This window comes from Carassius auratus, unplaced genomic scaffold, assembly GCF_003368295.1.
Source record: "Carassius auratus strain Wakin unplaced genomic scaffold, ASM336829v1 scaf_tig00022920, whole genome shotgun sequence".
Classification (NCBI taxonomy): Eukaryota; Metazoa; Chordata; class Actinopteri; order Cypriniformes; family Cyprinidae; genus Carassius; species Carassius auratus.
Genome location: NW_020525226.1, coordinates 1 through 57,143, shown reverse-complemented (window position 1 = coordinate 57,143; position 57,143 = coordinate 1). Strand labels below are relative to the sequence as shown.

Genomic DNA, 57,143 nt, shown 5'->3' with positions numbered 1-57,143 from the left:
AAGGATAATCTGACACTGAAGTTGAAATTGGATTTACAAATATTATATATATAAATATATCTATTTACAATAATAATACAATATTTATGTTTTTACTGTATATTTGATCACATAAATGCACCTTAATGAGTGCAAGTCTTTCAAAAGCATTTAAAAATCTTACCTACCCCAAACTTTTGCCTCTTTAACAATAAGGACACTGTCTGTCTTACAAACTCTAATGCACAAAGAAAAAACTACCGCGAACTAAAAACACATATTGTCTAAAACCAGTGCAGATGGCGGGTTACTATGGAGATCCATAATGATGCGATAATATAAATACCGGTAAAAAATTGCAAAAATACTGTGTACTGTGCCTTTTTAAGAAAGCCATTCATTTGATTCCCCAGAAAAGTGTAAACACTGGGGTGCTATCCGAACATTACTTTGTTTGTTTAAGAATACCAATCATGATGACATAGCAACAGTGGCTATACCAATAATGTGCATTTGAGGGTTTGGCCATCTGGAAGCCTGGCCAATAGCAAGGATGGGCGGAGTCACCACGAAACCTGTTTGTAAACCATCAGAAAATCTCATCAATGAGCGTGCATCACTATTCAGCTGCTGTCAAGGCAGTGATACTTCATTCCCTTTATAAGAAGTGAAGTAAAGCGATAGCGGCACGGACCTACAAGGAGCTAAAGAGTGGTGGAGCCCTGAGGATGTGGTCAGGCTTCTGTTCAAAGGGGTTGCAGATGTCTAGCCAAGCGATGAGCTCATGAGTTTCTGCAGGGACCACAGTGCAGGGCTGGGGTGTATTTTCCATCCCTTCGCTCTTCCAAGCGCTCTCAGATTCTTGTCTCTGAGGTGGCTCATTACAGACCTTGTGTGAAGAACGGCGGTGGGTGTCAAAGCCGCTGAAGAGAAAACCTCCTAACTCCCTTCTGATTCATGTCAAGAGCTTTTGCTTTACTCATCAGCATCACAAGCCTGAGGTGAACTTTCATCCTTTTGTATTAAATAAAACAGACAAAACTTGTCTGTCTGATATATAATCAAACATGACAAGATGAATGAGGTACAGTAGATCTGTGAGATACCTTGATAAGATTACAGGTTCTGTGATGAATTTAACTGTAATTATCCAATTAAGAAATTATGTAGCTAAATGTACTGTAACAAATGTAAATCTTTAAGCATATATGGTTATTCCCCAGCAGTTAAGTATAAAATATTTAGTGTTGGAAAGTAAATCTTTGGTGACTTATATTACATTATATACATATATTGATATTGATATACTGATAGCCAAACTGAGGCCTATTTTAAGAAACAACACTTGTTTTGGACCCCATTGACTTTCATTGTGTGGCCAAAAATGCTCAAAAAATCTTTTCCCATTCCACAGAACTGTCCCAATGGTGTCTCATTTTGACAACAGAATATTGAGTTTGAATAAGAACTAAAGTCAAGTAATAAAAAAAATGTAATGTATAGTGGAAAATGGAAAAGCCCCATTAATTGGTTACCTACTCCCCCCCACCCCCCCAATTGCCAGCAGACGCAAGCTGCGGTTGATTGAGGCCCTTCTTTTAATCTGCAAGGTATTACCATACTTGCTGAACATGGGAAATAATAACAAATGGTGAGTCCCTCAAACAGAGACACGGGGTACAGTATGTGCTTTGCTTGGAACCTCGTCTCACCACACCACCGGCTCTCTGAGGTTTCCAACTCCTGGATTTTTCCGTAGGGCTCAGGGTTGTAATACAAAGCTATTGTTTATCTAGTATCAGTAATTGGAAGGGATGGAAAGAGAGAACCGAGAGTTGTCTTGAAGTTACCTAGCTTCCAAAATCAGCAAGCAAAAAAAAAAAAAAAAAAAACACACTTCATTTATAAAACACACATATGATCAGATTCAGTCATAAATTCCATGGATCTAATCTTATGTTTAAAAACAAGATGAAGAAATTATGGATAAAGGCAGACTGACATAGTATACTTATTAAAAAATGCATTAATATTAATAAAAAAAATTAGATAAATTAGATAAATTAGATAAAATCTAACAATTAATAAACAAGTGATTTCACTGTGTTTGTCTATTCAAACATTTTCCAAAAAGAGTCAGAACTTGTGATTAAGTATATGTGTTTAACGCTTGAAATTAAAAACACGCTGAAAAAACACAACTGCAAGAGTCCATTAGAAAGTAACTCTGACTCTTCAGTTAAAGAAAACAGGCAGCTAGAATATGTCAAGCACACATTTTTGGACTGAGAAAGAGGCAGAAATATTTACAACCCTTAAAAGAATTGAACATAAATCAAAGAGACATTCAACATCATGAATGGCAATAATATACATACATTCGTTTATTCAGATTACTATATTTTTTTTTTAAATTAAACTAAAAGAGAACCACAGTATGAAACCATATATAGTGAGTGTAAAATCTGAAAAAAAAAAAAAAAAAAACACTTTAAAGCTGTTAATCTTTCAAAGCTCTGATTCAGTGAGTTTTTATATGTTTATTCTGTCAAACAAATACATGGATTTTTGCACAGACCATTATTGGTTTAATAATTTATTACTAATAACAAAAATAAATAAAAAAATGACAATGTCACACAGCTCATACTCTGCCAGTGAGTGGAAATACCTCTGGAGTTCTCTCTTCAGTAAAAGAATTCCACATTTTTATCCCCCGATGGAAGAATTAATGACAAGAACTGATTCATAACTCTCATAAAACGTACAAGACTGGTGACAAAGGGAGCAGTTTACACCTAGAGAGACCACACTTTCAGAAAAATAAGGAACTTTTGGAAAGCCACCCAAAGGCATAAAACCCCAAAAGCTTAACATGGAAATAAAATGAAGAGTTAGAGGTCACAGGGTCACGAATCGCTTCCTTTTCCATTCGCCTCTGTGGTTGAAAACACCCTCTCTGGTTTTCTCATTCAGAACAGGAGCCCTTCACATTTGTCATTTTAAGTGCTGTTTTTGCAATGGATATCAAAATGATTAATATGCTTCACTGAAACTATTACAGAGAGGCGGAAACAGTAACTCTTAATAACAAAGATAACAAGTCTTAATAATATTCACAAATGTTTTAGAACTTTTACATTATTTCCCTGCAATTCACACAACACAAAGCGACTGTGTTTTGGCTATTCGTGCCTCTATAATGCTAGATCAGTGGAATTAATTTTCTCTAAGCTCATTTGGATCAAAATAAAAAGCCAAAACAAAGTAATTGAAAGAAACAAAGACTCCGCTCCAGGAGACTCAAGTAGCTGCTCTTGAAAATAAAGTACCCTCAAGGGTCTCATCTATTAATGCTCCAATTATCCCGCTCTGTATAAGGATGGGAATCATCTAAAAAGGGGGCGTAGAAACAGAAGAGAGATAGAGAGAACAGAAGGTGAATGGAGTATTTTGCCCCAAGGTTGAATCTTCAGCCAAGAGCCCTAAAGATAGAGAACAGTCCCTTTCTGTGTGTGCGAGGCTACACTGGTCCAAAACAAACAAGAGCTCTCTTTCAAGTGCAGTATTGGAATACTGAGCACCCTCGCTCCTATCACCTCACCCTGCTCTCATCAGCCCAAAGGTCTTGAGCAATGTCCCCCAAACACCAGTACAGAGGAGCTAATGGTGCGTATCTGAACACAGGCTATAGCTCAATAATAGTTGAGGCCCAAAGCCTCCTATAGGCAGAGGTCTTCAGTGCCCTTGATATAAAGAAAGAGTTCATAAACTACTTTCTTCTTGTTGAGTAAACACTGGTCATTCTACAAAGCATAAACCTTTTTTTTCCAGTTGATGAATTGTACTGTGTTGTCTTATGATGAATTTATTTTAATATATTAAGGAACATAATTATGGCTTTAGAAAAGGTAATAGAGGTTTACAGTTTAACATTACAAGATTGTACTATCAAAGGTTGAGGTCAGTAAGAATTAATTTTTGCTAATTTTTTTATTTTCTTTTAAATTTCCACAAACAAAAAGCAAAACTTTTCAGATGATAAGCAAAAATGTTTTCAACATTGAGAATAATAGATAATGTTTTCTGAGTAAGCAAATAGGCATATGAAATGGTTTCTGAAGGATCATGACTCTGAAGGCTGGAATAATGGCTTGTGAAAATTCAGTTTTGTCATCACAGGAATATATGAAATTTGAAAATCTATTAAAATGGAACATTTTTATTTTAAATTGTTACAATATTTTACAATTGAACCATTTCTACAGTTTTTTTTTATTATTATTTTGTAAAGACTGCCCTTGGTGAGCAGATTTATTTTAGAGAGAGAGAGAAAGAGAGAAAAAAAGAACTTATACAACCCCGTAGTGTAGTTGACTCTGAGAAATAAAAATTGTGAAATCATTTACTCGTCCTTTAAATAACAGCTCCAACAGAATCTATGAGGAAGCCAATTTACAATTACTGATTTTGTGGTTTTGTATGAGATGTGTTTTTTGGATTTGGATTTCTGTGTTTGTTCCAGAAGTTTGTGAATCTGTATCTCTTTCCCATGGACTTCTCCTGCAGACAGGAAATGATCTCACACAAATTTTTGGCCTGGCTTGAAATCAGAAAACAGGCAAAGCTTAAGCTGACATATTCAAGCTGCATCACCAAAGAACATAAAGACAACAGAGGACAATTGAGAAACCCCGTGTTGCACTGTACCATGCTTACAACTACTGAAAACTAAACATCTGATGCTTAAAACTAAACTAAAGATATGCCACCAAACTTCTGTAATCAATTTTTTTTAATTAAAATGTATTCCACAAAAATCATCTTTATGTTACTGTCGTGGTCCATAATCTGGTCTGTCTGTGATGGGACAAGACACTTGGACCCCTCTACTGTGATACTGGCTTGCTGTCATCAAATAGAGAATAAAAAAATCTAAAAAAGACTCACAGAAATAAGTCATCCACTCAGCAGGAAAATGACATGTACCATGCTGGTTCTCATTGCACGCATGTTGCTCATATTTCACAGGATCTTCTGTTCTGAGCGTGAGCATGACGGAAAGGAACTCTGTTTAACAGAAAAGTGATTCGCTTATGACTGGCACAGACCCGACTGACGTTATTTCTACTTTAGATGATCTAATCTGAACAAAGATGATGCTTAAAGACCTGATGAAATCAAAATGGCCTAACTAAACCTAGGAAACAAATATTGTGAAATATGCATGTTCTAAAACAATCACACTTTTCACTAAACTCCTCTAAATATCCAGAGGTGCTGATATTTGGCGTCCACACTCTAGCCTATAGAGGGTCACTGACTAAAAATCACCTCCCTCTTCAGTTAACAAGCAAAACAAGGCAATATCTTAAGCATGACGTTACGCATAATGTCACCTGCAGTGCTGCCACATCACTCTTGCTCCGTTCCCGGCAGCAGTGAGCATTAAAACTAGCAGGCCTGAACCCAAGCAGGCATTAACAGAGCACACCTTGTTCTCAGATGGGACTTAAGGAGAAAAGTGTCTGCAGTTAAAAACCAATGCAAGACATCAAGACCAGCCATGTCACTCACACATTTTATAGACACTTCAAATTTAAGGACCATGTAGCACAAATGTTCATATATTTTCCAAAATTGTATGAGCTTCTTTTTCATGTGGATTACAAAAGATTGCTTCTAATGTGAATGAAAGGCAATGGGATCCAATACCACACTTGCAGACATTTGTACAAATATAATTTGTGTGTGTGTGTGTGTTACACAGAACACATTTTTTGAAAAATGTCTCAACAGCTGATAAAAAAAAAAAACATCACAATAATCCACAAATAATCCATACAACTCCATTACAAAAATTAATCAATTGTGTGTATGTAGAAAACAATTCCATCATTAAGGCATTTTTCACCATGAAAAGTCCATAATTAATTTTTGTCCTCTCATACCAAAATCCACCAAATTATTCAACTGTTGGTCTGTATTCGCTTGTTAATTGTTTGAAGTTATATACATCTTAATTATGGGTACATTATTTTACAAAAGCACTGCTTTTTGTTTCACAATATGTTAAGTGATGGACTGGAGTTATAAGGATTATTTGTGGATTGCTGTGATGCTTTTATCAGCTGTTTGAATTCTCACCCTGACGGCACCCATTCACAACAGAGGATCCATTGGTAAACAAGTGATGTAATGCTACACTTCTTCAAAGCATTTTAAGCCAATTTTCATTTTTGGGTGAACTATTCCTTTAAGATTGCTACACTTCAAATCAGGCTTTTAATGCACTATTAAAATTAATATTCAGAAAATATCATAAATCTAAAGCAGGCAAAATCCAGAACCACTTAAGCAGTTCTCGATGTTTTGTTAATGGATCAAGCACATTCAAAGCGCGTGGTTTCAATTTCGAAATATTCCACAAAAGGTCAAAAGGAAACTATTCAGTCACAAAAAGGAAAATATCTTCAGATAAACTTTCATAGCTGATGCTTCAACTCCTCCTATAAAACAAATCTGATCTGGTTGTTATTGGCAGCTGAAAGTTATTTTTACAGAAAAGGGAAACCATCTAAAGTGCTCTGGCAGTGTATCAACGGCTTGAAATGAATGAGGTTTATCTTGCACGTTCGATCTTCCTCAACAGTGAAACGAAATGATTTTTAACCACAAACACAACGTTTATGTTGAGCGACAGCCCTGAGTGACAATTCCTAGAAGATGGAATTTTTTCCATATGTTCAGCTAGTTCATTGTAAAATGATGTCTTTGAGAGAATGCCTGAGGAAATATCCTTAGTTGGATAATTACTGGAAACATCTGCCTTCGCCTTTGAATCCCTCTGTGTTTATCCTGCGTTATCTCAGGAGTGGTTTTGCCCCTTATATTTGAGCTCACTGGGCTCAGCGTGTGTCACTGGGGACTTTAATGCAAGGCATCTGTTAAAAGCTTCACTATACTTTCCTTCCATAGATTCCTTCCTTGTGGTGTATAGAAGACTGTCTTGTAAAAAAAAAAAAATCCATATGGAAGCTGTAAGTCAAGATTTTTACATGAAGTACACATAAAAGACCATGAATGTTTAAGTTTTAAAGCTGATGTGACAAGAGCGTGCCATTTTAAGTATAAAACTGACAGCTGCGAAGTGAAGACGCATCTCTATACTCCACAAAACCAGCATGGAAGTGGAAAAAACTGCAAGGAAAATAGAGATAATCAGCATTTAATGCACATTCCAGCACAGGATCCTTTATGTAAATATAACTGATGGGCCCTCAAATGGACGTCAAATGTCGAAATATGGAAAGTTCAGATCTTTAGGGACTTTTTTGACTTCTGAATAAAATCAAGAGTCTGCTATTCCTCTCAAATGCAAATTTATGAGACTTAAGGAAGCCTGAGACGTGATGACAATTTCACAATAATGTTCACTTGGACAGCTTTCGGACTCCCCGAGGCAATCCCAAAGACATTATGAGGTAGACAATTTTTACGGCCGTACAGGACTTCCAAACTGTGGAAAGTGGATGTAAGATTCATATCACTCACGTTGTTTTTTTTCACCAATTTTTGTGGAGTGGAGTCCGTGGGGTAGCCTGCTAAAATAACTGTAAATCGCACCAGCCACATGTGGCTCGAGGAAAAAAAAACATGTTGGGCACAGCAGGAAAATAAAACTTAGGAAATAAGGAAAACGCCAGCATACTTTAGGAAGGAAATTACGATGGTGAAAGAGAGACTTTGTATGGGGAACTGGAACACATCAAACCATTTAAGCTTAACACTTCAGATGCATTTTTAGAGATTTTAGAAGAATTTAAGAGCAGCAATTTGTCTCTAATTACCACTGGAGAGTCAACACAAATGTATGACCTTATAGATAACCTAAAAAAAGAATGTGCCACTCAATGACTGCAGCTGTTTCCCTTACACAAACACACACCATTATCACCGCACACTATGAAACACACAAACCAGCCTGCTTTTCTATACACTCAATGTCAGACGGCCAGGTGGGGAATCAATAGCCTGATCTCAAGCAAAGCACATGTGCTCCGGCCCACTATGAGACTATGGAAAAAGACTTAGGGTAGGGCTACTGTTACATGCGTGAACGTGTCAGTGTCAAGGAAGGTCTGTGTTCAAATATTACTCACAGGTGAGGCAGACAGCTCTGAGTCAGCTCAGAATGAAGCCAGACTAATAAAGCAGCCATGGAGACATTTTGCTGCATCTACAGAAATACCAGTCAAAACTGATCCAAAATAAATAACATTTTCACTGCATGGCCGCTTACACGTAATTGGAAGCTTACGGTGAATGGGAGAATGAAGTATGCATTGAGTGGCGAATTTGTGCAATTTCCCTCCACTTATAATTAGGGCTGTCAATCACATCTCTCAATATTTAACTGTACATAATCTAAATTTTGTGTCATTAATGTATTCCTGTTTAAGAAAAGAAAACCAATTAACAGTAGTGCTTTGTGTAATTATTATCTTCAGCATTTTTACACACATTTCTGCAACAGCTCTGCTTGCTTGTCTCACTTGCAAAAAAACAACAACTGATTTTTTTGTTTTTTATGATACTTCCAAAAACCTTTGAAATGCAAGTGTTTTTTTGTTGTTGTTGCATAAATAATAATAATAATAATAATAATAATAATTAAACGCCATCATAAAAAAGTCTGAATTACTTGTTTGTTAGGGACTGAATTATAAATGAACTGATTTATAAACTAAAAAAAAAAATCCCGTATCACATGTTTTATTGTGCATGATACATAGCTTTAAGCTGTTTTTTGAAATCAGAAAGACCAAAATAAATTATATTATAAAATGGAATAATGTGTCAATGTGGGCAAAAAAATAAAAAAATATTAAATTACAAAAATAAAATAAAATAAAAACATTAGTGCTGGGCAAGTTAACGTGTTATTACTGCATTAATGCATTAATTAACACTGACAATTATTTTATCACGTATTAACACAATTATAATTAGTGCATACGTTTTTTTATTATTATGAAAGTTGCTCACTAGTTCTGAATACACATACAGACAAACTATGGGTCACAGGAGGGGTGGGGTGTTGATAAGTAATGGCTTGGGATGGGTGTCATCACGCATCTCAACCAATGAGAGCATTTTAGGGTGGGCCTAAGTCTGCAGCAGTGCTCACAAGAACGCTCCCGATTAAATAATTTTGACTAATCATCTACATTCACAAGCCACTGTTCACTCTTTTTCTTAACAGAAAAGAATGCAACGTGCTCGTAATCGCGACTTAAGTGGGAAACCTATATTATAATCTTTTTCACAATTTCATGAAAGGGTCAGTTTCATGGTCAATTTGCAGTTGCTGAAAACAACCCTTTTTCTCATGGTGGTGTTGTCAGTTATTTCAGAGTGAAAAGGATGAGTACTCTGAGGCCTTTGGGTGAAAGGGTCACCTGAGGTCAATGCAAGCACATCCATCATCAATGGTGACAGGAGAACACTTCAGCCTTGTTCTGACTAATGTTTACCCAGCAGAATCTGTGTGGTTCCGCACCTCTTTCATTTGTATAATGTGTGCAGAATGGCGCAAATGAAAAGTCAATGTTTTTATGGAAAAAGTTCACCCTGAACAAATGCAGTTCCTGTCAACCTCCGCTTGACAAGACTTCAATGGAATGAATGCACTTTTTACAGCCTAGATACATGAAAGTTACTCCTACATACACATCCCCATGATTCTGGATTCTTGCAGCTGCAATGATGTCACAGATCATTTTCTTGGTTTGGTCCACCTCCGCTATAATTAGACTTTCACCCTGCAAGCCCTTTCTATCTTCACAGGCACGAACAAACCAAGACAAGATCTGTGTCAAACAATGAATTAATTATTGCTGCCCTGAAATCATTTGCAACCACCCAAACAAACACAAAGCTTTTTTACAAAAACAAACTGTTGCTCGGAGGATCTGTCCATGACCTCAGATGCTCACTTTTTCCATGTCTGGAAAACTTGAGCACATTGGCCTTCATGCATGATCACAGCAGATCAAAGATCCTTTTCTAATCTGAGGTCAATTCAGGATTTTAAAGTTGTTGTATATTTCACATCTGAGTTGTTTTTCCATAAACTTTTGAACTCTTACTGACAACCTTTATCAGTCAATGTAATTAGATAATATGTTCTGCAGAATACATGTGAAGATATTGAGATGATACCATTCAAAAGTCAATATATATATATATATATATATATATATATATTATAGATTAAAAATTAATTCATTTCCAAGCATTTTGTTAGGTCACTGATCAATTGTTAACAAATCAGTGACCATGTGAACTTCTTAGATAAAAGGTCAGATTTCCTTACTTCCACTGAAGCACACAACATGCTCTTTAAAACACTCATATCGTGCTGGATAACACGGATCATCACACACAGGCTTTTGAAACCTGGCATTAGCAGATAGATGACATCACTCTCCTTGTGTTTGTGCCTGCTGAACAAGGTACACTGCATCAGGTATAACAAGAGGCCATATCAGCAACAAATCTTCAAGATAAACTACTATCATTCCTGTTTCCTTTGAACTGTGTTTCCACCCGCTGACTATCTTAAGCTAACACTCTCTGTGTTTCCCAGTCACAACAGAAAGAAGACAGATACCCCTAACTGCTCTCTTTGTGCTATTAAGTGGCTCAAAGCCCAGGCTTGTACAACAGTGCCTTGTTACTAAAAACATTTAATGGACTAAAGTGGACAAAACAAAAGACAGATGGAAAGTACAGGGATGAAAAGAAAGTGAAATGAAAGAAAGTCCTAGTTTTGATGGGGATGCAATGAACTAACCAATTTCAAATGCCAGACAGCTTGAAACCAATGTTTATTTGCATTTATGAGATGATTATGCTTGCAAACAGGGCAATAACTTTCATGCTGCACACTGATTTCAAACATTTTTGATTTATAGTGACAGTCACGGTCATCTCCACAGCGATGACTTCAGCACTGAGATATTTTGCTTTGTCTCTTTCTTTTCTCATCAGTTATTTTGTAGCTTTTTTGCTTTGGTCTAACTTGCAGTTAGAGCACCTCATCCACTTAAGTTATGTAAAAAGTTGAGCATATCTTGCAACTCAAGCTATTTTAATATATACCTCATCAACATTTTAGTTTATGCATTATTAATCTTTTTTAATCACAAGTTTGTAAGGAATAAGCCCATTTGCCAAACTTTTCTTAAGGGGGGGGGGGGGGTGGGTTGGGGGTGAAATGCTATTTAATTAACACTGAGTTTTTTACACTGTTAAATAGTTGGATTCCCATGCTAAACATGGACAAAGTTTCAAAAATTAAGTTGTACGTTTTCCAGTTTGTCACAAGTTTCGGAAAGTTATTTTCGAGTATGGGTCTGTGTGACGTTAATTGGAGCGGAATTTCCTTATATGGGTCCTAAGGGCACTTCTGCCGGAAGAGCGCGCTCCCGTATAGCAGAGCAGAGACGAGACATTCACTGACCAGAGCGAGAGCGAAATGTCACAAAAGAAGTGTGTTTTTGGTTGCGAGGGCAAGACAACCCTTCACAGATTACCAAAAAAAAAAAAAAACATCAAGGGACCAGTGGACGGAGTTTATTTTTAAAGAGCATCGAGGAACTTTTGCAAGTGTTTGTGTTTGTTCCCTGCATTTCGAAGATGCTTGTTTTACAAACAAGGCCCAGTTTGACACCGGAATTGCATATCGTTTATTTCTTAAGGATAATGCAGTCCCAACGAAAAAGGATCACGATCGTGTGTTGGAACCGCAGGCGGTGAGTAAACCTGCTTCAAATATCTCTGTGTTGTTAACTTAGCTATCGGCGCATAAGCACAACAAGTAAACCTTGTACACCTTTAAAGAAAAAAAGAAGACGACATAAAGTGGAACTTAGTCATTTTCCAAAACCGCTAAGTGTAACGGAGGCCAGCGAGTAGTGCTGTGCAGGTAAACCTACCCTTTCTCAAGAGACCCACTAGCAACAGACGCTAGTGGCTGTAGCCATTTAGCCTCCTTGTTAGAGGAGACCAGGGTTCGAGCCCCGCTCGGAGCGAGTGCGAGGAGCGTCGGAAAGGACCCGGGAGAGAGGGGTTACATAAGTAAATATATACAGTTTCAATACATACCACATAGAGACGCTGTTGTAGTCGTTGCTGCTGCTGGTCTCGTTCAGTTTCAGCCTCGGGATAAATAAATAAACGGCTGAATCTGACTGTTAGCCATGGTTTGTTTTGGATTATGTTTTTTTTGTTCCTCACGGTAATGTCACAACTTCCAAACGCTCTCAATCAACGCAAAACGCTGAATCTGACTGTTAGCCATGGTTTGTTTTGGATTATGTTTTTTTTGTTCCTCACGGTAATGTCACAACTTCCAAACGCTCTCAATCAACGCAAAAGCCTACTCGCGCTCGTGATTCTTTAGCTCCGCCCACACGTCACGCCTCCAGCGGCTCGTGTTTTTCCGAAAAAAATCGGCACAGACTATTTTTCTCTTATAATATATAAATATATATATAACAAAACTAAAGACTTTTTGGAGAGATGAAGGATGCAGTACTACTCTATATGTACTCAAGATTAACAGGAGATTGAGTGAAAATGAGCATTTCACCCCCCCTTTAACAAGCGACAAGCATGTTTTTTTATTCCAATCATATCCTGCTTTACGTCTCACAAAAAAATATTTTGCAAGACAACGATATAACGATTTACCAGTATTCTCCTCGATATTTAAGCATTTTATCATATTCGGCAACAACAACGGCATGCAGGTACTTGATTTTCTGTAGTTAGTAAACAGTAGTTAGTAAACAAAGTTAACATAACAGCCAGTTATGCACATATTAGATGCATTAGATCAACGGTTCTCAATTACAGTCCTCGGGCCCCCCTGCTCTGCACATTTTGTATGTTTTTCTCTTATCGCTTCAGACTTTTGTTATATTCGATTGTAAGTGCCCTGCGAAGTGGACATGACATGATATTCCGCCATGATTCCTAAGTGAACATATATGTTATATATATATATGTTATATACGTAAATTTTATTATTTAGAGAGGTATATGATGTCACACTTGTCCGTGTGTTTAGACGTTGCGCAGCGCAAATCCATGAATGAATGTTCGGAAGTGAGGTAAATGTCAAAAGATTTCCCCTGCTCAGGGAGTAGGGAGCATGTCAATGGGAACACAGTTCATGCACGGAGCTCACTTCTAATGAGCTGGCTATCTGAATCAGGTGTATTAACAAAAAGAGACATGCAAAACATGCATACAGCATTAATGAGCGCATGTTGGGAAAAAAGTGCTGAATTTAATTCTGTCTCTGTTGTAAAATTGCTCCATCATTAGTCTCGTGAAGCTGCTTTCATCTTGCTGTTCACTCAGTGGGTTGATGTGGTTGATGCTCAGGAAATGCTCCAGCAAGGCCACCGCATGTAACTTTTAACAAGATTCACTTGTTTAAAACACCCTAAATTGTATTACTATTTACTATATAATCATTATTTTGCTAATAAACATCTAAATAAATACAACTCTATGCAAATTATTTATTATTGCCGCGAACAATCACAGTTTTAGTATATAGTTCTGTGTAACTGCATAGATAAACGTGCTGTAGGCAGGCATTTCATAATCTAGAAGGACAAAACATTATTTATAATTTTGATATAACATTCCAGTTGAGAAATGCAATAAAATACAATGTTTTGTTTGTTATATTCCAGTATTCCAGAGAATATTATTCAGTGACTTGACATTATCAATTGACAAATTTTAAACTATATAGACATTAAGAACTAATAAAATATTCTTAGCAATTTATTTATGACCAAATTATCTGGTAAAAATATTTATTGAATTACAAAATGTATACCTAATGAAACATACTTGCAGCTTGAGCTAAGAGCGAGCAACAATTAACATGGAAGGCTATGAGCTAATGCTCAGAAATATCACATCTATGTATCAATTAAACACATCTGTTAGTAAAATGATGCCATTTACATCATGTGATGATTCACAGTGGGTGGACATCAATTTGAACCCAATAACAACTCCATATATTGCTTTCACCTGTCTTTCACATCATTATTTCTCAACTGGAACCACTGTGTTCAGCAACAGATGCTAGTCTGATGATTTCTTTCTGAAGTGAGATGTAGTCTGGGAGCTATTCATTTGAGATCACTTTGTCTTTTCCTTTCCTCACCTGAAGGGAAATCGCTAACAATCTAGTATCTTGCTAGGCAGGTGTTCTTCGACAGAAATCTAGTGAGAATATCTCACTTGATTTTCCTCTCAAATTTTGGCTTTGAAAAGCATTGATTAGTTACATAGAATGAATATTTTACTTTCATTGCTGTATGTGTTTTGGATTAGCAATGGAAAGAGAAGCAACCCACAGTTACATGCTGGTTTTGGGTGAATTCCAAGCACACGGTCCTCAGGAAAGAATTTGACACAGTTAACTGAGTCTATGACACAGATTAGAGAGCTCGATACAGACCAAAGTGCTGACTGGCATTGTGAATAAGACAAAACGAATGCAAAAACCCCAACACATGGTGGAGTTTTCCCCACCACTTGCATGTGGAAAACCGATGTTCACATCTAATAGCACTTTTGATCAAAGATCACTTTCAAGAGGTTACCTTATAAAGTCTTTTGGTCTTACACCACTCCATGTGTCTCTGATAGAAATAAATGCTGCCATAGTAACTCTGGATTTCTGAACACCTAACTAAAATATCTAGCAGCTGCTCATTACATTCATTTACTCAGATTTCACGTTTGGTGTACTAGGTGATAAAATGAAAGAACGAATGATAGAAAAATAGACAGACAGAGAGACAGAATGAATGAATTGATGAATGAATGAACAAACAATTGACAGATGAGCGAGCAAACGAGCAAAAGAGAGAAAGACAGATAAAATGAACAGATAAACAATAGATAAAGCGAATGATAAAATTATAGAACAATAGAAAGATATATTGATAGGTTGATAAATAAATAAAATATGCTTAGATACAATAATATAAAATATGGATAGAATGTTTCAATTCTCCCTTTTCAATCAAACCGTTACTGCTTCTTCATGGCAAACCACATCAGGATAAAGTTGTTTATTTCCAAGACTTTTGGGATATCAGGCATAAAGTTTGATTCTCTGAGCTGTGTTCCAGAGGAACGTTCTGCCAAGCAAAGCAAGACACTGTACCTAGCACCAACAAAACTGCTTCAGAGAGTACTGAAAAAATCTAAGGAAAGATTTATGGATGACTTTAACCTTTTGTCAGCATTTTCCAATGTCTTTCTTTTTCATATGCTCAAAATGAATTATTAACTGGTTTAAAATGCAGTTAAGCCACTGAAAATACATTATTTCCATATGTATTTCAATTAGTGGTGGGTATAAATTAATTGTTTTAATCTAGATTAATCTCACTGTGATCTTGAAATTAATCTGGATCTAATCTATGTATTTGTCTAGAATCTAGATTAAAATGGCTCATTCGAATTCTGCCAAAGGCATTCAGAATATGTGTGTTACCCAAATAAAATTGACAGACAGTAAGTCTTTGAGAAGGGGTTTATTAAACTAGGGTGTGCATTAGAAAAGGGGCTAATTTCCTGTTTCCAATATGAATCACAATGTGCTTGAAAAAGCTGTAAACTAATTTCACATTGCACAAGGTGCAAACAACCTTACGCCTGTTTCACACATACTCCGTCTGCAGTGTGTATGCATATTCTTTTACGCGCCCATGGTAACGGATTCCAGTTGTGTTCCAGGAGCGTTGCGTCTGCAGCAGTGCAGTGATCGTTTACGTACCGAGTAGCAGACTGCAAATGCATCCTGTGTGAAAGCACATCGAGTCTGTGCTGCACCACATACAGTACATAACGCACAAGGACTGCATACGCACTGCAGACGGAGTATGTGTGAAACAGGCGTGAGCAGGGCCGTAGCTGGGGTCAGCGGGGCCCCGGTGAAGGTTGTACCAGTTGGCCCAGTTTGAAAATGCTTAATTTGTATGTTCGTTTATTTTTATTTATTTGTGCTATTTACAAAATTTGTAAGTTTTTTTTTCAAGTTTGTAGGTGTCAAGGTACAGAAATCAAATAATTAAATGTAAAATAGCACTGGATAGTCTTCAATGTAAAAATGAAATATACAATCAAACCTACATTTATTCAGACACCTTCAACATTTCTCACATTATTACAGTTTTTCTATATATATCAAAAAATTATATCTGGTGTCTTATAAAATTTTGGTTTGACTGTTAAAACTACAAAGTAATTCAGTCAAGAGCAGTGAGTGATTTTCATTTTCATTTTCTTGGATTAACATTACAGCAGCCAGTCGCTAAATTAGGCGCGGTCACTTTAAGAGACGATGAACGCATCCGATATAATACGCATCCCATTTTTTTCCTCAACTGTTTACTTTCACTTAAGAAATAACTGACAGTTTTTTCAAGCATAATTTCCAAGGTGGATTTTTTGACATATTTTGTATGTATTTGTCGGCACAAGAGCAAAAATAAGCAAATTCGATGTTCAAGCTTGAGACGCCTTTCTCTACGTGAGCCCTGAACACCAGAACACCGCAAGTGCTGAATTGGGCTCTTTCACATCTTTTTGTTTGTTCAAACTGTGATTTGTATTTGTTCGTTCAGGTGCAGGAGGGGCTTCGAGGTGAACTTCGCAGAAGAGAGCTCGGTTCAGTGTCGCTGTCCGTGATACGCGGCTCTCGAGCTCTCCGCACCGAACACAGCGCGAGTAACCAGCTCTGTTCAGCTTTTCCGCGTCTTGTGTTCGGATGCTTTAATGTTTAAATCGACAGGCGGTAACCCTTAAAAACACGTGAAAAAGATAAGCTTTCGTGACGATGCGCAGCAGTGGCCCGTCAACTGTCCTGAGCATCTTTTTAGGCTGGCCTCAGCCAGTCGGTTATATAAAATATCAAGGTGAAAGTCATCATAGCTTGCTTAGTAAAGACCCAGCTACCATTTTTTTTTATCGCCCGATAAGAGTCTCCCGTTAACGCAGCACGTTAACGCCGATAACGGCCCACTACTAATTTCTCTCTCTCTCTCTCTCTCTCTCTCTCTCTCTCTCTCTCTCTCTCTCTCTCTCTCTCTCTCTCTATATATATATATATATATATATATATATATATATATATATATATATATATTCCATTATATGTATACATATAAGCTACACTACATACCAGATATCTGGACTATGCTTTCAGCATTTGCTTATATCGACATTGCAGTAGGATAATTTACATAACTGCTTTTTATTTTTGATTTTTTAAATGAATAAAATAAAGAGTGGTGGATTGTTCAAGAACATTTGTCTTTTGGTTCAGAGCTCCAAGATCTTTCTCAAGTTTCATTGCTAACCCTTTTTATACTTCCCCTACTGAAAAGAAGATGAAAGTCTGTTCACAGTCTGAAGTTAATGGATCTTGATTGATCAGAGACAGATGATGATGGGATACACAGTCAGTCAGTGTGGATTACAACTCCCCAAAGATCTCAGGTGAGATCCTAAAACCAGGTGAGCTGTGACCTTATAAGAATCATAGTTTCTGTTCCACATCTGCTCTAAGAACACCTTGTGAGCCGTACAGAGAGTGAACGTTCCATAGAGAAATATCCCACATCAGACAGCTTGTAAATACCCTCAAACTGATTTCCTGTTTTGGGAAATTAAAACAATTAACAGGACCACCACAGCATGCTAGAGCTTTCATTAAAGTCCATAGACCACCATGGAGAAATGCTTATAAATGCAGGGAAATGTGAAATTAATAATCTTGGGAGTAGAATAGTTTTGCATTTTTCTTAATTTACTTCATTTAAAATATAAGTTTAAATGTTTTGAAATACATTTCAGGTAACCGGTCCACCGGGTCAAACCACAGTGCATGTGCTGTTCACAAATTCAAAACCACAACCCACTGGCCCCTGAAAATGAAACGAGATGTTACCAATAAAACAAAACAAATCCAGACCTACTCCGCAACAACAACTACAAAACAGTGGTAGTGCAACGGAATAAACAAGCTGTTGTCAGTATAAATAACTGCATCCCCAAACTCCCGCACATAAAAAGTAGCTTTGTGATTTATTTCCAGCAATAGCAGAGATGCACAGGTCAATCACTGTTATTATTACTTTTTATAAACCAACTCCAACGTAAATCCAAGAAAGAAGTTCATTATCTCAATTAAAAGCCAAAAAAAGACAGAATTGCCATGCTTCCTTTCTCTTTTCCTCTCATTTTGATCTTCCCACCTCTCATTCTAGCCAAGTTCTTAACCCTATATCCATGCCCAATTAGGACCTGATTGCTGTGACATCACTGAACTCCAGACAGCCGTTGCAGCTGTTAGCCGACCAGCCGGAAATAGACACAGAAAGGGAGAACTGAATAGCAGGGGTTGTGAATACGGGTGGGGGATTAGAAGCTCATGCTTTCAGATCCCTTTGTGCCAAGGGGAGGAGAGAGTGGAGAGGGGGTGGACCAACCCCAAATCTACTGCCTGTTGTAAAGAAAAGAGGGAGAGAGAGAGGAGCAGAAAAAGTTAGTGCAACAGAGGTGATGGACTTAGTCCAGTAAGAGTGACAGGGAACACAAACTCTTCAGAGGGCTAGAAGAACATGCTGGTGGACTTTCATTGCCTTCAAAACCCAGAGAAACCTACAGCACTTAATATACATACCTGCTGATCTTCTGAGGTCTTCAAAGCCCTCTCTAACATCTCCTTGAAATACTTGACCGTAAACATTTTAAAAGGACTTGCTTTCAGTCACGCTTTGATTAAACTTTTCAGTTTGTTTAATATGTATTTAACATTTCACTCCTGTCTCCCTGAGAAGAAGGCTTGAAGCAGTTTTTTTCAGAGTTCTTGAGAGAGGATTTGCAGGCTTTGCATCACCACACAGACAGAGGTGTTTAACTGAGGGCTTGTAGACTGAAGACCTTTCCACTGACACCGAGGACATACTAACAAAAGTGAGACAGTGGGGGATTACGACAGACCGAGCGAGAGGAAACCCCACAGAGCATTTCTGCAAGTTGTGATGACTATTTCCACAGAGGCACTTCATTCGGTTTCTCCTGGGCATTGACGGATATCAAGAGGGTGCTGTGCAATAAACTGGAATCATCTGGTAAGGGTAAGGTGAGACCTGAGGCTCAGCTCGCTCTCTAAACATATGTAATTGCATCCGGCTCACCACAATGCATGTGCTAATCTTGGAATCTTTTTAATTTTGCCTTTTTGTAACATGCTGAGATCAGGGGTTGTTCTATGTACTTGGGTAATTGTTTTTAAGCTCCCACTCCGCTGTTGTCATGATTGTATGGATAACATCTGTCTCCTCGGGTGACATTTAATTCTGAGAGATAATCTTTGCTGGGCTTGATGAGGACACGGAAGTAAAAGATTTGGAGACAGGGTGTTTTAGCGGCAACAGGCAGTTAATTGGTAATAAACACACAATGATTGTTATCAATGAGGCTCCCAGACGCAATCGGAGACTACAAAGCAGCCACGTGAATAATGACGTCTGCAGGCATTCAGACCAAAAGAGTTGTTCCCCGTGTGCTCTATGAGAGTCTAGACAGGTTTACGAACACGCTGAGGTGTGAATGATGGACAAAGAAATAAAAAAGTGGTTTAAAACAGCACGAAAGGAGTGTTTTCAGTCTTATGATTTAATTTTTCATTTTAGAATTTGAGAAAGGAAAAGAAGAGGGATGCAAGATGGATGGAGGGAGGTAAAGTAAGCTACACATCCCACTCCCAGAGGAAAATGATTTGCTGGGACAGGATGCTAGAGAGCTGACTGTTAGTGTGACTCTGTTTCATTCCCCAGGAAGCTTTTTTCCATTTGTAGTAATCGGAACGGAGGCAGACTTCTGAATCGGGCTTTGTTCAGCCCTGATTCTGTTTGAACAAGAGAGAGTTTATGGGTGAAGATGTTTTCAAAATATGAATAGTCTTTAGTGCTCTCTTTATTGATGAACATGCCATGGCAACAAAATACACAAAGCTAATAACTGAAACTGTATACAAAGCCCTCAGGATTGTTTCTACAATTGATTTTTAACTAGATGTCCTTGAAGGTATTCCAAGGGTTCGCAGAGAGGATAACATATGTCGGATTTGATTGTATTCTCTTATTAGTAACTACTTATATTTTTTATTATATTAATGGAAATGTTTTAATGAAAGAAATCATAGATTCTTACCTAAACAAATTACAAAACTATTTTTCTCATACTGGGGTCTGTCTGGGTGCAGCGTCTGTATAGTAGGCTGATCTCATTACTATCTGCAGGTATACATAAGTAAAGTTTGCAAATATATTTAAGTGCATTTAGATAGGCTGAATGGTACAATGTTGATGTATTTATGCTACCTAAAATGTATAAGTATTAACATATACACAACTTTACAACTTTACAGAGACAGACGCGCTCAGAGCTAGTGCTGTCACTTTTGTGAAAAAATCATTTTTGATTTTTAAGACATAAGTGTTCATTGAATCGATTGTAAAATCGATTTTCCATGTCTAAAAAAAAAAAAAAAAAAAGGTTTCCTTTTTCAATGTCAAATAACAGACGAACGTAAATAGAGCGCTGGAAACGCACAAGTCAGCAATATTTCTTATTTATTGCCATGAACTTTCGTGAAGAATACCAAACGGCAACAGGAGTGCAGCATTCTCGAAAAAAATATATATGCAGAGGGGACGGCTGCCATAACAAAAGAAAAACATCACTGCAGGCTTCATTTATGATTTAGGCAATTCGAAAATCTCCAAGATTATTTTTAATAATGATTCAATCCATTTAAAAAACTGTTCAAAAAATGAAACTGTAAATGCAATCCGATTCTCTGAACTGCGTCTGCGGCACAAACTAACACGGCGGCGCCCATCGTGCATACAGCTCAACTAACGCAATCGTTATAAAGGTGTTTAAACAACAATATACTTCCACTTGCATGTATTTGACAATCGGAATATCAGATATTTCATGTCATAACTAACACATTTGTGAATATTCTGAATAAAAAAGGAAAAATGATATAAAAGCAGATCATCATTCATTCAGCGCTGTTGCTGCTGCAGTGTGTCACGTGACAAGCAATGACGCGTCACCATGGAAACGTCACCCTCCCTCTCACAATATAGTTCCCACGTCCCTGGTAGTGTGCGCGCGCTGGCTTTAGCGGTGCAGTCAAGGGCACTCGTAAAACTGATGTTTGTTGTGACTGCCAGAGTTGTATGCAGGGCGAGCGCAGAGAGGGGAAATCTATATTGTCTATATCGTTGCTTTTTTCGATATTAATATCTTGAAAGTTCATATCTAGATATAGATACGATAACGATATATCGTTCAGCCCTATTCCCAGTACATTATTATAAACTGTATACTGTTCAAACTTAAAAAACTAAATAAAAATAAAATGCATTTATTATGCTTTATTGTGTTTTTGCAGCCTTGGTGAGCACAAGACACTAAAAAAACAAAAAAGAGCTGCTAAAACATTCTGGTAAATTATAACTCAAATTTAGGTCTCCTCCTCACACAAATCCAACAGAAAACTTCAGATTACTTGACAGATAACTTTTAGGGCATTTTATGCTAGCTTGAAAGTTTAAGTCACTAAATACTTTTATGGGAAAGGGCGACTTTCTGCTAAGTAGGGATGTAACGATTCACTCAAGTCATGATCTGATCCACGATTCTGATTTCTCAATTCGATTTGATTATTATATTTTTTTTTTACAAAATGAAATTTAAGACAAACTATAAATTAAATGTGTCCCTTTATTATTGCTTGGACAAAAAGTTGCACGATTCTTTGTGAAATTGAAATGTAACACTATAATAATATACTAATATAGCACTTGCATATTATTGCTCTTTTAAGAGGCAACCACTACAATTTTAATAATGATCCAAACAAAGATGCCATAAACATGCAACATGAGCAGTTTTTAATCTAAATTAGATTTATATAATTTCAAAATTTGAAGCAAAAACTGAATGATTTGACTTCAGTTTTGTGAAACTATACATCAAAATATCTGCATGAAAGCTGAACGAGACGCAGATTCACTCTCTGCCAGCAGGTGGCGTTTAAAGGATTTCCTTGGCTTCCACTGTAAATAAAGCAGTGCTGCATTTATGAATTCTAATATGCATTATACAGAGGTAAGATGAAAAGAATAAACACAATCCAAACTTTTCTAAAGACAGTAAGTTCCACTCAGACATACATTCATATAAACTCCTAAACCCTAATTCAATCGCCATTTGTTTAGCATCTCAACCCATTTGAATAGTCACATATTTGAATCGATTTCCAGCTGGCTCACGGTTAATCGTTACATCCCTACTGCTAAGTACATACAAAATAGCATCATTTTTGGGTGAACTATACCTTTAAAACAGAATGTGACACTGTGGAACATCATTTCACTAATGATGCACAAGCAGGTCCATTGTTAAAACATGTGAAAGGCCTGTGTTTAGTCTCATTACTCTGTGTGCTCCGCTAACCTATATACTGTATATCTCTGTAGTCAGAAATAATTTGTAGGGGCACACAGGCACAAATGTAAGGTGAAGACTTCATCAGCCTTCCCCAGCCTCTGTGTGTGTGTGTGTGTGTGTGTGTGTGTGTGTGTGTGAGAGAGAGAGAGAGAGAGTGTATGGCAGCTTGGCTCACCCTAATGAGGAGGGGTGGAATTCAAGGAATGCCACGCTAAGGTTGAAATGAGAAGGCCAGGCGAGAAAACAAGGGAATGATGGAGCGAGAGGGAAAGACTGAAAGAAGACGTCAAGCAGCTGTGTTCCCTCAGCCCCTAATCAATGACTCAAAAGCTGTGTTTGTGCAACAGTCAGACCTGATAGGAGTAATGACAGCTGATGTAAATGACTGCACGCTGCACTAATGCTATGGGTTTAGAACAGAATTTAAGAGTGGGCTCTCTTTCAATTCATGAGTTGGAATTAGAAATGAATTGGCCGCAGCACACAACATTTTGAATTTGAATGACAGGAAAAGCAACTTACTGGATTTGAAATTCTTTTTAGAGAAATTGTAGTTTATTAGTTAGTTGATGACCTATCAATCTATTAATAATCAATAAATTATTACTTTAATCAAGTAGATAATTTAATACTTATTCCTATTTATTTCTTGATGAATACATTTTATCCCTAACTCATGATTCACATTCATCTAAAATAAATACATAAACCATTTTGTTGCAAAACGTACTGATGGCATTGGTTAAAGAAGGATTTCTATAATAATAATAATAATAATAATACATCAAACTTGTATAGCGCTTTTTTGGACACTCAAAGACGCTTCACATGGGGAAACAAACAAAACAAAACAAAACAAAACAACAAGGGTTTAGGGAAAAGCTAGTTTGAACAGGTGGGTTTTGAGTACTGATTTGAAGTTTGGCAGTGAGTCCGAGTTTCTGATGGATGTAGGGAGTGAGTTCCAGAGGGTGGGGGCAGTGATAGCGAAGGCTCGATCCCCCAAAGTCCGTCGGTTAGTGCGGACGATCGGAGCAAGGCGGTTTGTGCCAGCTGAACGGAGGTGGCGGGTGGGTTGGTGCTGTTCCAGGAGCTCAGTGAGGTAGAGTGGGGCCAGGTTATGGAGGGACTTATAGGTGAGGAGAAGGAGCTTATATTGAATGCGATAGTGAACAGGTAGCCAATGGAGCTGACGGAGAACGGGGGTGATGTGTTCTCTTGACCGGGTGTGGGTTAGGAGGCGGGCAGCTGAGTTTTGGATGTATTGCAGTTTTTGTAGTTGATTGGTAGGAAGTCCGTATAGAAGGCTATTGCAATAGTCAAGTCTTGAAGTTATGAATGCATGAATGAGAATTTCAGCTGTTGCCAAGGTAAGGGAGGGGCGAAAGCGGGCAATATTGCGGAGGTGGAAAAAGGATAGTTTAGTGATATGGTTGATGTGTGTTCGGTATGAGAGGGTGGGGTCCATTATGATGCCAAGGTTTCGGACAGAGAGGGAGGGGGTGACAATATGTCCGTCGATAAGGAGAGTAAAGTTCTGAGTAGAGGAGAGGAGAGATTTTGGGCCCGTGATAAGGAGTTCTGTTTTACTGCTGTTGAGTTTAAGAAAATTATTGTCCATCCAGGCTTTAATGTCAGAAATGCAATCGGTGATGGTGGAGAGAATAGCCGGGGAGATGGATTTGGTGGAAAAGTAGATTTGGGTATCATCTGCGTAGCAGTGAAAATGGAGTCCATGGTTGCGGATGATCTGACCGAGGGGAAGCATGTAGATGGTGAAGAGGAGGGGGCCGAGAACGGAACCTTGGGGGACGCCATGGGTGACAGGGGAGGTGTGGGAGTTGCAGTTATTAACAGAGACAAAATGGTGACGATCAGAGAGGTAAGATGTGAGCCAGCGAAGTGCTGTACCAGAGATGCCAATAGATTGAAGACGATGGAGAAGGACAGTATGGTCAATAGTGTCAAATGCAGCGGAGAGGTCGAGGAGAAGGAGGATGGATATGAAACCAAAGTCGGCAGCAATGAGGAGATCATTTGTGACTTTAAGAAGGGCTGTTTCTGTGCTGTGGTGTGGACGGAATCCGGATTGAAATGTTTCGAAGAGTTGAAAGGAGTGGAGATATTGATGGAGTTGTGTGTTTACGGCGCGTTCCAGGATTTTTGAAAGTAACGGAATATTGGAGATGGGTCTGAAGTTATCCAGATTGTCAGGGTTGAGGCCAGGTTTTTTCAGGAGGGGTGTGATGGATGCAAGTTTTAGCGGGGATGGAACAGATCCAGACGTAAGGGAAGTGTTGATGATGATGGTGATGAGAGGAATAAGGGTTTCTTGACAGCTTTTGAAGAGAGGAGAAGGGATCGGGTCAAGCTGGCAGTTTGAGAATTTCATGGTCGAAAGGAGTTTGGAGGTGTCAGAGGGAGACAGTGGAGAGAAGGAGGAAAAGCTGTGGTGTGTGAGCGGAGGGAGTTGATATTCAGAAGGAGGAGAAGCGGAGGAAGTGGATGCTAGTGAACAGTGTATTGTATGGATTTTGGTATGGTAAGATGACAGAAAGTTATTGCATTTGTCTATAGTGAATGTGGAGGTTATATTGTCCTTGGGTTTGGTCAGTTTTGCAAATGTGGAGAATAATGTGCGGGGGTTAGAAGAATTTGAGTGAATGAGTTGTGAGTAGAAATTGGACCGGGCAGTTTTGAGAGCAGAATTGTATGTGGTTATGGCGTGTTTGTAGGCTTGTGCATGGACAGTGAGACCGGATTTTTTATGGATCCTTTCAAGTTGTCTTTTTTGTCTTTTGAGAATGTGAAGATCTGGGGTGTACCAAGGAGCAGAGGTGGAGAAGGAGACTGAGGCAGTTTTAAGAGGGGCTATTTGGTTGAGGCAGGTGGAGAGTGTGTGGTTGTAGAAATTGACTAGATCAGAGGCAATCGGATCGGAGGGAAGTGAAGAAGTAGAGATGGCATGGGATATGGATGAGTTGAGAGAGATGGGACTAATAGATTTCAGGTTTCGAAATGTAATTGTTCTTGTGTGTTTGATGGTAGGAGAGGGGGTAATGACATCCAAGGTGATGGCCAGATGATCAGAAATTGTGAGGTCAGTCAATGAAAGGTTATGTATGGTGAGGGAGGGTGTAGAACAGACCAGGTCCAAGATATGTCCATGATTATGTGTGGGTGAGGTGACATGCTGGGTAAGGTTGAGGCAGTTTAAAATGTCCAAAAAGTCAGATGTGAATTTTGCTGTCGGAGAGTCGATATGAATGTTGAAGTCACCAATGAGGAGAACGGACAGAGAAATGGAAGACAGCTGAGTTACGAAGTCTGTGAAATCAGAAAGAAATGATGGACAAAGTTTGGGAGGGCGGTAGATGACTGCAGCAGTGAGTGATTGGGAACCAGGAAGTCTGAAAGCCAAGTGTTCAAATGAGGATACAGCCGGGATGGGGATGGGGCGGATGGAGATATCGCTGCGGTGAATAACTGCGATGCCACCACCTCGCCGGTCCAGACGGGGGTTGTCAATGAAGGAGTATCCAGGTGGGGTGGTCTGATTTAATGCAAAGTAATCCATAGGTTTATGCCAGGTTTCGGTAAGACAGAGAAAATCCAGTTTATTGTCAGTAATGAATTCACAGAGGAGCAGGCTTTTATTGTTGAGTGATCTTGTATTGAATAGCTCTGTCTTAAGAGGCTTTTGTTTTGAAATCCAAATGGCGGAAGTTGAGACGGGCAGGAGGTTAGATGAAGTCGCGTGAAGAGTGCGCGGATGACGTATGCGGATGTTGTTGTTGCGCCAGTTTCCAGGCTGGAGTGAACTTCGGCCGGACCAGAAAGATGGAATACTGTTTTCGGCACTGAAGTAGTAGTGAAGATTACGACGGGAGCCTCGGTGGATATAAGGGCGACGACGAAGAAGACAGTGTTGTTGCAGAGTAGAGATGATGTCCAGTGAAGGAGGTGCGCGGTGGTTAAATCTGAGAAGCTGCAAGGACGTGTATCGAAGTGCCATGGTCAGAGCCGTAGATGACAGAAAGGCCAGCAGGAAAGTCATAAACAGTAGTAGCCGCATAGCTGACAGGCTGCTCCGGAGTGCAGGCCGGCCAGTAACCGGGCTGTAATCCACTGCTCGAGCAGAAAATAGCGGGGATGGGCCGAAGGCAACCCCGGGGGCTAGCTTGTTGATGGTCACAGCAGAATCACAACGTGACGGGCAGCAGATGCGGCGACCAGGCAAAGACACAATCCAGATCTTGAGGTAGGAACAGATACCACCGGTACTAAACAAAGTCAGTAGGTAAAACCGTTTTTGTTACAAACAAACTTTTTCGTCCGGAGTGAGAAGCGGCAGCCAAAACGCGCCAGCGTCCTCTCAGCGTCGCGTCGAGAATTGTGGAGAGCTATACTTCTGAATGTTCCAGTGAGCACTGTTGGGACCATAATCCAGAAGTGGAAAGAACATCATTTAGCCATAAACCGGCAACGAACAGGTACTCCTCACAAGATTTATGACAGAGGAGTGAAAATCATTATCAGAAGAGTTGTCCAAGAGCCAAGGATCACTTGTGGAGAGCTTTAGAAAGGCCAGCATGTACATATATTTTAGATAAAATAATAAATGCAATAAATAATGCACTCAGCTGCCGTGGCCTGTATGCTCGCTCACAACGCAAGGCTTTATTGCTGAAGAAAAAAAAATGTTGAAGCTCATTAAAGATTTGCTGCACATCATTTAGACAAGTCTGTGAAATAATGGGAGAAAATAGTCTGGTCAGATGAGACCAAAATCAACTCTTTGGATGCCATAATACACACCATGTTTGGAGGTCAAATGGCACTGCACATCACCCCAAAACATCATGGTGTAGCACTGGCAAAATTCATATAATTGAAGGAAGGATGAATGGAAAAATGTACCGAGACATTCTTGACAAAAATCTGCTGCCATCTACCAGGATGAAGAAGATGAAATGAGGGTGGACATTGCAACGAGACAATGATCCCAAACACACAGCCAAGGAAACTCTCAATTGGTTTCAGAGAAAGAAAGTAAAACTGATATAATGGCCCAGCCAATCACCTAACTTGAATCCAATAGAAAGTCTATGGAAAGAAGTAAAGATTAGAGTTCATAGAAGAGTCCCATGGAACCTTAAAGATTTGAAGACCGTTAGTGTGGAATAAAATGGCCAAAGTCACCCCTGAGCAATGTATGTGACCAGTTTCTTCATAAAAAAAAAGGTGTCTTAAAGCTGTCAGTAGCATTGAAGGCTGTTGCTCAAAGTATTAAATACATTTCAGTAAGCAATACCTTTTCCCTGGGTAATTCCATTTTATTACACACACCTTAATTTCTGAACTTATTATTATTTTATTTTTTTGTATGGATGGATTACATACATTACATTACAGCACCTTTAGAAATATATCTAATGAGAAAAATGGTGATGTGTTCAACACTTATTTATCCGCTGTAAGTAAACAGAGCATACATGGAAACTAAATAGTTTCAAACTTTGATTATTAATATCATACCTGGAAACACGATACATTGAGAATATGACGACATGTTTAATAGCTAATTCTGAATAACATAAAAAATTACATTCAAAATCAAATTATAAAGGACAATTCTGCATCCTGTTTGCTACCATTCCAAGGTATTTTGTTAATGGCGCACAACAAGGCAGAACTTGTTTCCATCTGTTATTGTTCTCTACCCTTTAAAAGGTGTTTCTTTATCTTTAATTAGGAATATGTGGAATAGTTCAAAAGCAGTTCAGTCATGCTGTAGCTTGTGAGTCATGCCACATCTGTAATGGAACACTGGACGAGGTAAACTTCACTTTGGCCTTCTTGAGGGACACTTCTTGAGGTACGTGTCAGAAGGACAGACTCTGGAGGGTTTTGTTCCCACCAAAAGGGTAATGACAGCTCTATGGATTAGGCAGATGTGCTTTCTCTTGTCCTGCTACTCACCTAAACATTTCACCATGGACAAAAGCTTTTCCATTGTGTCTTTATGCTGGTTGGGGAGTCCTAGCTCTTAGACTTAGGGACTCCATTGAATCACATGTTCTCAAACACATCTTATGTTCCACTCAGAGCAACCACAGATATTCCCCTTCCTAGACACACACAGACACATGAATCCAGACACACACAGAGGCACATGCTCACACACCACAGTGAAACCGCATGCTGCCCGCAGCATTAGCTCACACGAGATGCTGCCTGCTGCAATGCCCCGTCCGTCTGACACTCTGTCAGTACATCCAACAAGTTGCAAGTCTAACCTATCATTATTGGTCTGTTACAGCGGCACGAGGGGGTTCCTCAGCCTCACATGAAATACACTCTTTAGTGGAAACCATCATTATTTTTTCCTTTCAGGAAAAAGAAAGAAAAACTATGTTTTTCACACAAGATTGATGCACTACAGTTCAAAAGTTTGAAGTCTGTAAGACTTTTTAAAACATTTTTGGAAAATAGTCTTATATGCCCAACGAGGCTGCATTTTTCTGATCAAAAATACAGTGAAAACAGAAATATTATTACAGTACAGGCAGCAATTCTTACTATTAACTTAGCATGCCTATTATCAACAGATTGGCTGTTTATTAGTACTTACAGTATGAAGCACATATTCTGCATGACCATATTCTACATTTCTAATCTGACACTATACCTAAACTTAACAGCTACCTTACTAACTATTTATAAGCAGCAAATTAGGATTTTTTTGAGGCAAAGTCAGTTAATGGTTTGTTTATAGTGAGATTTGGACCTTAAAATAAAGTTACAATTTAAAACTGTTCTATTTTTAATATATTTTCAATTGTACTACAGTTGATAACAAAAATCATGCTACAATCGCAACAAACAAGAGAGAGCTAGTCCATATTGTAATATGAGAAACATATTAAGAAATATCTAACACTGTATGCAGCAACTGATCAGTCAGAATTGTGTATTGTAGGTTATATACAGCATTGCTTTGGACAATGGTGGGTATTAAGAGATATCTGACAATGAACACAGTGATTGACCAATCAGAATAGAGTATTCCAGATAATTTAAATATACAAAAACCAAATACAATCTGATTGATTTACTGCCTCTCCTGGAAAATCCAGCTTATAATGGTAGCTTATAATGGAAACTGGTTTCTACTTCTAGCTGGTCATTAGATTGTGAATCCTTCTGGACCAGCTACTAGTTCAGCTATTAGTCACAGCAGTTTTAAGTTGTCGGAATTGTTTGTGAAACATGGAGGTTATCTGATATTGACTTTAGACTACCTAGAAACCAGCTACTGTGTTTCAAAACACAGCAACTGGCTTACATTGATTTTTCAATAGATGTCTATAGATACTTCTTGTCAGTCAACAGCTTTTAAAATTTCTGTCTGTTTATTTAATCTGTCAGTAAGATTAGAGAGACAAAAGCAGTTTGTGATGAGTGGAACACAGCTGAAGAGTCTTAATCAAACATGTCTAGATAGTAGAACGGGGACATGACATGAGAATGACAAGTTTTCCATGGGACAGAAAACTGCAGGAGGTTTATGTCTCACATATTATTACAATTCTTTTTCTGCGAAGATTATGTAACTTAATATCAGTGGCAGGAAATACAAAAATAGTTTGGCAGCACAAATAAGACTGATACTGTGTAAACAGCTCTTAGATCATCTTTCATGTATTTAAACAGTAAGAACAAGGAGATGAATAGAAAGAGACAACCAGACTTGCAAAGCAAGCTGGCTTTTAGCTGAATATTTCCATGCAGACACACTGGTGAAGTCATGATGTGGACAGACAGATTGCAGGTTTCTGTGCATTTGCTGACTTCATCGGCAAATGTCTGTTATTGTGTTTACTGTGCATAAACAAACACAATATAATAAACAACACAAAGTTTGTTCGCATCGATCCTTCTCAGATAGTCAGCTTGACAAGCAGAGATGTTAATACTAGTGGCAAAAATGTTTCATCCAGTCAAAATCCATCCATTAGTGCTAACACTGAACCAAACGCCCCTCTGGCTGTCCTCCCAGAATATGTTATAAAATTCAACTAATGAGAACTGCAATCCCCTTTTCTCCAGATAATTCTCCCAAAAAACTCTGCTGTCAGCTTTTGCCATGATGATAACAGGCTGGAATAACAGAATTGTGGACATGTTTTTGGAGTAAAAGAGATCTATGAAATGTAAGATGCTAAATCGTTCTTCTGATCTGGTTCAGTAATAATTAGAGCTCGTGAAACTGCTCTATTTTACAACAGACAGATTTTCAGTTTGTGCATTAGTGGTGACTCTTTTTAGTAATGAGCGAATTACTGAATCATTCACTCGATTGATTCAGAAACACTGTTTCAAATGATTTGTTGACACCTTCTGATTCATTAATGAACAAAACAAGTGACAGTCTTTATACAGTAAGTGAGTCACTGAATCATCTACTTAATCAATTCATTCAGAAATATGATTTTTTTCAAGAACAAAACAACTGTCTTTATAAGTGAGTAATTAACGTATTCAATCAATCATTTTTTTTTTTTTTTTTTTTTTTTTGGGCACAGTTTATGCATGCCTTGCACAATGCATTTTATATAATAAAAGCTTATAATCAGAGTGAAATCCCAGTGCTTGTATAAACTAAAGCTACATCAAATTTTCCATTCTCCCTCTGTGATGTTCAAGCCTTTGGCAATGTTTGGTTAACCAAGTGCTGTCATTGAGAACTCATTCATTTGGCAGCTTACCAAAGCAGAGTCCTGCCAGGACACCCATGATGACCAAACAATACATTCAGCAGAATTAAACACTCTTTGTCACCCTGCAACTGGGGCAGCTCCATTGTTCAACTGGGAATATGGTTTTTGTATGAGGTGTGGGTAGTCAAAACGGGCCTGATTATGGCAACAGTGTTGTTTAATAAAATTATTCAAAACAAGTTTTTGGTAATTAAAACGACAAAAGTGCAACAAAATTACTAAAAATGTAAAATAAAAACAAAAATGAAATGGAAGTTATTTCAAAATATTAATATTATTCGTTTCTAAATACAAATATCTATATAACACACACACACACACACACACATGTTGGTATATGTGGTTTATGGGGACTCGCCATAGGCGTAATGGGTTTTATTCTGTACAAACTGTATTTTCTATTGCCCTACCCCAACCCTACACCTAAACCTAACCCTCACAGGAAACTTTGTGCATTTTTGGATTTTCAAAATAACTAATTCTGTATGATTTATAAGCGTTTACGGGGACACTAAAAATGTCCTCATAAACCACCTCCTCATTGTAATACCTGTGTCATACCTATGTCATTATACAAATTTGTGTCTTCGTTAACCACATCAAGCTCACACACAAGCTCACACACAAACACACACACACACACACACACACACACACACACACACACACACACACATATATATATATATATATATATATATATATATATATATATATATAAAACCAAGTTGAACAAAGCAGTGAATCTCTGGAATATGCTCATTTATATGAACTTCCTGAATAGACTGATTTAAAACAATGAATCATACAATCTAACACAACATCTCAGAGAGAAACATTTATGATATCCTGAATAACTAGAATAAATAAATTTTGCCAAGACAACATATGAGGGAGAGGATGCTATGAAAGTCTTTGAGTGAGATTCAAGTCTAAAAGCTCCAGTGAGGCCAAGAACTTACAGAATATGGGTCTACTGAGCCTCATAATTTCCCCACTGTGAGGGTCAGCCACACTCCTGTTTGCTTCTCCATCAGTGCTGGAGGAACACCAGATCATTACTCCCAGTGAAAACTAATCTGTCCCAAGAGATCAAGAGCTTCCATGGCTGGGTTAGAAACAGGGGTAGCTCACTGACTCCTGTTGTAATGAGTTCTCTGGTGTGACAGATGTTGAGTGAGGTGCCAGATCTCCTGTCTAGATCAGCTGGGGTTGTATTAGTTTGGATAAGCTAGGCATGTTCAGACAGATAGAGGGGAAAATTAGACTCATGCCTCCCATAGGCCTCAAGGATGGAAAAATATATCAAAGTAAATATATTAAGGATTAAAGTTCTGACTCTTCCAAAACGATTTAAGGGAATTGTATGCACAAAGGCAACTTTGATTGTTGTGATGTGAATGATATATGCTTGACTTGAGGTTCAATGAAACATAAGAATTTCCACAAAAAACATTTTTTAAATGTAGTTTAAAAAACATGGGTAAGCTTCTTAAGGTACGGTTAAAATTTCATTTTCTCTGGCAAAAAAAATTCATTGTCTGTTGTCAATAGTGTAGTGATATTTGGATCACAATTTAGACAGAAGTCAATTTAAAGCCAAGCAGCTTTCTGTTGGTAGAAGTGGCAAACTCATTGCAAAATGCATTGGGAAATTGTTTGCTGTCCACACTAATATCATACTGCAATTTTGGAGAGTCACTACACATGACATTCTACAACCTAAACCAATCTTGACACAGAAAGTCAAATGACCTGATATGAAGATATTAAGCAGCAGTGAAGCAATTTTAGTTACCCTTTGTCTTAAGATTATTCCAAACTACTTAAGATTTTGAAAAATATATTTATAAATTAATAAAAAAATGTTAAAAAATTCTCCACTCATGTAATTCCCAGGTGCGTGTGGTCATGGATGTCCCTGCGCTAGTATGGCTGGTGTTGCTCTTGGCGAGTGGAGGGTTTCCTGGAACGGAGGGCAGCCCTCAGCAGTTTGACAGCAGTGACGAAGGTCCAGAGGTTGAATTCCTGTCGACCTCTCGCACACGACGGGCTCCAGAGCCTCCACTGCAGGACAAGTGCTCCTACACCTTCATCGTACCCCAGCAAAAGGTTACGGGAGCCATTTGTGTGAACTCCAAGGAGCCTGAGGCCGTGCTGGAGAACCGTGTCAATAAGCAGGAGCTGGAACTCCTCAATTCTGAGCTGCACAAGCAGAAGAGACAAATCGAGACTCTACAGCAGCTTGTAGAAGTCGACGGCGGCATCGTCAATGAGGTGAAGCTTTTGCGCAAGGAGTCCCGTAATATGAATTCCAGAGTGACGCAGTTATACATGCAGCTGCTGCATGAGATCATCCGCAAGAGGGACAACGCGCTGGAGCTCTCTCAACTGGAGAACAAGATCCTCAACCAGACCTCCGAGATGCTGCAGCTTACAAACCGCTATAAAGATCTGGAGCATAAGTATCAGCACCTCGCCTCACTTGCCAATAACCAGTCAGCGCTCATTGCCCTTCTTGAGGCGCAGTGTCAGAGGGGACCACCGGTTGTGGTACCCAGGGTACCAGTCCAACCTCAGCCCCATCCACAACCTCAACCGCAACCCAGACCCTCACCACCCCTCAATAAACCCTTCCAGCCAACAACCTTTAACCGTAACAACCAGATCACCAACGAGATCCAGAGCGATCAGAACCTCAAAGTGCCTCCTGCTCCTCTCCCCACCATGCCAGGAGGAACTCACAGCCCGTCCACCACAAACAAACCCTCCGGTGAGTCTCAGCTTCATTTCTGCAGTGTTGCATGTACTATTTGAAGGGAAAAACTGAAATGAGAATACAATGCTTGCATTTTGAGGAAATGGAGTATAGGCTTTACAAAACTTTCCTACACAAAACAAAGCCAACATACACCCAAGTGTTCCCTTCAAAAGTCTGAGCTCAGTAACATTTTCTGTAAAAGGGCTAAATACTTTCATTCAGCAAAGACACATTAAATTGATCGAAAATAACAGACATTTAGAAAGAGGCCTAAAAAGACCTTAAAATAGAAACATTTGTGCAGAAATGTCAGAAGCAACATTAACAGTTATTGACATTAAATAATTCAAAGCATGATGTTTCCATTTGATGACTCTTATCCTTGTGTGGATTTCAGTGCCAATTTTCTCTAACAGTCATCATTATATAGCACTGCCTATCAAAAGTCATTAATCTCGAATTCTCTCTGCATAGCAGCTCCCACGCAGAGTTGTGACAATAAAGAATCTGTTGTTGTCTCATCTTTGAAATGCCAACATCTTGTTTGTTAATCTGGTCAGATGATGAATATCATAAACAATATTTTGTGTTGAGTCATGCCCATGGGTGGCATTGTTAAACATGGACAACAAAAACTTATGACTGACTTAATAAAATTCATCAAATTCAGACTGAACATTACATTTAATTTTGCATGATTTTAATGATCTAAATGAGAAATAAATCAAAAGCCTAATTTTTAGAGATAAATAATGCAGAAAAGCTTTATTTTCCCCAAAAATCTGATGGTTTTTAATGAAAACCAATACTTCATTGCAATGAACATGACTGTTCTTGATCTCAATCCAAATTAACTTTCCTTAATATTTTCAGCAGTTTTTAAAACTTTTCTTCAATGTGTTTAACATAATGCATTGCAATATTATAAAAATAACATAATGATTTGCCTATATCATCCACCCCAAATCCAACATATATATTTTGTCTATTTATTATTTAAACTGAGACAGCGAAAATGAAAAAGGCATCTTTCAGTTGATATATTTCCACTCCATCTGGTGACATGAGCAGTTTCCTGGCTAGGTCTGCCTGCATTAATAGAGAAAGGTTACACAAATTCTCCTCAATGAGAGTCAAGCTTTTACAATAGGACTACAGTACGAAAAAGAACTCTGGAAGAAAATAGAGAGATTCTGGACAGAAGACAAAAAAAAAGTTAAGGAAAGAGGATTGTCAGGAAAAGTTGACAGTGACTACGTTTGGAAATGGCATAAGGAATGAGCCACATGCTGCATTTAAACTATGCATGTGTATAAATGTGTATGGTAGTTACTCCTTATTATATATTAATTTACATTCATTTCTTTAATATATATATAGGATATAATTAATATATAAGACATATAAGAATACCACTCATATACATTATGCCATATGTCAATGACTCAACAGTTATTGTTCAGCAAATTTTCATGTGCAAAATCTAGGCTATCAAACATTTTGTGTGAGGTTGGAAGAACAGGTTTAAGTTGGTCATGCAAACTTACTTTTTGACCACAAAATTTAAGATGCACCTTAAAATTTTAGAAGCATACATGTATATGAATGTGGCCCTAAGTGGATGTTAAAAGATCAAATTCTGTGTGTATGTTTTTTGCTGTTTGCACACATACAAGGCTTGTTCTGACAAAAAACAGAACTGGTTGTGATAGTAAAGCTGCAGTGATGAAAAAGAAGATAAGATAAGTGGAGAAAGAGCAGGGCAGGGAGGGAAGCAGGACTCTGGTGAAATGAAGTCATTTATTCCAGTGTTAGCAGACATGCGCGACCCAGACATCCCACACAAACACTGAGCTCTCTCAGGTCTGGGGCATCCTGAGAAATGGTCTGCTGACGGATGTGCCAAGTTGTTTTAACACGACCCACACCACTGAAAATCGGTTTCCTCTTCCTCCCTTCTTCCTACCATATCTCCTCTAAAGTTCACTTCACTTGATGGATTCGTGTTCATCTCCAGTTCAACACCCCATTCATCTCTGTGAATGTTAGCTACAATCTTTTAAGTGAAGCCGATTTTCTTTCTACTGTTGGCCATTAGAATGTTTTTGTTCAGAATGTCTCTCATTTCATCTCTTATACAACTAATCTAAATGTTGTCCATTTGTCTGCCAGACATAACAGCTGCCTTTGTCTAAACGTCTCTCCATAAAGCCCCCTGAACAAGTAAAGCAAAATATTGTCACTGTAAAACAGCAAATGTGACAGGAATTTAAAAATGAATAAATGAATCAAATAATGCACCTTGGAACCTGTTTCGGGCTTTTCTGTTTTGTTCCTGTCTCAATTTCTTTTGTTTACTTTTTTCTTTTTAAATAGATGTTTTGGCACAGATGTTGCATTAAGTGGCAAGTTTCCATGGTGTAAAATGTTCTACAACCAATTAAACAGAAGGGAGCTTAAAAGGAGTTTCTAATTTGCTGACAAGCAGACTTCTCCCAGGGAGAGCAAGACACTGGTGCCTCCAAGATAATGAGGCAAAGAATGTGGAGTGAGGTGCTTTTCATGTACAGTCAATCAAAATGTGCTTTGAATTTAGTACAAAAACACTGATACAGCCTCTAATACAGAATAAAAACTACATTTGCATATTTGAAATAGAGTGAGGGTCAAAGGTCTGACAGAAACTGTAAACTTTTTCTAAATCAATAATAAATACCAAATGTTAAGATATTTTATATGCACTACCAGTCAAAAGTTTTTGAACTGTAAGAATTTTTTTAATAAGTATCTTCTACTAACCAAGCCTGTATTTATTTGATCCAAAGTACAGCAAAAACAGTCAGTTTTAATTATTTTTACTATTTAACATAACTGTTTTCTACATTTTAAAATGTATTTTATTCCAGTGATTTCAAAGCTGAATTTGTAGCGTCCTTACTCCAGTCATGATCCTTCAGAAATAATTTTAATATTCTGATTTGCTGCTAAAAAAACAACAAAAAAAACATACTTATTATTATAATTATGCTGAAAACAGCGGATTAGAATTTGATGAACAGAACTTATCTGAAATAGAAATCTTTTATAAAATTATAAATGTCTTTTTCATTACTTTTGATTAATTTAAAACATTTTATTAATATTAATTTCAATAATTTCTTCCTATTCTATAATTTCTTTCTGTTCATCAAAGAATCCTGAAAAATGTAAATATTATTCTTTATTTACTTATTTATTGTTATTAATAATATAATTACTACTACTACTACTACTGATAATAATAATTAAATAAACATATATGAAATAATATACTGTAATAACAAGCATTACATAGACTAAAAACATTTAGACACATCTGTCCCTTGAGAAGAAAAAAAAAACAAAACAAAAAAAACCCTACTGACCCAATAAAAATAGCTATTTAATATGTTCCTGGGATAGGGAATGTTGGAATGGATTCAGTTTTATTCACGGTAAGAGGCTAATGAGCCCCGTCTGTGTTGTTATCTTAGATTTGTCAGGTAGTGTGATGGCTCCTATTCTGGCATGCAGTGAAAATCAGCCAGCCAGAGATTTCAGAAACACAGACACAAACCGGCTTAGTGGACTGTGTACTGGAGGCTATGTGACCAGCTGTCTGGGGTCTGTTATCAGAAATGCAGCCAAAAATATCTAAATTATAAGAGTGTGAAGTATGTTACAAGTGAAAGTAACTGGAGCAAAGTCTTGCCTAAGTTTTGGTACAAGACACAGCCATCTCATTTGTAAGTGTACCATCCAGAGTCCTGAAGAGGTTGGAGTGGATGTGAGCGAGGGCCAGCCGTTGGGCATGAGGCCTACTTTTAATAAGCTACAAGATGAGAGTAAACACTGAAATATTACAGACTACTGTAAGTAAACCAGATGGCCTCAGACGTGCTTTGAGGCTGAGATGTCAGATAACTTTGGTTGGTTGTCTGCCAGATCTGACAGTAAAGAAAGCACGGTTAAAACACACAAAAAATAATGGAACATGCGAGAGCTTTTGTTTAAGTTTGACTGCTTTTCCACCTGAAAAGATCATCATATTAATCCAATTTAATGTTTTTAATCAGCTTCACCAGTAAGGTTTTGCTAGTGAATAGCATACTTGTGCTGCTCCATTTGGTAGACAAACCCAAACCAGCTTAGACTAGGGTGGAAGTTCTCCTTAGCTGGTCTTCCTCCCAGCTGGTTTAGTGCCCAGACAAGGAGACGACCAGTTTAGTCTGGTTTAAGATTTTATTTTTTTTTCCTCCACTAGGGTGAGTATCAACCTTTGTTTACAGTTTAAAAAAGAAGATCAGAGAGAGAGAGAGAGAGAGAGAGAGAGAGAGAGAAAAAAAAACTGGATCAGGGAATGATTTTGAAGACAGCTAAATTATGGATGTTCTTCTGGTTCTCATTGGAAAACTATGAAAATTGGAGCCATTTTTGACACGTCCCTATAAAAACACTGCTCTCTGCCCGGGGAACTTTGGAAGTGCTTGCTAATCTACTTGCTACTGCATTATTTATCAAACGGGCCTTTCTTTGGCATCCGTGCCAGCTTTATGTTTGGCTGGAACAGCAGAGCCAACTTCCCAGGCCAGAATGGCAGCCAAGGTCAATCCTCTTCTTACGTTAAGAGCTTTTCCAGCTGTGCCACAGAAGAACAAGAGACTTAGCGGGAGTAGACGCAACTGAGAAAGACATACAGGGGGATCCTGAGTATGACTTCCTTTGATTATACAACTGCTTCAGCTTTGCACCTGAATTTCCCTTCAAGCCAAAAATTATTCCTGTCCATCACAGTGTCATATTCCAAATATTAAATCTGCCAGCAACAGACAGGAGGATTTCTATATAAAAAGATACAGCATCTCTAAGAATCTAGTATCGGGGGATACATCTTGTATGGGGTAAATTCTCAATTATGTTTTTGTCAAGGTCCCTGGAAGGATTGTCTGGAGGCTCTGGAGGACAGTCACACTAACAGTGGCATGCACCTGGTGAAGCCGGAGAATACCAACAAGCTGATGCAGGTGTGGTGCGATCAAAGACAGGATCCTGGCGGCTGGACCGTCATCCAGAGAAGATTGGATGGGTCTGTCAACTTCTTCAGAAACTGGGAGACATATAAGGTGAGCCAATTCTGGATGATAAATTACTACGTTTATGACGTTTTGGTCGATAAATGTAAAAAGAGGGTAAATGAGCAGTACAATTGATCATACAGAGATGTGATACATGCCTTCCTTTACCAATGGTGGTAAATTGAACAAACAAGTAAATTTATGTTTCTTTGGTAACAACTTGCTTATGTTTTACCTTTTACACCTATAACTCTACACATAAACAAAGTCGTATGGCAGTGAACATACAGAGCCACGCACTTAAAGAGGTTTAATGAGGAGCATATGCCAAGCAGAAACTACCACACTGTGCAGAAATGCCTCGGTGCAAATAAAAACATACTTCATTGATTTCTGAACATTAATATGTATGCTTTATGTATGACATATACAGTATGCAATATGCAGATAAATCAATAATGTGTTCAGAGTTCCCATTCAAAGTGTGCAACAGAATCACTGTAAGTTTAGGGTATTTAAAAAAAAAACAAACTACATTTGAATCCTTGCCAAGCACAAAACAAACAGGTCTTCAAAGCCCTGCAGATAGAGTATTAAACACAAGGAAAGACGGAATTACAAGTGCTTCACTGGCTCAAAAAGATGCTTATCAGTGCAAATAATGTGCTGGCTAATGAAAGGCCTACCAGTAAAGCAAGAGAGCTAGAGAAGAACAAACCCTACAGCAAATGTCATTTTTCAGCCTCAAGGACATGACAAATTAACAAAGACTAAGTAATATACACTAAACTAAATATTTTACATGGTCCATCAAATACTCAATGGCAGGCCCTCCTCTGTTTTATTATAGCAAGGCTTTGGAAACATCGATGGAGAGTATTGGCTGGGTCTGGAGAACATATACTGGATAACCAGTCAAGGGAACTACAAGCTGCTGGTCACCTTAGAGGACTGGTCTGGACGCAAGACATTTGCAGAGTACGCAAGTTTCCGTCTTGAACCTGAAAGCGACTTCTATAGGCTCAGGGTGGGCCGCTACCATGGCAATGCCGGTGACTCCCTAACTTGGCACAACGGGAAGCAGTTCACCACTCTGGACAGAGATCATGATGTATACACAGGTATCAGTAAAATGTAACTATTAGAATTTATAATTTATGTATTGACCCATCTTACCTAAAAACGTGATTTATTTATTTATTTTTTCAGGCAACTGTGCCCACTATCAAAAGGGAGGCTGGTGGTATAATGCCTGTGCCCACTCAAATCTGAATGGTGTGTGGTACAGAGGAGGACACTACCGCAGCCGCTATCAGGACGGTGTGTACTGGGCAGAATTCAGAGGAGGCGCCTACTCTCTCAAGAAGGTTGTGATGATGATACGACCCAACCCCAACACCTTCCACTGAGCAGCGCATGAACACAGGGAATGAACCGATAACTGCTCCCCAACGGTCGCCATTCACCCTATAAAGTGCAGTTCACTTAGATTGTGGTTTAGCTTCCTATGTAACATAGTTAAATAAGATATGTGGCAAAGCAACAAACAGTGTCTTGGTTGATGTAATTGAGAAGGAGCACCAAATTGACATGGACTACAAAAGAAAGCTATTTACAACACAGAAATTGCAGTGTGATAAATTGGCCAGTTTCCCTTACAATGTTTGTCACTACGAAAGTCATGAACATGATGTTCTTTTTCTCTCTTGTTCGATCAAATCAAGTGAAACCTGTTCATCTTTAAATATACAGTGCAATTGCGAATCTGATGTCTGATGTTTCAAATTATTTTGTTAAATAGGCCATAAAAATATATATATATATATATGAAAATAACTGATCAGTACTCATTCATTGTTACAACTAAGACACAGGACATCCAATCCAGTGATAAATAGCTTATGCTTTTCTAGTTTATTCAAAGCTCTGATAACATATTTCCTGATGAGATGAATGACTCATAAGTTATTTCACGAATATCATGTTTAAAATTCATATAATGCTGTAGTTAATGCATAATTAAACATAAAAACACATCTTAAAACAGTCATCAATTGCTCCATCTAAACTGTATTTACTGTGTAAATTAGCTGTTGGTGTCAAATGAAGATCCAACATGTTTATGTACATATAAACGTAATATTGTTGAAAATAATGTGTCATTTGTAATATACTGTAAGTGTAACTGATTTCCCCAAGCACGGTCAAACTGATGCAATAAAGGATGTACAGCTACAGGTTTTGTCTGTGAATGGAGTGAACATCAGCCTACTATAGCTGTAGTTTAGGTTTATGAGCCAAAGTAAAAAGTGAAAAGCACAAGCAATTCATTCAAAAATGCTACATACACCAAATTTGCTCTTTGACTAGATAAATGTTATACAAGTATAAATATAACTAGCTACACTGAGTATCTGTGGCTTGCTGCTGAATTACTCATTGTAATTTGTCCCCTCTGGTTGAAAAATTTTAACATTTTGATTTAAATTAATACAAATAATAATAAATGAATTTGCTTTTGTTAGTTATTTTATCTCCAGGTCATTAGATATGTGTGACATGATTACATTGCGTTTTCTTTTTTAAACGATTTAGATCACACTTGCAAAAATATCAGAACAATTTCAGGTAAAAAGTCCATTGTCTGTTGTCAGCAGTTTAGAGATGTACAGCTTGTTTCAGAAGTCAACTATTTTTTAAATAATTGAAATGACTGGATTATTCATAGAACAATGGTCAATTTGACCACAGCTTTAAAATAAAAAGCTGTACAGATATTTGGAAAGCAGAATGGCTTAGGCAAATGTCATTAATTACTCACTGATGTCACTCGTAGACATAGACTATTTTAACAATGTCCTTACTGCCTTTCTGGGTCTTGAATATGCTAGTTGTGTTGCTGTCTATGCAGGGTCAGAAAGCTCTCAGATTTCATCAAAAAAATGACAGAATGACAGAATTGTCATTTTTCAATGAACTATCCCTTCAAGGCTAACAGCTTTTAAACTCTAAACTTCTGTTTTTAGTGAAGTGGTAAGTTATGGTTTTAATACTTTCGAAACAGTATCATGATATATTTTTCAAACAATAAGTTGTGATTATTCAACATGTGATGCTGTGCAATTTCCCCATACACTTCTATTCCAAGTGTAAAACAGGATGCGTCTTTTCAGGAGTTACTTTAGTACAAACCAATTGTATCCAGTATTGCCAACTTCCACGCATTTGGCGTGAGACACACGCTTTTAGGCACTGTCTTGCGCTCTCACTCTGTCCATGTAAATCTCACACCAAAGTGGCAACCCTACTTGCGATGTGAAACAAAGTCTCAGCTTTCAGATGTTGTAAGCTTTATACTAAATTCAAACAATAAATACTGTTTTGGCGCACTTAATGTGGCGTAAATCATAATGTAGCTCTTCAGTTAGAGCCAAAGCCATTGAAAAACAGAATTGCGACAAGCATTGATCTCGCCGGCGTCGGCGCGTGGTTCATCGAGCTCTCCAAACAAACCAGCAGTGATAATACATTTGAATGGGCTTAAGCTGGATAGATGGCAGCTTCACTAAACAGGTATTTTCAGCATTTTTTGGGTAAACATTACAGCAAATTATGCATTGATTATCACGTAGATGACATTTTCAGTATCATTTTATTCTGGAGACTGATGGAGAAGCAACATTAATCTGATTTTCTTAACCCTCAGGTTTTGCTTAATTGTGACCATACTGCTTAACTATTTTTTAGTTAAATAGGTGTTCGATATTTTAGGTCAATCATATTTATTTAATATTTTAAGGAGATCTTTTGACACTAAATACTATTTGTGCAATAATGATGGTCCATTAATGCCTTTTTTTCTAACATTGATATTACTTATATTACACTTAGTGTATTATTTAAGGTTAACATAGAGACAAGAGTTTTAAATTCCAATGCAAAGAAGCAAATTAGAATCATTTTGTGGATACATGTATCTAGAATATTGAACATTGAACTCAGAATCGTTTAAGTACACACAATGAATGCAAGCAAATACTGAAGTTCAGAATGGTGCTAAAAGTAATTCACCCCCCCCCCCAAAAAAAAAAAAATTCACTCCAAGCTGAACTCAAAAGTTTGCAAACCTGTGAATCAATCTTTTTTTTTTTATTCTTTTTTTTTAAGTAAAATCAACAATGCAAGTTCTACTAAATACATAAAAAATAATTAAAAGAGTGTTTGACAAAACCCCAAACCATTTCATTTCCTTTTTCCTTCGTCCCAGTGGGAAATGGAAAGGGCCACTGGAGAAGGACAGTGGAAACTGACAGATTTGAAGTGACAGCCTGCACAACCTCAGCCACGTCAGACAGTCTTTCCGTCCCTGCGGTTTCAGCTGCCTGCTGCTCAGAAATGGGAATATGTTACACTGCAACTAAACCACAAGCTACCGGCACCAGGTACAGTGGTTTCTGCTGAGTGACGTCTGAGAAAGCCCTCTGTTGAGTGGGACGCAGTTTTTCTGACACACTGCCCAAGTGGAAGCAGACTCTCAATGTGGATTATGTAAAGGAAAATCAGTTAATGAGAAAGATGTGTGTGGCTGAGAGAAGCGAGACTGCATGCGTCAGCTCTATCCGCATGTTTATCTTCTTAGAAATGACAGTGACTGTCTGTTTGTGCATTTCAGACCTCTAGAAAAGAACCAGCCCACAATTTACAGACCAAGAGACAATTTGAGTTACAGCCGTCTGAAGTTATTCCTGACTGGTCTTTTAGTTCTTTACATAACACAATGACACAAGAGCACCTGGAAAACTCTGTGACCATGAGCTTGGGACACAAACATGTGGCAATGACATACTGAACGGTCTGTTACATGGTTTAAAATCAAAATTTCACATCTTAAATTTACCATCTAATCAAAAAAAGATTTATAACAACCCCACAATAAAAAACATCCAAAAAGCCTCCTAAAGGTAAAGCCTCCAGATCCCTTTCTGATAAAGTCTAGTTCTCGGTTAACAGCTGGATTAGTAATATGGACCATGCTTTGGATGAATAAGAAGGAAGAGCGTAATTGAGTGAAGGATTTGGATCCTGTTTCCCACGTGAGTCACAATCCTGAGGGAGACATCCATTTCAAGTGCTGTCAGTGCCTTTAGAGGAGACTGATGTGTGTGTAACTAATCGTTCACTGGGCTTCTGCAGCATCCAGTGAGAGTCTATGACAGACATCTATTCATAAGAGAGAAAAGGGGGCTACCAATTTGGAAATAAGTGCTACAATATGATTTCATTGTATTTTCCATCTCTACATTCCATGTAAAGCCACTGAAGTGGCTAGAGAGAAAGTCAAAGGGCTATTTGACTTTCATAAGCTATACGATATTTGAGATTAAACAGAAATCCTTTTTTTTTTTCCTGTGCTGACACCTAAAACAGGAAATGGCACATTTCTCAATCATCACTGAACCAGAGTGGTATAATGAAACACCCTCTGCTGGTCACCAAACAAAGTGCAAATGAGATAAGGCCAACAAAATATAATGGGCTGCTCACACAACTTAAAATATCCTTATCACAAGTAAAAGCTATTATACTGAAGTAATTGAATGAGTCAACATTATAAGCCTGGCTAAGCTCAGTGGGCCATGATTCATTCCTTTCCCTGACCCAAATTATTCTTCTGTTCAAATGAAGCATCTTCAGCTTTATTTACAGTCTTATTTTTTACAACCCCACAATAAAAATAATTTATAAATACAGTAAATCTCTCAAGACATTTCTGGCTGGATGTTGTCATGATATGAGGGAATGGAGTCTACAAAATACCATTAACCCAAGTACAGATGTGATCTTTTTTATAACACTTACCTAGATAGGGGATGCAGGGGGCCATTTTGAGGGACCTGGTGTACTCTCTCATGCGGTTGTAGTTCTCTTCTTTTGACGTCAGGAAGTCGAGCTTCTCAAAGGTGGCCTTGTCCTTTCGACTGATCAGCTGTTCAGAACGGAAAGCACATAAGGAATGAACCTAATGAAGTTAATTTATTCGGAAAATAAGGAAAAGCTAATGGATGTCTAAATCTAAAACATCGAAATCAATAAGCATTCAAAGTGCTTACTTTGGAACAGGTAAAAAATAGGAACAAGTAAAAAAAAAAAAAAAGATATATATATATATATATATATATATATATATATATATACAGGATAGGAACAAGAAAAGATATTTAAAAATGAAAATATCAAATAAACATATACAATAGAATACAAGTAGACAAAATTACTATTTTAATTTCAATAAAAAATATTAAATTAGTTTAATATTTTAATATTAAAATGATCATTTCCATCACCTAGTATTTTCATCTCAGTTACCTCTATTAATTCATTCAAATATGATGAAAACCCCCCACAAAATGTTAATATATAAAAACTGTATTTAAAGACATAACTACATTAAGAAAACTGTTCATGTCTTTTAAAGTCTATATAATAATATTCTTGTTTTAACTTGAGCTTTTCATAATGGAATAATAATAGAACATATTTTTCATCTCAGCTCTGCCTTTGTTTATTTATTATACTGTATACTCAGTATAACGAATTCAGTAGTATACTGCCTATGTAAAATAATCAGAGTTACTCCCAATTGGCTACTAACTTTAGAAGGGGGGACATGTGGAGGCGCCGTTTTGTAAATTTTGTCAGAGGGGAGCCCCACTAAGACTTCTGATCTAAATAAAGCTGTCTGCAAATGTGAAAAACAAGACACAATCCATTGAAAGACAAATACAATTGTATTAAGGGATCACTTCCCAGAACTCAGGACCCAAACTCCAGGCCCTGGGTATATTTCTCATTTATAGAAAGCACATGACCACAATAAATAGGCTCAGTGTCTAGAATGCCTTTATGAGTGGCATAATTTCACCCAATGCTTCTTTACAGCACATGTGCTATTGAAGCTGTGGGGATGACCATGTGCAAAACCCCTGTTATAGGATTAAGAAAAAGCTCATTAACTGAAGAATTCCATCACACATGGATTTATCACATCAAATGCTGAAGTAAATTTCAACAAAGTACTTCAACATGCTCTTCTTGTGTTAGACAGATACACATATTGTAGTTCACTCTTTTGTAGGTTTGGTGAGAGATTTTGTCCAACAATCCAAGTAACGGTCCATGAAACCACACTGTTGGCAGATGACTTTCCATCAGTCTCCAGAGATGTAATCACACAGTACTGTTTTTCCCTTATTAATGTTCATATATTGTTTAACTCTGTGTGTATAATGCCCTCTGTGTCTTGCATAGGTTTTTTGTTGTTGTTGTTGTTGTTGAGTTAACTATTCCAAAGCAAGGCAAAGCAAAGGGGAAAAAAACACTAAACAAAAACAAAGCAAAACAAACAAAAAAGCAAAGTTAAACAAAAAACAACAACAAAGCAAAGCAAAAAGGAAAGCAAAACAAAACAAAAAAGCAAAGCAAAAACAAAGGAAAGCAAAACATAAATAAAGCAAAGCAAAGCTAAAAGAAAACAAACAAACAAAAAATAAAACAAAACAAAACAAACAAAAAATAGAGTGAAGTAATAATGATTTCTTGGTGAAATATTTCCTTAACCCCTTAACTGTCATTCACATTTTTGAACATAGACTTGAAAGTGCACAATTCAAACTAGATTTTTAATAATTTGTGATCGAAAACATTTTATAACATGATAATGATGTTCCATTTTTATGGTAATGCAATGTCTGATTCTAAAATGAGTCTTATAGGATGAATTTTAAGATTTTAAGCCTTCAGCTGATATACAGTATATAGGGAGGTATTTGGAAACTGAATGAAGTGAAAGAAACTGAATGCCAAATTCAAATGTCATGGATCTGCAAGAAACTGAAAGACTGTAATAATTAAATTATATTAGTCATTTGCCAGCCAAGTTACTCCAATGAGCCCGATTTGTGGATACATTTATACTCAGACAATAGTTAGGGAGTGGAAAGCTGACTTGACAGGAAGCTAACTCTCATTCATCATTTAGATGTTGGCCTAAAATGAACCTGAAGAATTTAATGAACCACAACTTGGATTTTTCTCATTTGGACTTGCTACAGAGGAACGGTAAACTGATTTTTACCTCCGTTTTATTCAACAAAGGAAGTGGTAAGAACTGCAGTTGATTTTAAACGGTGCTGAGATAATCCATGGCAGGAAAGTTAGATCGCGAGGAGAGCCTGATGTGGAAATGATAATATTATGACAAAGATTTGAAGAAGTACTAAGGGAAACTGCTTATGATATTTTAAGGAAAAACTAATTACAAAGCAATTACAAATGATGAACAGGGTAAATTGTAACTCCACTGACATGTTTCAGTGAATGTGATTTCCATGTGCGCGTGTGTGTGTGTAACATCTCGACAACAAGACTAGTGATTTTCTGCCTGATTTAGAGCAACCAAATGCCAAAACAAAAGTCTTTTCTGATCTCCTTTATCAAGCCTCCATCACCCGCCACCACGACCACAGCAGCAGACGGCCTTCCTTGAGTGCAGGACTTGAGCGTCTGCCACAGTGGCATTACTCATTCCTATAGTCACACACACAGTGCTAAACAATCCCTCTGAGGGCGATAAAAGTGAGGGGATTCCTTCAACTACTAACATCTTTATTTTATTTTGCAGTAACACATGGCTGACTTTGATTACAGCGCAGTTCATGGAGGTCAGCCCTGTGCTCTGTAGCCGTTCCAGATAGCAGTGAAAGCCTCCATACATCCGCAGCTGCAATGATTGAGTACCACTGAGCAACTTTCCACTTAGACTGAATTTGATGGGGATGAGCTTCTCAGCAATAGGTGCAATATTAAGAGCTGGATTTGTAATTTGACTTTTGTGTGTAACTTAGGACGGGAGAAAGGGCAGAATAGAGGAGCAGCTAATAGTAAATGGAAGAAGGAGAATGAACCATGCAATAGAAAAGGAGCACTATGTGCTTTTTTGCAATTCCTTTTAAAATGACTGGCCAAGTGGTTTTATTTTTCTTGCATTTGACAGTTTTTAAGTATTAATTTTGGGACACAGAGAAAATGCTGAGATACACACTGGAATCAAGAGACCATCTGTCTGACTGTCAACCAATCCAGTCTATCTCTCTGCCAATACCTTTACATCTTTACTTCTTTTTGTGAACAAGCCCTCCAGCTCTTTTAATACGTCCTTTCTCCATTTTAATTTCATACTCCCAAAATGATTTTTGTATCATGCATAACTTATGAATTAGAAATCAGAATACCAAAATAAAGTGAATTAAGATATCTTCCTTGATACAATACAATAATTTGTGGTGTCAAGGCTATAATCTGATACTATATCAAAATCAATCAATTAATAATTACAAAAATCAATATATGTTCATAATTTATTATCATAATCAGGTATGTGATAAAAATACTAAAAATGTATGCAAGCCATATTTCTCACAAACCTTCTGGCTTAAATGTACATATATCTTACTGTGTGTATGTTTGTGTGTATATATAGTGTTTGTGTTATTACAATTCTTTTTTTTGACTACTAATGTATTCTAAAATGTGGATAGTCCAAACCATTAACTAGAAACATGGATAAAATTGTATAAAATAAAATGCATCTTGAGTTTCAAAAGAAGTACAATTGACAGAATCATATCAATGTAACTAAATTATTTGATTAGGGAACAAAAAATTGCAGAATTGTTTTATTATTATTATTATTTTTACATTTAATGTCACAACTTTACCTTTCCTCTATTTATTTATTAATGATTAGTATTTAATCCATCGGTTATTTTAGCTTTAAACAGTCATTTTTTAAAGTGATCTCAGGCTTACAGACCCCACTGCTTCCATGTATAAAGCTGAACAAACCAATAATAAAAAATTGCTGAATATATGATAAAGGCATATCAAATCTATATCCGTGTACATAATATGTTCCAAAATGTGTACCAGTGAGCACCGTATTCCTCCTAATTCATTGCATGCCCAATGGGAAATCAGCAGTTAATCTTCAAATAAGTGGAAACAAGGCTTCGAAGTCAAGCGGTTCAGAAATTGGCTGGAACAAATGACATAAAGAATTACTCAATCCAGTCTGTGCCATGAGCAGTGAAACAGAAACCATTTGCAGAGAAAGACCGAAAACAGTCATTATAGTCAGGCAAAACTGTCAGCAAATACACGCAAGTGCATTTTCATTATGATAAGAACAACAAATGAAACGCTCCAATCTATAATTAAAACCAGGACCAAAGGTCAGTGTGCACATTTTGTCCAATTCAAGCTTCAGGGTTTTAGGACGTATGGGTGCTTTTCCATATGTCTTAGAACCTTAAAACAGGACTGCAATGAATCAGAATATACCCCTGTAACTCATGCATGCACACAGTGTCTGGCCACGTGACATTTCAATCTTTCTAGTTAGACCTGAAGCATTTTGGAATGCAAATAACCCTGATTCAGTTCTGTGGCTTTTTAAAGATGATTTGCACTTTTTGGTTTGTCAACTGCATGTCAGTTTCTCTGTCTAGCATAAACCAAAAATATTATACTGATCATCTAAAATATATGCATACATATTGGCATATTATTTTTTAAGTCTAAATTGGATGTTGTGATTAACACAGCATCAATGAATTACACTAACAAATTGAATAAAATGATACATAATATTCTATTTAATAATGTAATTGTCAAAATTCCCTTGGGGCAAAGCTAACCGTATGGCAAGAGAGCTGGGCTTGTGGTATCAGACAAACGGTCCAGCCGCAATTACTTATAAACAACATGCTCCCTCTTTTTCCATCTTTTCTCAATTTGCAGAAGTGCTGTGGCTCAATGTGGAATGTCAGCTCTGGAGCCCGCTTGCATCCCGAATCATTAAGGGCCCCAAGTGAGTCTAAACACTACCACCGACATCGCTCAACAAAATAAGTACTGTGAATACATAAACTGCGTCATTTGACTTTTAGAGAGTCGTTTACTACCTTAAAAACTCCTGGATTCAGCTTTTTGGGACTTTTATCTGTTTACACCTATTTTTTAATAGCATGCTTCTCAAAGTAACATTCATGGTAGTTAGTCAGGACTTTTAAGTATGGAACATGATTTTAGGCATAATATGAAAGGAATGGCATATCTGCCATAACATTTTGACTACACAGAAAAATACTTAGAAGGAGGATGAGATATTAATCCATGATCATAGAACATTCTTTATACTGTCAGTGTGGATAAGATGCACATTGCTTTTTACAAGTATCCTGCTATACCCAGCTTATTCAGTTGTGCTCACTCAGGGCTGGTTGTAAGTGTTGTCTGTACAGCATATATAGTTTAGTCCTTCTACTTTTTCCTTGAGAAGAGAGGCCAAGAGGTTTTGGACCTCAAACTGTGGTGATGCATATACTTATAAATAGATTTAAAGCTTTGGCAACATTAAACAAGGTCTCAGAAACAGCTCTTTCAAAATTTTCCAAGCCACTTATATGTTCAGAACGAGATCCAATGGGCTCATTCTTTCACTGTCCCCATGCATTCAGACGACCTTCTCATCTACATCTCTGCAAATAAGATCAATGGAAATCCAAGAGCACTGGGGCTCTCTAGAGAAATAAACACAAGCACTGCATTGTCAGCTAAATTATAAAGCAGCAAAACAGCTAGCATTTGGTGGTTATGCACAATAAATCCCCTGTAAGGGAACAGAATATCAAATGAGAAGTTTTTCCTTGTGTCTTCCTAAATAAGATCTGGAAAATTCTTCTGCTGTACAGGATATGCTCTGATACTTTATTACAAATTCAGAATTTATGATCATAATTAGGGATGATGTCATAACTAAACAGTAAATACCCATAAAAATCATATTTATAATTATCTTAAAAACATATTTTTAGGACTTATTGTATTGCTATTTATTACATTGATATTATTTCACAGTATATACTGTACATATGGCTCATGTTATTTTAACTGGAATACATATGGATAAATATAATGTATCCATATGTGTATATATGAATAGTCCTAACTATTGACTAAATAGAATGTAAAAGAAAGAAAAAGAAGAAGTCATAAACAAAAGTCATAAATAGATCATGGATAAAATAATAAAATAAAATAAATCTTCAGTTTTGCTTACTGCCCAGGTCTTGCTCAATCTGAAGATAGGAGCGCTTTGAAGAGCAGAGACCACCGACACCAGAGAGTGGAGGTTATTCAGCTCCAGGAGTTTCTATAAAGACACAAGACACACATCTTAATAAACATAAATTAGTTGCATGCCTCATGTAAGACACCAATGTAGACTTTAACTTGTTTGTTCCACTGTGTTTTCTGGTCTGGTCATGTCATGCTGTTGTTTTCCACTAGGCTGACCTCTGTGAACTATTATGTGTCAACTACCTTTATGGAAAGTAGGAGAAAAAGCAATGCTGCTTTGGTTTTTTAGTCATTGGCTGATCTGTTTTATCCATCAGCAAAACCGTTAGTGTAGCCCACTCAGGCTTACTGGGGCATGTCTGCCGGTAGCAGGGTACACAGCTCTTTCAGGTTTGGCAGGTAGTGCAGGGTGAGTGTTCAAACATAAGGAGTCGTTCAGCGGGTTTTCCTGTGTCATGGTACATTGAGATTCAGGAGAGCATGTAGACTGAATGAATTCACAGCAGCCTGTGGCTCTCTGTGTGTGTGAGAGAGACTGTTGGCACGAACGACAAGTAAAGCATCTAGATAACCATATGATTGTTTGGAAAGTTTTTGAAGTATTATTCCAAAAGAAAGATATATATTTTTAAATGTATAAAATTAAAGCTTAAAAAAAAAAATCTCTTCTGTATCAGCCATGCCACAAGGATGCGCCGTTTCTACTTGTATTTATCTAGAAAACAGCACATCCTTGTGGCGCGGCTGATACAGAAGCGCATACGCAACATACAGTGTTATGGAGAGACTGTTGACAAAGAAATTGTTGAATAAAGTTGTAATCTTTGTTTTCTTAGCTTACAAAAAGTATTCTTGTCACTTCATAATGTTAAGGGTTGAACCATGATGGCAGATGGACTATTCTGACGACGTGTTTCATACTTATCTGGACCTTGACAATGTAACTTACTTGGCTGTCTATGGGACAGTCTTAAGCCTCCAGGTTTTCATCCAAAATATCTTAAATTGTATTCCGAAGATGAACGGAGCTTTTACGGGTTTGGAAAGACATGGGGGTCGTGATTAATGACAACATTTTTCTAAATGTTCATTTTGGGGAGGGGTATCCCTTTAATTTTGAACACATAAGGTGTTATTTTGATTTAAAAATAAAAACAAAACTCAAAAGCATTAAATTCCATGTTACTGTCACTTTACAGATTTATAAGTTAAACCGAGTCTAAGATGGATCACAGTCAGATGAAGTCATTTGTATGATGTTCTCATCCTTATTTTATGCCATAAATAGTCCACCACTCCTTTGCAATGTCTCTAACCATTCTTACTGACTTAAAACAGAAGGCTTAAATCCATCAAGGCTTGTATAACGTCATTAAAATTGCCCATTGTTAAAGGAAAAATCTTGAAAGTGCCCATGAAAAACCCGGTCTTGCTTGAATTTCTAATAAAACACCATCAGTTATAGTAACGCCAGTGTCAAGGATAATTACTAGGATACCAAACGCAATTCAGATGTGAATACAAATAATAAGAAATGATTGAACTTGAACTTGGAAGTTATAGGGTCAGTTATATTTCTGCCATGGCAACACAGACAAAGAAAAAAACAACTAACGGTAAATAAAGGAAACAAGTTTCACTGGCTGAAGGAACTGTAAAAAAACAAAGAATGTCTCACCTTGGCAATTTTGATGAAGTGGCCCAATATTTCTGCTCGGATTTTCAATGTTTGAGCCGTCAATATCTCCCTCACTGCCCAGAAACTGACCTAAGAGAGGAAATATGGTAGGTGAATAAAATGAGTCCCACAATGCACTGTTATCATTGTTATCTCTGCAGAATAAGAGTTTAGATGTAAAATTATGATTAAAATAATATATATATATATTTTTTATATATTTATAATTTTTTTTTACTACATGGACACATATAATTTATGGCTATATGTTAATTAATTGCTGTGATGAAAACTGTATTCGATTGTATTCGTTTTTTTTATTTTCCAGAAAGAGTTTTCTCTTACGTACAAGTGCCAGAACATCAGTCAAATGAATCTAAGAAGCAACACTGAATCTTTCCTTATTTCACTCAGGAAATAGAAGAAATTGGTTGTTGCTTATGACATTAAAAAGACCGAAATGACAAGATTAATTGCAGACCTCAAATGGCCACTTACATCAACGTTCCAAGACATTTAAGCTCTGCCAAAATCAAATGCCAATTATATAAAAATCATATTCATTCCTACTGCACACTGACCTTCTTAAGCGGATATTTTTAGCCGTATTTTCAGAAATGGGAATAAAGAAAGTATTGTGCATTTTCAATAAAATTGTGTGAATTGGTCAGGTCATTATAATGTGTAAGGATGTGTGTGTGGTGCAGAAAGAGCATGCAGGGACTCGAGGAACATTTTTCTGACTAGGTGGTACTTGGATGTTTTCATTTGTCAAAATCGGAGCTTTCTCTGAAAGTTTACGATCTACTGTTGTAAAACATCAGTTCTGTATGTGTAAGTACCATATATAATATACTTAATTGACCATTTCAAATGCCTTTAATGCCACATATAAAAACTGAAGTACACAAAGAAGAGTGGCTGGCATTAGTCTGGAAAAAAGGGAGAAAAAAATGTTTTGTTGGATGTGTCCAGTGCAGTGTATTCATTTATCTAAAGGAGTTAATGCAGCTGTTTGGTTAAAATACCTAAATGGACAAGCATGATGGATTTGTCTTTTATCTGAGGTGCCTGTTTGTGCTACAAAAACTGTAATATCCAGTAAAAAGACACATTTTGTGTGATTTGAAGCAACATGCATCCCCCATTTGCGCTTGTAAAAGTGGACACCTAATGGAGTTCTGTTTCACACTAATAGACTCATGTGTTAAACACAGAGCCTAGTGGCAGGCTCTAAAATAGTCTACGTAAAATATACTTTATCAGCTATATAGTGAGGTTTCTAGCTGACCATGTGTCAAATTACCAGTGCATTTGGGACTAAAACACAGTGTCAATGTTCCTCTTTCAGTATAATAACATCACTGACCTCTATTATACAAGTTATTTCTGGTGGTGCTAATGGACCTAGGTCTCGAACCGCAGCATTAAGCTTTTAATAAATGATTTTTAAAGCATTCCTGTTGGCTACACTGACTAGCACAATATTGCTTACCTGTTAAATCTCCGTGTGAAGGCCACAACATTGGGTGACAGGCTATGCTTCTCCTTCTTGTTCCATCCACAGCTTGCCAGCTCCTAAACAACCAAATAGTCAAATTACATTTTTCAACAGTGTTTTTTTAAATGGAATAGTTTAAGTCTAATGCTTGCATTTGATCAACACTACAATTCAAATGTTTGGTGTTTTTGAAAAAGTTTGACAAAGATTCATTTATTTGACCAAAAATACAGCAAAACTTAATACAATAATATTGCGAAGTAGTAGTATTATTTAAAATGACAAATATATTTGAATATACTGTGGTCAACATTTGAAGTGGATAAAAAAAAAGTTAATCAAAGTTGTCCTAAGACAAGAAAGCACTCCATTTCAAATGTAGACTACTGTATTTTAAAATGTAATTAATTCCTGTCAATTTTCAGCATCGTTACTCCAATCTTCCGTGTCACATGATCCTTCAGAAATCATTCTAAGCTGATTTGCATGTCTTATTATTATCAACATTGAAAACAGTAGTGCAAAACTGCATTTTGATCAATCTAATGCATTTGCTTACTAATAGCACTAATTTCTTTAACTTTTGAATAGTGGTGTAGACTGATATTAATGAAATCACACTGAACGGCTCTTTATTACACATTGCCTTACACCATTCCTTCATTCATGAAGTCAAATAAACGGAGTATAAAAATTAGCATACCCACATAATAAAATACCCACAACACGCCACACTATTTTCCACTTCAGCATTTACTATTACTACATATTTGACTATACTGTATTTGTTACTGACCTATAGTAGCAAACACCATCCTTGTATTGACTGAATTTAGAAACCATTTATAAATCAACTACAGGAATAAAGTGAGAAAAGTATGCAAAGAACAAACAACACATCTGTTGCTTTCATCTCATCAACAGAACAGCTTCGCATGGGGACTTTATATGGTTCTAAGCCTCCTCAGGTTCACAGAGCCATGAATATTAGCACTTTTATAGTATCGTGCAGACTAAAAGCAGATGGAAACATTCGAATGCATTTCAGTTTCCACATGGACAGAGTGGAGTGGAGTTTCCATGTGAATAAGCAGTTCGTTCTGGGTACAGCACCTTACCAAAATATTTTAGGTTTGTTTGCTAAGTCATCACTTTAAGCCACACATTTCGTCAGGGACACAGCATAGCTATAATGCAAGAGGACTTGTTTGGTTATACATCACCATTCAAACGTTTGGGTCAGCAATGTTTTATTTTTTTAAGAAAATAATACTTTTATTCAGCAAGGATGTATTAAATGTATTACATTTCTTGTATTTTGATTAAATGCAGCCTTGATGAACATAAGATCTTTTTTTCAAGAATATAAAAAACTCCAAACTTTTGAATAATAGTGTATATTTGGAGTACATTTCAGTTTAACAGGGTTATACATTTTTATTACTATTTTTTTGCACCCAAGATTTCTGTGTGTGCTCCAGTCTCTCCTGCAGGCAGATATTTTAAAAACACTATTCATGCAATATACTGTTTAACTGATCCTTCCTTTGCTAACTTAATTGAAATGTGACTGAAATGATCAGGGACCTTCTTAAAATCAAACTTCAGAATTAAGAAGGATACCTAGAGCAGTGTGCACAACCAAGTGCAGCACAAGGTTTAACTTAATTTTACTTATATTCTACTATTATAAGTTACAATATGTTCAGTGGTATATAAAGTACCTGAAAGTCATACTCGAGTCATACTCTTCCCAGAACTTTGGTAGAAGTTGAAGTCACCGTTTAGAATATTATTTGAGTAAAAGTCTTAAAGTATTTGATACTTATACTTAAGAACGAAAAGTATTTTTTAAATCTTAAACATACTTAAGTGTTGAAAGTAAAAGTACAAGTAAATGCAAAATGGAAAAGAAGTAAATATATATATTATATATATATATATATATATATATATATATATATATATATATATATATATATATATATATATATATATATTATATATATATATATATATATATATATATATATATATATATATATATATATATATATATATATTATGTTTATACACAGCTTGAGTAGCAAGATTTTGTTCAGTTCTAACTATTTCTTCCATTTTGTATTTTTGGGTAATAAGAAGCACTTCATCTAGTACTTAGTGTCTTTCATTCCAACATAAAAAACATTTCTGGAATCTGCATCTGAAATAGCATTTAGCCAACAGTTTATGTATCTCAGAGGGACATGGATGTGATTATGCATCTGCAGAAAACGGTTAACTAGGCCTACATTCAATTATATAAATATAAAAAGCATACAGAAGAATTATTGCCATCTACAATTTAGAATGCCTGGAATATTGAGTTTAATAGACTGATAAATTAATGTGCGTGCACTCTGAGTGTGATTTGGTGATATAGCTTACATGATAACGTCAGGTTGCACATCATTACAACAACACTTACCGTATTATCGCAGACGTACTGTATATCACACAC

General features: G+C 37.2%; 2 protein-coding genes across 3 annotated transcripts; one reads left to right on the top strand and one right to left on the bottom strand.

Annotated features, from left to right (window-relative positions):
- The first annotated feature begins 18,181 nt into the window (after positions 1-18,181).
- LOC113077629 (angiopoietin-related protein 2-like) lies at positions 18,182-41,498 on the top strand. 2 transcript variants are annotated; one of them, XM_026249945.1, is made up of 5 exons: positions 18,182-19,232; positions 33,309-34,182; positions 39,118-39,311; positions 40,114-40,384; positions 40,473-41,498. In XM_026249945.1, exons 2-5 carry the CDS (start codon positions 33,321-33,323, stop codon positions 40,670-40,672), a joined length of 1,527 nt encoding a protein of 508 aa, XP_026105730.1. In that variant the 5' UTR covers positions 18,182-19,232; positions 33,309-33,320; the 3' UTR covers positions 40,673-41,498. The 2 variants fall into 2 exon arrangements, with proteins under 2 accessions (XP_026105730.1, XP_026105729.1); XM_026249944.1 differs by having other exon boundaries at positions 18,188-19,226.
- Positions 41,499-44,698: 3,200 nt separating this feature from the next.
- LOC113077630 (ras-specific guanine nucleotide-releasing factor RalGPS1-like) lies at positions 44,699-53,229 on the bottom strand (the record flags this gene model as incomplete). Its single annotated transcript, XM_026249946.1, has 3 exons — positions 44,699-45,249; positions 51,442-51,534; positions 53,140-53,229. Coding segments are annotated over 3 exons (363 nt in total), but the record flags the coding sequence as incomplete, so codon positions are not given.
- Between the last annotated feature and the right edge of the window lie 3,914 nt (positions 53,230-57,143).

Coding starts and splice junctions, on each gene's coding strand:
- LOC113077629 (XM_026249945.1), top strand. CDS start 33,321: ATGGATGTCCCTGCGCTAGTATGGCTGGTGTTGCTCTTGGCGAGTGGA. Junction 39,312..40,113: donor GAAACTGGGAGACATATAAG/GTGAGCCAATTC, acceptor GTTTTATTATAG/CAAGGCTTTGGAAACATCGA. Junction 40,385..40,472: donor AGATCATGATGTATACACAG/GTATCAGTAAAA, acceptor TTATTTTTTCAG/GCAACTGTGCCCACTATCAA.